Here is a 72,089-nt window from a genome sequence, read left to right as displayed (position 1 = left end):
CTTGTTTTGCTGCTGCGTTTATTTGCACTGGTGGCCAATTTTGACGGCCAGTGTATGTAATATGCTGCTTTGTTCCCTATATTTGCACTGGTGGCGAACTTTGATGCCCAATGGATGTAATATGTGCAATAGCTGTAATAGCCTAGCGTTAGTTGCTTGCTTATTTATTTCCTTATTGTCTTGTTTAGTTGTTTGCTTGTAGTCATTGCAGTTCCTTTTCCGCGTTTTTTAGTGGCCACAATAACCTAGTTTTGGTAACTAGGCCACAATAATCATGGCAACACACGGACTGTTGTAACCATGGGCCTCCTGTGGGCCGTAGGATCCGTGGGCCTTCTACGGGCCGTAGGATCCATGCGCCTTTTAAGGGCCGTAGGATCCATGTACTTTCTATGGGCCGTATGATCCATGGGCCTTCTACGGGCCGTATGATCCATGGGCCTTCTACGGGCCGTAGGATCCATCGGCCTTCTACGGGCCGTAGGATCCACCGGCCTTCTACGGGCCGTATAATCATTTTGCCAAACATGGGCCGTACTATTCATGGACCATAACGGGCCGTTAAAAGGCCGTATTTGATAACGCTATGAAAATAGCCCAACGGCTTAACGGGCCACAAACGGGCCGAATGTAACCACGGGCTGTATTTGGCCCACAAACAGAACATGCCAGTAACGGACCATATCTAACTGAATTCTAGAAATGAGCCTAAGAATAAATGGGCCCTTAAAAGGCCGAAAGTTAACACGGGCTGGAAATAGCCGACGAAATAATGGGCCGTTAATGGGTATAAAGCGATACACTGTTCGTTATGGGCTAGTTTCATCCCGGGCCTTTAATGGGCCGAGAGTTACAAAGGGCCTCATATGGGCCGAAAGACATCATGGGCAATACATGGGCCAAAAGTTACAACGGACTGGAATCATATTGGACGGCCCAGATGAAGCTACTGGGCTTAATTCCGATAGGCCGTAACGGGCTGGTAGTAAGCGGGCCGTAAATGGGCTATATACGAACAGGCAATTAACAGGCTTTTCGTGGGCTGGCCCGTTACCTTATGACCATGTCAAACGGGCCGGCCTTTTCACAGGAATGGGCCACTATTGGGCCGTGCCACGTGTCAACGTATCATAGGCGCCTCCTGTCCAATGAGTGGATGACATCTATTTGAACGTTCAGCCGACACGTGTTTCCTTCGGCCAATGAGAATTTTACACGTGGAAAATTCCCATTGGTCTGGGCTGTTAACGGGTTATCGGATCCAAAACCAGACCCGATAGCTTAACGGCGTCCTGTTACGGTGGATGCCACGTGTCGGTCACCCTTGACGAAAGCACTTCTATGGCGCGCGATTTATCGTCATGGAAGTGGACACTTCTGTGATGATAATTTTGGTAATGTCATGGGACACTTCTACGACATCACAGGTATGACTATCTTGATTCTGTCATAAATTTGTCATGGATGTACATGCATGACAGAAAACGTGACCTACGGTGACGAACACGTATCATCATGGAAGTGTCTTTTTTGTAGTGAAGGTAGACTGCCGAGCAGACGGTGAAGCTTGGACGAACTTCTTAGCAGACGGTTTATCTATGCCAGACCGCTGAGCTGGCGGTGCTGCTGTATCGGACTGCTGGGCTGTAGGAGCAGAGGCATCGGACTGCTGACCATGCGTTGAAGCTATGTCGGGTTTCTGCGCAGGTGGTGCCAACTTGTCGGTGTGCTGAGGAGGCCGTGCCAACGCGTTGGTTTGCTGAGCAGGAAGTGCTGACGCATTGGTATGCTGATCACGCGCCTGCGGACCGACAGACTGATGAGCAGTCGGTTCTGGACCTACAGACTACTAAGTAGGTGGTTCCGAAGCATCAGACTGCTTAGCAGTCTGTTCCACCAGGTTGGTCTGCCGAGCATGTGCTGCAGCTGGGTCTCCCCTTGCTGCTTCAGCGGCCGGCATCTGAACTGGTGGTGCGTCATCAGCAGTTGTAGGCCTTGCCACTGGTTGCTTTGGAGCGGAGGATGACATGGCCTGTACGCCACAAAGTCGGTCTGGCTGATCACAGGTTGATGCATCAGCCCGCGAGAGCTGCTGTGGAAAGAGAGCGTCACCTATTAAGGGGCGAGAGTGGTTGCTCTTGGCGGGGCTTCAGGAATCTCATCAATGAACTCTATTTCCTTTCGTGGCCACTGGATGTGATGTAACAGTGTTTCTCCCAAGGTCCTTTACTCATTGAAGTCTCCTAGGACATTCTTCAGGGAAAATTCATTGAATCCAGGCTTTACTTCAGTCACGTAGCACTTCACAGAGCCCGACTTCAATGGCACATTGTCCAAGAAGAGGCCATCTTCCAAGAAGGGTGGGCAAACCCAGGTTGTCACATATTTTAATGTACCTTCATAATGTGTAAGCACGCCCTTCAGTCTGTCTTTCATTCCAGATAGATCAGATATAGCATCATCACGAGCAGCTGCAGTCTCAGTGTCGCTGGGGTCAGCTGATGCACAACTACTCTTGTGCAGTGTTGTCACGCAATAAGCAGCATCATCCATGCCCGCCTCCCCTCCCATCTGCTGGCTATCTATCAGTGTTAGAGTCTTCTACATCATCATTGACTCCTCAACATCCTTTTGAATAGCCGAATAAATCTCCTTCTTCAACTTTTCAAACAATGCATTCTGCTTCATTTCACTCCTCGCTTTTTTCATGCTGAGCCTCTCTTCTTTGCTGAGCGTGAAAGCCCTCTTGTGCGGGACATTAACACCTATACCCCCTTGCACGGCCAGGGGGGCCCTTTTGTGTCCAGAGCAATGGACAGAATGTCACATGGCCCTGAGTTCCTGTAGAACCTTCCAGGGGTCTTGGAAGCCTCTACCATCACTTCATACAGTTTGGCATCACGTGCGTTTTCAAAGTAATAAGTTCTGCCATCACGCCTCTTTGCACGTGCCCGCAAGTAGTCTCTGGCGCGTTCGCCCCTAATTTCACTAAAGGCCGGATTCCCACCCGCCACTACTGCTTCTTTGTCCTCACGTTCCCATATCAGTTTCATGTCATAGTATCCTGCCACACCCATACGGTGGGGGTGTATGTTCCTCTTCTGAAGTTCCGATTGCTTGAAACTCTTCGCAGCAAACTCTGGAGTTGCCCTGACCCTTTTGAATTCTGCCCAGTCTGCCTTTGTAATTTGGGGGTATACGGGGATTGGGTCCTTGCCTTCACTCAAGTACTTCTTGTACAACACGTGCTTCCAGTTTCTCCAAGCATCCCTAGCCTTCTTGTGTGCAGCGTGTTCCACCTGCATTCTCCACTGCTCTGGAACATTGAAGTGATCCATGATCTCCTGGACTATCCTCCGCCATGTTTCTGTGTCGGCCTTCTGAAACCCCGACAGATTAATGTTGAGCCTTGCCCTGCCAACAAATCCACACACACTCCTGAACCCCATGCGTGCTTTATCCGGTTTAGTTGGAGCCCAGGACTTTAAATCTATCTCGGTTACTTCATATACACCTTTAGGCTGGTGTGTGGGCTTCCTTGGAGCGTTCCTCCGTGTCCTGACCAGAAGGGTAATTGCTGCAGCTCTATCCCGTTCAAGACTACTTGATCCCTCACAATCTGCTCAAGACCTAGGGTTGTCCGAATCAGATGAAGATACATGGCCTGAATGAGTGTTGTCGCTGCTACTCGGCATCTACAGAGAACACATGCGAAACTCAGGAAAGGAGGATAAGCATAAAACTAACTACTTGGTATCAATCTTTCTAAACATGCCATGCAATAATTTAGAAAATGTACGGCTAATTTGTTAAGTTTGTGTGACTCGGGCGCCCGCGATCTGTAAATAGGCAGTAACTTATTGGAACAAATACAACTTATATGTAGTAAGGAAGGTAGATAATGAACATATATACGCTCTCCATTATTCTATAGCCAATTTGGGAACATACGGAATGAAATTTGAAGAGGGATTGCGAGGAAATATGCCTCACCGCGATGGAGAGCAGTAACTAACAGGCTTCTTAAATCAAACCCTGCCGGACCATAGGAGAGGCGAGGGTTACTGCATCGATATGCTCAAGGGTGGCTGGCGAGCAAATGAAGATGGCGAGGCGCGGGCCGCCGCGTGTTGGGAACAGCAGTGGAGGTAGGCTTGACGCCGAAGAGCGGGCACACAGCCGGGGTGAGCACGGCGGTGTCGGAGAGGGTTCTGCTATGGATCTGGTGGGAGGGGGGAGCTGGCACAGGAGATTGAGTGGACTAGTTGAGTGAAATGCGGGCAGACGGTGGGGGTGTTGGGGACTCCGGGTGTTGGCGGCCTAGGTGAAAAGGGTGAAAAATATCCCCGGTCGCCGCGCGCGTGGAAAGGCCTATGCAAACGGTTGCCTCTAAGCGCTCGTGTGCACAAACAGAATAATTTCGTTGGAAATGAAGACGTGAGTTCATCGTTTCGCCTCTAAATTTTTCGCACGTAAACCAATCACAATTTTACCACGGGTTTGATTTGCTGGCGCATTTCAGGTCTCGTGTGCTATATGTAAGACATTTTTGGCATTTATCATGCATGTTGGCATATAAATCAATTCCTAGCCAGACTGCATTTCCTGTCGAAAGGGATGAGGATTGCCGTTCGATCTGGGAGCATCCAACAGTGCATACGTACGATCCGTGGGGTTTGGGTTCTGGCCAATCAGAATGCACGACTCGGACCGCGTGCGCAGCAAGGGGGCATCGGCCATGGTTTGGTAGGCACACGGCTTTCGTGTGTGAACCGTGTGCTATTTGAAAACATTTTTTTGGGAGGGGCTATTTGAAAACATGTACATGTGTTGTCGAAAGGGATGAGGATCGTCGTTCGATCAAGGAGAATCCAACGATGCAGACGTACGATCCGTGGGGTTTGGGTTCTGGCCAATCAGAAGGCACGACTCAGATCGCGCGAGTGGCAGAGGGGTGGGGGTGCATCGGCGACGGTTTCGTGGACACACGGCTTTCGTGAGTGAACCGTGCGCTCTTTGAAAACATTTACATTACCTAACATCATATTTTTGTTCGAATGAAAACATGAGTTCATCGTTTTGCCTCCAATTTTTGTCCACGATAAGAAATCACGAGTATAGTCGAGAGTGTCATATACTAGTATCATGAATATACAGTACATATGATACTAGTGTATGATACTAGCTTTAATTAATTATAGTGCATAGTATAATACATAGAGTATAGTATCATATATAGATCATATTTATTGCCATGCATGACACAAATTAGCATCGCATTTAACATGATACGGTATCTACCTATATGTTACTCTAACCCTCTTTATATATATTTAATTCTTTGCCACATCAGCATACTTGCTATTTCCGAGTGCATGACATCGTCGGCTATGATACCACCACTATGGCCAGCCTTATATAGCGGGGAGTATCATATACTATATATATATATAGTATCATGCATATGATACTAGTGTATGATACTACGTACGTACCTTCATGGTGCATATATAGTATCATAGAGTAGTACTAGCTCCCTCTTTAAACTAATATAAGAGCGTTTAGATTACTAAATAGTGACCTAAACGCTCTTATATTAGTTTACGGAGGGAGTATATATCATAGGTGACCGTATTTATGGCCATGCATGACACAAAGTAGTATAGCATTTATTATATATATATATATATGTTACGGTATCTACCTATGTTACTGCTTCTTTGCCACATTATCATATTTTCTATCCCGGGTGCATGATACCGGCTATGATACCCCCACTATGGCCACCCTAATAAGGCTGGTCGGAATATGGGAGTATCAAGCGGTATGATGCATGCCAACTAGACTTTTTGGATGATGTGGCACACAGTTAAATGATGAAAGAGAGGGTGTGGTATCATATCATGATACCGTATCATATTAAATGTTGTACTACTTTGTGTCATGCATGGTAATTAATAAGGAACCTAAGATACTAACTTATGATACTATGCATGCGCGCATTACGAAGGTATTGACGATCATATACTAGTATCATGCATATATACTCCCTCCTTTTCGGTTTATAGGCCTATCTCAAAATTTTAGTTTTTCCATTTTATAAGGCTCAATTTGGTTGTTCCCCATCACATGTCCAGATTCCAAGGTGCATTAAATCATTGCATGCAAGTATTAAGAGAAAGTTGACCAATGCATGTACTTTATATATACATGCATGTATTGCAATTAATACATTGGAAAACATAATTTTTTGAGGAAAACAAAAGCATTAATTGGGTGTTTTTGCAAATTACAAAAAGTATTCCACCACTTACCATCTACCTTGGTTGGTGAGATTTTTGAATTGAGCCCTATAAGGCTGGTTGTAATGGGGAGTATCATATATACTAGTATCATGCATATGATAGTGTAGGATACTACTTCCGTAATGCATAGTATCATAAGTTAGCATCTTAGGTTGCCTTACTAATTGTCATGCATCACACAAAGTAGTAGTACAACATTTAATATGACACGGTATCATGATATGATACCACGTCATCTCTTGTGTGACACATCATCCAGAAAGTCTAGTTGGCATGCATGATACCGCTTATGATAATACCATTACAACCAGCCTAAACCGGAAAGGAGGGAGTATGAGACTACCCACAATGGAGAGTACACTAGTAACATACACATATCCCTAGACTATATATGTTAATTACTACCTTCATAGTGGGTAGTAACATAAGTGTAGTGTCATGCAAAGCTTCATTTATTAGGTTATAGACTCATATTGCATTGGGACATGTGATGTTACAGTAACTAGCTAAGTTACTGAAACTATCTCTCTCCTCATTAACTTATTGCCACATAAGCAAGTTTGCTGAGTTGGAGGCGGTGTTACTGCTAAAGTTACTCCCACTGTGGCTAGTCTGATACTAGCTAGTTGTCTATGATATACTAGCTACCTCACTAAGAGCATGGTTAATAATACAGCCAAGGGTCGGCTATAAGAAGTTGCCATGTCATATACAGCCAACCTCTTAGCGGGCATGTACAATAATAAGTTTTATATACGTACTAGTTTATCAATAGTTGGCCCACCTTACATCCTCACACAGCGTCTTGGGTCTCGTGTTGCGGCTGGCTCTACTAACCAAGAGCCCGCTTCTCTTCTCTTTCCTCCAACTAATAAGCACATATATATATTATTCTATTCCTTATAGCCTGCTTAGACTACCCACAGTGCGAGTAACATAGGTAGTAACATCACACATATCTAGATAAAAGAGATGATGTGGCAAGCAATAAATGAAGAAATGGAGGAAAGTGGATATGTGTGATGTTACTACCTATGTTACTCCCACTGTGGGTAGTCTCTTACTATAGTATGAGACTACCCACAATGGGAGTAACATAGGTAGTAACATCACACATATCTAGATAAAGTAGATGATGTGGCAAGCAATAAATGAAGAAAGAGAGTAAAGTAGTAACATAGCTAGTTACTAGTAGTATGAGTAACATCACATGTACATATCAAGGCAAGATGTGTCTATAGCCTAATAAATGAAGTGTTGCATGTTACCACACATATGTTACTCCCCACTATAGAGGTAGTAATATAGACTAGTAACATATGGGCATGTTACTAGTCTATGTTACTACCCATTGTGGCTAGTCTGAGTAACATCACACATCTCAAGGCAAGATGAGTCTATAGCCTAATAAATGAAGTGTTGCATGTTACTACACATATGTTACTCCCCACTATAGAGGTAGTAACATAGACTAGTAACATTCTATGTTACTACCCATTGTGGCTAGTCTTATGTCACTCTATTGTGTACTTGCTCTAGTGCATAGTATCATAGAGTAGCTAGTATCATATGTAGCACTTTATTTATATTGTCATGCATGACACATAGTAGCATAACATTTATTATGATACGGTTTCATGATATGATACTTAACCCTCTCTTTCTTCATTTAATAAATTATATGACAGCTCATCAAAATTGCCTAGTTGGCATGCATGATACTAGCTATGATACCCCCTTACTACCAGCCTAGCAAAGGTGTACAAATCATTTGTGCGTCGCTTTGTGAGTTTTCATCCATTTGTTCGAGAAGGGGGGAGAAGTTTCAAACATTTCGGCCGCGTGGTGCGGCGACTGGCGTAGGCCTAGTTGGTATTTTAATTACAGAAAATTCAGATGGAGTTCGGATATCATCAAAATCGATGTGTGCCTGTGGCGTGCTCTCATGACCCCGTGGAAAAAATTGGTAAAGTTTGGCACAAGTTTTGATGACCGCTCCTTCCAAACTAGAGCATCTCACATGAAGGATCATGGTTTCCCAAAAGGAGACGTGTCAATTCAAACTCCTGTAGCCGGTGACTTCATCATTTGGCCTCATAAAAATTCCCACGATACGCAATCACCATTATACCACGGGTTTGATTTCCTGGCGCATTTCAGGTATCGTTAGCTATATTTAAGACATTTTTTGAGTTAACGTGCATTTTGTGCATAAAAATAAAATTACAACCGGAACTGCATGTGTTGTCGAAAGGGATGAGGATCGCCGTTCGATCTGGGAGCATCCAATGGTGCAGACGTACGATTCGTGGGGTTTGGGTTCTGGCCAATTAGAAAGCACGACTCAGATCGTGGGTGGGGTGGCGGGGTTTGGTCGGCACACGACTTTCATCAACGAACCGTGTGCTATTCGCAAACTAGATTGCATATTTTTGTACACACATACTGTAGTGAGATCGATTGAGTGTGCTACCTCTATGGTATAATAATAATAATAATAACAACAACAAAAATAGTTCATATTCATTGCCTGAGCTGACAGCATATCAAGGTCAACATATTAACGGTTCTTACATCAATAGAAAACCGGGCATAACTCACAAATTTAGTACACGCAACAGTTCTAAATTGAACGAATTAAGTTGCAGGGTAGGCATAAAGACTAGTCTTACGGCTTAATTCCCATGCACATGGGGGAACTGGGATCATTAAGTTGACCCCGAATGAACTTGGGTTTTTTGATGATTTTACGCTGCTCTTTTGCACGGGTGCGTGATTCCTTGGTTGGCAACTCATCAAATTCATCGTACTCGTCCTCATCGGCAACATCGTCGACACCCAGTACCCTTCTCTTCCCATGCATCGCTAAATGGTCGTTCTTATGCAAGGGGTCTTCCACAAAGAAAATCTGGGTAGCATCGCTGGCAAGAATGAATGGGTCTGCGTGATATGCCATCGTTGTCCTGTTAACATGGGTCTTCCTGTACTCATCAATCCTTACTTGACCAAGAGGGATCCATGCGCACCTGAATAATGCCACCTTAACTTTCACATAGTCAATCTCCCAAATCTCTTTGATGGTTCCATAGTATACCCTTTTATCAACTTCATTTACAGTCATGCATTCTATTCGAACAGAGTTGTTCTGATACGAGGTCTTCTTATCATGTTCCTCAGTGTAGAACATGTATCCATTTATGTCATATGCTTGGTACATCAACATCGTAGGTGATGGTTTTGTGACAACCACGTAGCAATGTCGTCGATGGATCCTTGTGCCAAACGATTCTTCAGCCATTCGGCGTACTTCTTAGTGTGCTCCTTCATCTCCACTTCTGATGAAGGCACCATTCGTAAGAAGCTTTGGCGTATCTCCGCCAAGTGTTCTTCGGCATAAGCGATGAGAACTGGTTTGTTAAGCAGTACCGTCAAATGGGATTTCTCTGCCAATTCTTCAGGTGCAGCCATTTGCGTGCCAGCAAGGACCGGCTTACCTTTCAGCCTTCCCTCGTCGCGAGAGAGGGGCAAACCTATAGGTCTTTGTTTCATGTATTCGGTGCAAAACTCAACCACCTCCTCCACGGTATAACCTGTAGGATGCTTGCCTCTGGATGGTTTCGGTTCCGACAAAAGCGCTTAAGTATTCCCATGAACCACTCGAAGGGATACATGTTGCGAAGAAACACAGGACCACAATACTTTATCTCGTCGACAAGGTGCACAGTGAGATGGACCATGACATCAAAGAATGACGATGGGAAAAATATCTCTAGCTTGGACAATATTCTTACAATATCATCTTGCAAATGATCCAACTCTTCAGGATTTACAACTTTCTACCATAGCGGCTGTTTACACGGTATCTCACCGTAACTCAATTATATGGGCAGGGTAGTACATCATATACGATTATGTAACGGCAACCATGTCTAACCTACGTTGTCTTCTCACACGGTTTGGTGCGGAAATCGTGTGTGACGTTGTAATACCTAACACAAACGACATGTACAAACAGTGTGTCGTATACAACATATATATAGTGCCATTAGTAGTTCCCGACCGTTAGCTTATCTCCACAGTTTCCCCATTTCCCCCAAATCCCCACATAGCGTCCAAATTCCCTCGCGTGGCGCTGACATTGGGGGAATGCGGATGAGTGGTGCTGATGGTTTCGGTGCGGCTGCTCCTGCTCGTATCGCCGCCACGACGGCGTTCGCCACCGAGCACTTGCCTAAGGTCATCAGAAGGCAGGTGTACTATGGATCCGAATCATCCTATCAGGTTTTAATCTATCCCGATCTTTTTTAGCATGTACAAAGTATAGATCCTTGCTGAATCCGTCCTGAATGACCCCCCCCCCCCAGGAAAGCGATCTGCCGCTAGATCCGGAGCTTGACTCCAGACTCCCGCAACACGAGTTTGACTCCGAGTTTTGCGCCACTGAGAAGTACCAAAAGCTGAGTTGTGTGCACGGGCACACTCCCGCTCGACGTGTATGCACGGAGGGATTCAACATTGGCAGGCGGTTTCTCAGTTGCCCCTTAGAGGTTAGTGCTAATTAAGTTCATCATTTTACTTCAGTTAATGCCACCGCTCATCCAGAATACTATTTAACATTGGCAGGGATATGAGGCTTGTGCCTTTGTTAACTGGCTGGATGAAGAATGGCATGGCAGGGCTCGGAGTGTTATCACCAAGCTCACAAAAGATAACGTAAAGCTGAAGAAGAAACTGGCTGATCTGGAATGTACAATCAGTACAATGAAGCAAGAAAGAATCAATCACAGGCAACAGATGAAAGCAAGAGACAAGAAGGAACTAGCATGTGTAGTTGTGGTTGTCGCATTAGCCATGTTCTATGCGCTGTTTGCAATGATGATTAGGGGTTTTGTTTGACAGTATTGCTAAAGCACATCTAGATGTTACGTGAAGATTCATGCAGATATTTTTCTATGCCATTGATGTTACGCGAAGATTCATGCAGATATATTTCTTTGTCTTTTTTCTTTTCCTTTCTAGTTTGATTATTACTCGCTTTATCAATAAGAAGAGCTCAATGTATTGCTTGCTAACTGTCCTACTCCGTTCGTACCGGTACCGGTGCATAATCCCAAAACTCGTTCCTTGTTTTTGTCCTGAAAAAGGAAACCAGCCAAATAGCCAATAGGAGTCCTGCGCAACCCCGGGAATTTGGAGCGATTGGGTACAAATAATTGTGCTTGATTATATCAGCGGTTAGATAATACTTCAATCCCCGCTTCAATTGGCAGTTCCTCTTCTCTGCATACCCCGCTTAAGTGTCCACCATTTTCGTCATCCCCGGCTGGCCGTGCTACACACTGGCACACACTTTGCAGCCATGTCGAGCGACAGCGAGGACGACAGTTCAGCCAGCAGTCTGGCGCCCGGTGATAGGTCAACATCGGAATCATCCCGCTCATCTTCCATGAGTCCGGTGTCGAGCCCAGACCTCGATAATATCCGGTTCATGGAAGGGACGCCGCCTCCGGAGTCGTCAGACCACAACCAGACGGACGAGGAGCCGTCGGAGGATGGAGAAGAGGACGACGATGAGGAGGAGGAATGGTCGAACGAGGAGGAGGACGACGACGACAACAATGACGATGACGACGACGGCGGCGATGAAAAGCCAACGGTCAGCAGCAATAAGCGTCCTCGCCAAGACGATGTAGCGGGGCCATCCAACAAGAACAACAAGAAGAAGAAGGACTAAATTAGGCAGACTGTATATATCTCTGTTTATCCTGTCAATCTCATCGCAGACGGTTAGTAATATGTATTCGACAGAGATCTTCTACATTATCGCCAACAGGTTGGTTTGTTAAACTGTGTGCCCTGACGAGCACACAATTCACAAAAAAGACCGTATGGGCTATCTATAATGATCGCACACAATTCTGATTACCAACCTGTTTGCTGGGTATCACACACATCTTGTTACGCCGAATTGTTTGTGTTCACCTCACTCATCGCAAACGGTTCATCAGAGTGAACTATATGTCATATATCGCACACACCTTGATCTGGCTGCCCGTTTCTGTTGTTCTGTCTCATCGCAAACAGTTCATACAGATCAACCGTATGCCCCTCATCGCACATGCAACTAAAATCTGAACCGTGTTTGATGTATCATTCATCGCAAATGTTTTGCATCATTTCTGACGGTTTTCATATAGCACCGTTTGCAATTATTGCATCACACACAGTTTCTCGAAGGGTCTCTGATCGTAGTGTCGCGTTAGCAGCATCCTGCAGTAGTGTTGGTATAATTTTTCCTATCTCTGGTAGTAAATGGGTTTGTCTGAAAGTGCATTGCATCCTTAAAAGCCTAGACTTTCGGTTGTGGCTATCAAAGATAATGATTTAGTTCCTACTCGAACCGTTATTGGATATGGTATGCGTGTGGATTTCAGGAAATTGAACAACTGAGTTGGAAAGATCATTACCCATTACGTTCCATTGATGAAATATTAGAAAGGTTGGCTAGTAATTCTTATTTCTGTTACCTCGATGGATATTCTGGATTTTCTCAAATACCAATACGACTGAAATATCAAGAGAAAACTATATTTACATGCCCATATGGTATGTATACTTATCAAAAATGCATTTCTATTCTCTTTGCCAATTTCATTGAAAGAACGGTGGAAGTGCTCATGAAAACCTTTTTCATCCAAAGAACTTGTTTCTATAATTCTTTTTATAATCTTAACAAAGTTTTACAGAAATGTGAAGAAACATGCCACAAAAAAGATGGACTCTTAATCTACCTTTTCTTTTTGACTCATTTCCGCGAATCTTTCCTCTCGACAAAATGGAACGGAGTGTGAGAGTAGCTAGCACGAGTCTTTATGTTCAAAAAAATAAACCTAACATGAGCCTTTGACCTGGCTGATAAACTGAGTCCGTTCTCAAAAAGAGTCTGGTCATAGAAGGATGGTAATTCAACTGAAATACCTAGGAGGGTGACATATATCTTTAAATAACTGCAAAAAATATAATCCTTGCAAAAAGAAGGCACACAACCTGGCCGCCTCATAATCCTAGCCGCCACCGACGCTTGGATTTCTTGTGCCCCCTGTCGGCGCTGCCTCGTCCTCTATGGCCTTAGGGCCATGGAGGCGCGGTGGATACAGGCCTTTGACAACGACAGGGCTTTGTTTTTGGTGTTCTTTTGAGCTTTTCTAGGGTTTATGTCCTGCTCAGAGAGGTGAGGCGACGATGGTTCTCTGAAGATGGTATAAGGTTCTTCCCGCCTAGTCCTTGTTCCGGCGGTGCCTCTAGTATCGTTGGAGGGTGTGTGGAGGTTTGTCCCCAGCGGATCTCGTGGGATTCGTTCAGCGTTTGTCTTCGATGGATCCATGTGGATCAGGTCTTCGTTCATCAGTGCTCATGTGTCTACAGGTTAGATCCTTCCAATCTAGGGCCTTAGCACAATGACTTCCCGACTGTCTACTACAATAAGGTTTGTCCAGTTCCACTGAGGGAGGGGCGATGACGGCGACTGCTACCTCTTGAGCTTGTGTTGGTTTTTTCCTTGAAGAGGAAAGGGTGATGCAGCAAAGTAGAGCAAGTATTTCCCTCAGTTTTGAGAACCAAGGTATCAATCTGGTAGGAGACAACGAACAAGTCACCGAATACCTGCAGAAACAATCAACACTTGCACCCAATGCGATAAAGGGGTTGTCAAACCCTTCATGGTTAATTGCAAAAGTGAGATCTGATAGAGATAGATAAACGGTAAAGTAAATATTTTTGGTATTTTTGGTTTATAGATCGAAAAGTAAAAGATTACAAAGGAAGTAAATAGGAAACTAATGTTGTAGATTGGAAACTTATATGATGGAAAATAGAATATTATATGATGGAAAATAGACCTAGGGGCCATAGGTTTCACTAGAGGCTTCTCCCAAGATAGAAAATATTACGGTGGGTGAACAAATTACTGTCGAGCAATTGATACAAAAGCACAAAGTTATGACGATATCTAAGGCAATGATCATGAATATAGGCATCACGTCCGTATCAAGTAGACCTACTCCTGCCTGCATCTACTACTATTACTCCACACATCGACCGACTCCTTCCTGCATCTAGAGTATTAAGTTCATGAAGAACAGAGTAACGCATTAAGTAAGATGACAAGATGTAGAGGAATAAACCCAAGCAATATTATGCAAAACCCATCTTTTTATCCTCGATGGAAACAATACAATACGTGCCTTGCTGCCCCTATTGTCACTGGGAAAGGACACTGCAAGATTGAATCCAAAGCTAAGCACTTCTCCCATTTCAATAAAAACCAATCTAGTTGGCCAAACCAAATCGATAGTTCGAAAAGACTTGCAAAGATATCAAATCATGCATATAAGCATTTAGAGGAGATTCAAATAATATTCATAGATAGGCTGATCATAAATCCAGAATTCATCGGATCTCGGCAAACACACCACAAAAAAAGTATTACATCAAATAGATCTCCAAGAACATCGAGGAGAACATGGTATTGAGAATCAAAGAGAGAGAAGAAGCCATCTAGCTACTAGCTATGGACCCGTAGGCTGTGGTAAACTACTCACGCTTCATCGGAAGGGCAATGGTGTTGATGTAGAAGCCCTCCATGATCGAATCCCCCTCCGGCAGGACGTCAGAAAAGGCCCCTAGATGAGATCTCACAGGTACAGAAGGTTGCGGCGGTGGATAAGTGTTTTCGTGGCTCTCTTCATTGGTTTTGGAATATTTGAGAATATATAGGCGGAAGAAATAGGTCAGTGGAGTCACGAGGGGTCCACAAGGGTGGGGGCGCGCCCTCCCCCCTGGGCGCGCCCTCCGTCCTTGTGGCCGCCTCGTCGCTTCACTGACTTGCACTCCAAGTCCTCTGGATGTCTTCTGGTCTAAGAAAAATCATTGCAAAAGTTTTATTCTGTTTGGACTCTGTTTGGTATTCCTTTTCTGCGAAACTCTAAAACAAGGAAAAAATAGAAACTGGCACTGGGCTCTAGGTTAATAGGTTAGTCCCAAAAATAATATAAAATAGCATATTAATGCATATAAAATATCCAAAACAGATAATATAATAGCATGGGACAATAAAAAATTATAGATACGTTGGAGACGTATCAAGAATCCCCAAGCTTAATTCATGTTCGTCCTCGAGTAGGTAAATGATAAAAATAGAATTTTTGATGTGGAATGCTACCTAACATACTTACCCATGTGATTTTCTTTATTGTGGCATGAATGTTTAGATCTGTATGATTCAAAACAAAAGTTTAATATTGACATAAAAGCAATAATAGTTCAATCATACTAACAAGGCAATTATGTCTTCTCAAAATAATATGGCCAAAGAAAGCTTATCCCTGGCTATGCTCCATCTTCATCACACAAAATATTCAAATCATGCACAACCCCAATGACAAGCCAAGCAATTGTTTCATACTTTTGATGTTCTCAAACCTTTTCAACTTTCACACAATACATGAGCGTGAGCCATGGACATAGCACTATAGGTGGAATAGAATATGTTTGTGGAGAAGACAAAAAGAAGGAGATAGTCTCACATCAACTAGGCGTGTCAACGGGCTATGGAGATGCCCATCAATAGATATCAATGTGAGTGAGTAGGGATTGCCATGCAACGGATGCACTAGAGCTATAAGTTTATGAAACTCAAAAGAAAAACTAAGTGGGTGTGCATCCAACTTGCTTGCTCATGAAGACCTAGGGCAATTTGAGGAAGCCCATCGTTGGAATATACAAGCCAAGTTCGAAAATGAAAAATACCCAGTAGTATATGAAAAGTGACAATATAGGAGACTCTCTATCATGAAGATCATGGTGCTACTTTGAAGCACAAATGTGGCAAAAGGATAGTAACATTGTCCCTTCTCTCTTTTTCTTTTTTTCTCTTTTTCTTTTTTTTTCTCTTTTTTTCTTCTCTTTTTTATTTTTTCTTTGGCCTTCCCTTTTTTATTTGGCCTTTTCTCTCTCTCTCTCTCTCTCTCTTTTTATTTCCTCACATGGGACAATGCTCTAGTAATGAAGATCGTCACACTTTTATTTACTTAGAACTTGATACTAGAACAAAATATGACTCTATGTGAATGCCTCCGGCGGTGTACCGGGATGTGCAATGAATCAAGAGCGACATGTATAAAAATGATGGACGGTGGCTTTGCCACAAATACGATGTCAACGACATGATCATGCAAAGCAATATGACAATGATGATGCGTGTCATAATAAACGGAACGGTGAAAGTTGCATGGCAACATATCTCAGAATGGCTATGGAAATGCCATGATAGGTAGGTATGGTGGCTGTTTTGAGGAAGGTATATGGTGGGTTTATGGTACCGGCGAAAGTTGCGCGGCACTAGAGAGGCTAGCAGTGGTGGAAGGGTGAGAGTGCGTATAATCCATGGACTGAACATTAGTCATAAAGAACTCACATACTTATTCAAAAATCTATTAGTCATCGAAATAAAGTACTACGCACATGCTCCTAGGGGGATAGATTGGTAGGAAAAGACCATTGCTCGTCCCCGACCGCCACTCATAAGACAATCAAAAAATATCTCATGCTCCGACTTCACATAACAGTTCACCATACGTGCATGCTACGGGACTCACAAAACTCAACACAAGTATTTATCAAATTCACAACTACTCACTAGCATGACTCTGATATCACCATCTTCATATCTCAAAAGAATCATAAGGAATCAAACTTCTCATAGTATTCAATGCACTTTATATGAAAGTTTTTATTATATCCCTCTTGGATGCCTATCATATTAGGACTAATTTTATAACCAAAGCAAATTACCATGTTGTTTAGAGACTCTCAAAATAATATAAGTGAAGTATGAAAGTTCATGAATTTCTATAAAATAAATCCACCGCCATGCTCTAAAAAGATATAAGTGAAGTACTAGAGCAATATTGCCTAGCTCAAAAGATATAAGTGAAGCACATAGAGTATTCTAATAAATCATGATTCATGCGTGTCTCTCTCAAAAGGTGTGTACAGAAAGGATGATTGTGGCAAACCAAAAAGCAAAGACTCAAATCATACAAGATGCTCCAAGCAAAATACATATCATGTGGTGAATAAAAATATAGCCTCAAGTAAAGTTACCGATAGACGAAGACGAAAGAGGGGATGCCTTCCGGTGCATCCCCAAGCTTAGGCTCTTGGTTGTCCTTGAATGTTACCTTGGGGTGCCTTGGGCATCCCCAAGCTTAGGCTCTTTCCACTCCTTATTCCATAGTCCATCAAATCCTTACCAAAACTTGAAAACTTCACAACACAAAACTCAACAGAAAATATCATAAGCTCCGTTACTATAAGAAAATAAATCACCACTTTTGGAACAGTTGTGAACTCATTCTTTATTTATATTGGTGTAATATCTACTTTATTCCAACTTTTGCATGGTTCATACCCCCCGATACTAGCCATAGATTCATCAAAATAAGCAAACAACACATAGAAAACAGAATGTGTAAAAAACAGAACAGTCTGAAGCAATGTGGATATTTTGAATACTTTTGTAACTCCAAGAATTCTGAGAAATTAGGACAACCTAAGCAATTTTTTTTATCAATCTTCTACAAAAAGAATCAACTCAAAATAATGCTTCTGTAATAAATGAGAATTAATTTCCTGGGCACAAAAGTTTCTGCTTTTTAGCAAGATCAAATCAACTATCATCGTAAGCTATCCCAAAGGTCTTACTTGGCACAAACACTAATTAAAACACAAAACCATATCTAACCAGAGGATATATGAATATTTATTGCAAAACAAAACCTAAAAAGCAAAAACAAAAATAAAATTGGGTTGCCTCCCAACAAGCGCTATTGTTTAACGCCCTTAGCTAGGCATAAAACGCGAATAGATCTAGGTATTATCATCTCCCCCTTTTGGGAAGCAAAGAGAAAATTTCTTATCCATGGCATTTATCTTTCTATTTTGTGAAAGCACATGTCCATTAATAGTAGAAGAAAGATTAAGCACATTACGAAAATTTGCATCTAAACTAGCCTTCATCTCTTTGATTATTTCATTTTGATAGAAACACAAAATAGCAGTTGACTCAACACCTTTTTCCTTGGGGTGCCCAAATATGGTTTTCATCTTCTCATAAGTGTCGATGGCATCCCCTCCAAGAAAACCATTTTCAAATATAGAATCCAAAACTTGCTTAAAAGAGGGAGGTAGGCCAATATAAAAGCTTTTTAAATATATCTCAATCTGATATTGGGGCAGATAGCTAGCTCGAATCCTCAACAGCCTATCCCAAGCATCTTCCAAAGATTCATCAAGCAAATAACAAAAAAATCTGGGATCATCTTCATCAAAATTGAAATCTTCCTTAACCACCCCGGCAAGTCTTTCCATATCATCATTATTTATGAGCTTATAAAGGACAGAGGAGTCATCCAAAGCATTAAAACCTGGGAGAAAACCCTTATCCCTTCTAGATTCGGCCATAGGGGTAGAAAGAAGAACCGAAGAGGGGCGAAGAAAAGGAAAATATTTTCAAAAATCATTTTAGAAGTGAGGGAGAGGAAAATGAGAGGCGAATGGCAAATAATGTAATGCAAGAGATGAGAGTTTATGATGGGTACTTGGTATGTCTTGACTTGGCGTAGATCTCCCCGGCAACGGCGCCAGAAATTGGCAAGTTGACGGGAGACGAGTCTTGATTTGGCGTAAATCTCCCCGGCAACGGCGCCCGAAATTCTTCCTGCTACCTCTTGAGCTTGCGTTGGTTTTTCTCTTGAAGAGGAAAGGGCGATGTAGTAAAGTAGAGTAAGTATTTCCCTCAATTTTTAGAACCAAGGTATCAATCCAGTAGGAGACAACGAACAAGTCACCGAATACCTGCACAAACAATCAACAACTTGCACCCAACGCGATAAAGGGGTTGTCAATCCCTTCACGGTTAATTGCAAAAGTGAGATCTAATAGAGATAGATAAATGGTAAAGTAAATATTTTTGGTATTTTTGGTTTATAGATCGGAAAGTAAAAGATTGCAAAGGAAGTTAATAGAAAACTAATGTTGTAGATCGGAAACTTATATGATGGAAAATAGAAGATTATATGATGGAAAATAGACCCGGGGGCATAGGTTTCACTAGAGGCTTCTCTCAAGATAGAAAATATTACGGTGGGTGAAAAACCGCCGAGCAATTGATAGAAAAGCGTAAAGTTATGATGATATCTAACGCAATGATCATGAATATAGGCATCACGTCCGTATCAAGTAGATCGACTACTGCCTGCATCTACTACTATTACTCCACACATAGACCGACTCCTGCCTGCATCTAGAGTATTAAGTTCATGAAGAACAGAGTAACACATTAAGTAAGATGACATGATGTAGAGGAATAAACTCAAGCAATATGATGTAAATCCCATCTTTTTATTCTCGATGGCAACAATACAATACGTGCCTTGCTGCCCCTACTGTCATTAGGAAAGGACACTGCAAGATTGAACCCAAAGCTAAGCACTTATCCCATTTCAAGAAAAACCAATCTAGTTGGCCAAACCAAATCGATAGTTCAAAGAGACTTACAAAGATATCAAATCATGCATCTAAGAATTCAGAGGAGATTCAAATGATATTCATAGATAAGTTGATCATAAATCCACAATTCATCGGATCTCGGCAAACACACCGCAAAAAAGTATTACATCGAATAGATCGCCAAGTACATCGAGGAGAACATGGTATTGAGAATCAAAGAGAGAGAGAGAGAGAAGAAGCCATCTAGCTACTAGCTATCGACCCGTAGGTCTGTGGTAAACTACTCACGCTTCATCGGAAGGGCAATGGTGTTGATGTAGAAGCCCTCCGTGATCGAATCCCCCTCCAGCAGGACGCCGGAAAAGGCCCCTAGATGGGATCTCACGGGCACAGAAGGTTGCGGCGGTGGAACATTGTTTTCTTGGCTCTCCTCATTGGTGGAGTCACGAGGGGCCCACAAGGGTGGGGGTGCGCCCTCCGTCCTTGTGGTCGCCTCGTGGCTTCTCTGACTTGCACTCCAAGTCCTGTGGATGTCTTTTGGTCCAAGAAAAATCATCGCGATAGTTTTATTCCGGCTGGTATTACTTTTCTGCAAAACTCTAATACAAGAAAAAAACAGAAACTGGCACTGGGCTCTAGGTTAATAGGTTAGTCCCAAAAATAATATAAAATAGCATTTTAATGCATATAAAACATCCAAAACAGATAATATAATAGCATGGAACAATCAAAAATTATAGATACGTTGGAGACGTATCAGCGACGCGCCTTCGGCTTACTCCAGTCATTGTAGTCGTCGCTAGGTGGTCTACGGACGTGGATGTAATTTTTACTTCTGGTGTTCTTTCTATTATCTTACAGTTGATGAAAATAGATCGAAAGTTTTCCAAAAATAAATAAAACTAATGGTTATTTAGTTCAGAGAATTAGATTAGGTGATCCCTACGGAATCCTTGTTATATTAGTATTAACATTTAACATATTTTTCCAATAAAATTCGTACTACGGAGATTTTATGCACATAATCAACCTAAACACCTCGTGCAAAATTCCCACAGGAAAGAAAAAGAAGACATCAATGATGGTCCAAGTTGAAAACAATAGTGAGTTTTTTTTTGCGGGAAAAAATAATACCGAGTTGCCGATAGATTAATCAGATGCTTCAAGGGTGTTGAGTATATGCGTTTTGTGCATATTATGTACTGGGTCCACCTCCTAGTTTCTTGTATAATTGAGGTATGTGGCCCATCTTTGTACATCATATATACGTGCCTATGCACGAGGAGCAATACATCGTGTTATCTTACATGGTATCAGTTTTTAGGTTTTATCCCAGTCTTCCGCTGCCGCCATCGCCGCACACCTCCTCCGCGCCGCCGCCACCGCTGCATCCCACCTGCCGCCGCCCGCACGATCCCCGCGCCAGCCGCTGCTCTCTCCCGCACGCCTCGAGTCGCCCCGACTTGCCGATCGATCCCATCGCCCGCGCCTGCCAACCCCGCAATGCCCCGCTGCTCTCTCCCGCGTCGCCAGCTGCTGCTCTCTCCTGCACGCCTCGAGTCGCCCGCGCCTGCTACTGCGCGCACGCTCGCACTGTGTCCCATCTTGCCACCCCAGCGCCGCGTCCTATCCAGTTGACAGCCTCGCGCCACGTCAACGCCAGCCCTGCGCCGCGACAACTCCCGCCTCGTGTAACTCCAGCCCCGCGCCGCGTCAACTCCAGCGTCGCTCGTCCCGCTGTCGCATTGCTAGTCGCCAGCCCCGCGTAGCCCAGCCGCTGCTGCATCGCCCAAAATCCTCACCCGAGAAGTCCGTGCCGCCCTCACTGTTCCGTCCTTGCTATGTTGTCTGTCACCTCCTCCGCGTCCACCAACTCCAACCCGTTCGCCGACGCCAACCCCTCCGACGTCAACGACATCCGCAACCTCAACATCTTCGAGCGGGTGCCGGTTCATCTCTCGCAAACGGACTCCTCCTACTACACGTGGAAGACATATTTTTCCCTCGTGTTCTGGGAGTATCACCTCATCGACCACGTGGACAGCACCGTCGACTCCAGCCTCGTCCCTGAGTTCCATGACTGGTCCACCATCGACACCACGATCATCCGCTGGTTCTTCCTCACCATCTCGCCGGACCTCTTCCAGACGGTCGTGGCAGACGGTGACGATGTCTGCGCCGTGTGGACCAAGCTGAACGGGCTCTTCACCGGCAACCAGCTCCAGCGTCGCATTTTTTTGCAGCAAGAGTTTTTTGGGTGTCACCAGGACAACACCTCCATCGACGACTATTATCGCCGCCTAAAGACTCTCGCTGACAAGTTCCGCAATATTGGCGCGAAGATCAATGATGACCTCCTCCTTAGCACGCTCACCACCGGGCTCAACGAGGACTTCGGCAACGCCGCGGCGAACCTCAGCCTCATCCCCAACCCGTCCTTCGCCAAGTTCGTTGCGTACCTCCGCTTGGAGGAGCGGCGGATGAAGCAGGTGAAGGCGCGGGCCATCCACACCGTCCTCGCCACTGGCACCACCCGCGGTGGGCCCTCGGCGCCTCCAGCCGCGCCCCCGCCGCCGCGCCACCCGGCATCCTTCCCGGCGTCGCCGCCGTACCCGGCGCCCCAGCAGCCGGGGCTGCTGCGGCTGCCCTATGGTCCGCCCGCCCCTCCCGCCGAACGGCGCCGCGGGGGCCGGTGGGGCGCGCCGCGGCGGTCAGCAGCAGCAATAGCCGCAGGGCGCCGGCTAGCCCCGTCAGTAGCAGCAGCAGGCGCAGCAGTTCCAAATGCCCCCTTCGTGGGCCTCCGGCTACAACCCGTGGATCGGTGTTGTTCATGCCTACACCTTGCTGGTTCCACGGGCTCCTACACCGACCCTTCCCGTGTCGCGCCCGCCGGCGCATCAAGCGTACTACGCGGCTCCGCAGTCGTACGGAGGATACCCACTGTCGCAGCTGAGCGGCGCCTATGGTCTCCCTGCGGCCCTGCCGCCGCCCTCGCCGGCCCTGCCGCCGGCGCCTTGGGATCCGGCGCTCCTCGCCGCGCTGCACACCGCGCCTACTCCGAACAACTACACTAGCGGCGGTGATTGGTACATGGACATCGGGGCTACGGCTCACATGTTTGCTCATCCTGGTAATCTTGCCTCCTTCATTCCCGTCACCACCGACCGCCGCATCATTGTCGGCGACGGTTCCACACTCCCTATTACACATGTCGGGCACACTTCTTTTCCTTCTAATTCCATGCCTACTACTTTGTCTAACATACTTGTGTCACCTCATCTCATTAAGAACCTTGTTTCTGTTCGTTGTTTAACTCGTGAAAATCCTGTTACTGTTGAATTTGATGAGCTTGGTTTTTGTGTCAAGGACGCTCGAACCAGGATGGTACTTCACCGATGTGACAGCCTCGACGAGCTCTATCTGGTGCATCCGTCGTCCATCTCCACCACTACACCGGTTGCTCTCTCCGCCGGCGTGGATCTCTGGCACGCTCGTCTGGGTCATCCCAACCCCGTCACACTTCGTCATATTCTTAGGAGTTTTAGTTTCAGTTGTAATAAGATAGAGGGTCATGCCTGTCATGCCTGTCGTGTCGGCAAACATGTTCGCCTCCTGTTTAATAACTCTACCGCCATAGCTTCTTTTCCTTTTCATTTGATTCATAGCGATGTGTGGACCTCTCTGGTTCCTAGTAAATCGGGCTATTTATATTATCTGGTTATCCTTGATGATTACTCTCACTATGTGCGGACGTTTCCTTTACGACGAAAGTCGGATGCACTCTCCACTTTGACGGATTTTTACTCCTATGTCAGCACGCAGTTTGGGCGTCCCATCCATGCTCTTCAGACTGACAATGGAAAAGAGTTTGACAACCTTGCTTTCCGCACTTTTCTGTCGCACCACGGCACCATTTCTTGTCTCACATGCCCGTATACTTCACAATAGAACGGTCGAGCCGAACGCATCCTTCGCACTCTGAACGACTGTGTTCGCACGCTCCTGTTCCATGCTAATGTGCCGCCTCGTTTCTGGCCGGACGCACTTGCTACTGCTTCACTCTTCTTAACCTCCGCCCCTGTCGCCCACGGTGGAACTATGCACCTCACCATCTTCTCTTCGGTACACCCCCATCTTATGATGGCTTGTGTATTTTTGGGTGCCTTTGCTATCCTAGCACTGCCGACTCCGCTCCTCACAAACTCACACCTCGTTCTGTTGCTTGCATCTTCATCGGCTACCCCTCCAACTCCAAGGGATATCGGTGCTACGATCCCGTCTCCCACCGTGTGTTCACTTCCCCGCATGTTTACTTTGATGAGCATGTGTTTCCGTTTCAGCAGGTACCCCCGGCTGTTCCTCCCGCCACCGGTGATGCAGGCTTGATGTCTACTACGCAACCTTCTTCTTGTAGATGTTGTTGGGCCTCCAAGTGCAGAGGTTTGTAGGACAGTAGCAAATTTCCCTCAAGTGGATGACCTAAGGTTTATCAATCCGTGGGAGGCGTAGGATGAAGATGGTCTCTCTCAAGCAACCCTGCAACCAAATAACAAAGAGTCTCTTGTGTCCCCAACACACCCAATACAATGGTAAATTGTATAGGTGCACTAGTTCGGTGAAGAGATGGTGATACAAGTGCAATATGGATGGTAGATATAGGTTTTTGTAAACTGAAAATATAAAAACAGCAAGGTAGCAAGCGATAAAAGTGAGCGTAAACGGTATTGCAATGGTAGGAAACAAGGCCTAGGGTTCATACTTTCACTAGTGCAAGTTCTCTCAACAATAATAACATAGTTGGATCATATAACTATCCCTCAATATGCAACAAAGAGTCACTCCAAAGTCACTAATAGCGGAGAACAAACGAAGAGATTATGGTAGGGTACGAAACCACCTCAAAGTTATTCTTTCCAATCAATCCGTTGGGCTATTCCTATAAGTGTCACAAACAGCCCTAGAGTTCATACTAGAATAACACCTTAAGACACAAATCAACCAAAACCCTAATTTCACCTAGATACTCCATTGTCTTCTCAAGTATCCGTGGGTATGATTATACGATATGCATCACACAATCTCAGATTCATCTATTCAACCAACACATAGAACCTCAAAGAGTGCCCCAAAGTTTCTACCGGAGAATCAAGACGAAAACGTGTGTCTACCCCTATGCATAGGTTCATGGGCGGAACCCGCAAGTTGATCACCAAAACATACATCAAGTGAATCACGTGATATCCCATTGTCACCACAGATACGCACGGCAAGACATACATCAAGTGTTCTCAAATCATTAAAGAATCAATCGATAAGATAACTTCAAAGGGGAAACTCAATCCATTACAAGAGAGCAGAGGGGGAGAAGAAACATAAGATCCAACTATAATAGCAAAGCTCGCGATACATCAAGATCGTACCAAATCAAGAACACGAGAGAGAGAGAGATCAAACACATAGCTACTGGTACATACCCTCAGCCCCGAGGGTGAACTACTCCCTCCTCGTCATGGAGAGCGCCGGGATGATGAAGATGGCCACTGGTGAGGGATCCCCCCTCCGGCAGGGTGCCGGAACAGGGTCCCGATTGGTTTTTGGTGGCTACAAAGGCTTGCGGTGGCAGAACTCCCGATCTATTCTGTTCCCCAAAGTTTTTAGGGTATATTGGTATATATAGGTGAAAGAAGTACGTCAGGGGAGCCACGAGGGGCCCACGAGGGTGGAGGGCGCGCCCAGGGGGGTGGGCACGCCCCCCTACCTCGTGCCTCCCTCGTTTCTTTCCTGACGTGCACTCCAAGTCTATCGGATGGCTTTCCTTCCAAAAATAACTTCTCCAGAAGGTTTCATTCCGTTTCGACTTCGTTTGATATTCCTTTTCTTCGAAACACTGAAACAAGGGAAAAAACAGGAACTAGCACTGGGCTCTGGTCAATAGCTTAGTCCCAAAAGTAATATAAAAGTGTTTAATAAAGCCCATAAACATCCAAAACAAATAATATAATAGCATGGAACAATCAAAAATTATAGATACGTTGGAGACGTATCAGGGCTCCTTGACGCCTCTCCTAGGACGCTCGCGCGCCTCTCTTGGCCCGCCCCTGGCTTTGAGGCACACCCCCGGTGCCCCCGACGTTGGCGTCGCGGGCTTTGAGGCGGGACCCCCGGCGCCCGCCCCCCCCCCCCCCCGGGCGCCCCCGGCCCCCTCCGTGCCCCCGGCGCCCGTGGCCGGTCCGGTCACCCGCGCCTGTACGGGCCTTTTTCGCCCGAGCTCGCGCTATGCCTCGGATGACTATATCCATGCGGCGTCCACCTCTGAGCCGTCACCGTTGCCGTCCTCCGTTCGAGCCGCTCTGGATGGCTGCGATGCAAGAGGAGTTTGACGCCCTGTTGCGCAACCGGACGTGGCGGCTTGTTCCCCGTCCCCGGCACGCGAACGTGATTACCGGGAAGTGGGTCTTTAAACACAAGCTCCATCCTGATGGTACCCTTGATCGCTATAAAGCGCGCTGGGTCGTCCGTGGCTTCCGACAGCGTGCTGGCTGATACGTCTCCAACGTATCTATAATTTTTTGATTGCTCCATGCTATATTATCTACTGTTTTGAACAATACTGGGCTTTATTATCCACTTTTATATTATTTTTGGGACTAACCTATTAACCGGAGGCCCAGCCCAGAATTGCTATTTTTTGCCTATTTCAGAGTTTCGCAGAAAAGGAATATCAAACGGAGTCCAAACGGAATGAAACCTTCGGGAGCGTGATTTTTGGAACGAACATGATCCAGGAGACTTGGACCCTACGTAAGAGAAGCTTCCAGGAGGCCACGAGGTAGGGGGCGCGCCTACCCCCCACCCCCCAGGGCGCGCCCTCCACCCTCGTGGGCCCCTTGTTGCTCCACCGACGTACTTCTTCCTCCTATATATACCTACGTACCCCCAAACGATCAGATACGGAGCCAGAAACCTAATTCCACCGCCGCAACCTTCAGTACCCACGAGATCCCATCTTGGGGCCTGTTCCGGAGCTCCGCCCGAGGGGGCATCCATCATGGAGGGCTTCTACATCAACACCATAGCCTCTTCGATGAAGTGTGAGTAGTTTACCTCAGACCTTCGGGTCCATAGTTATTAGCTAGATGGCTTCTTCTCTCTTTTTGGATCTCAATACAATGTTCCCCCCTCTCTAGTGGAGATCTATTCGATGTAATCTTCTTTTTGCGGTGTGTTTGTTGAGACCGATGAATTGTGGGTTTATGATCAAGATTATCTATGAACAATATTTGAATCTTCTCTGAATTCTTTTATGTATGATTGGTTATCTTATCAAGTCTCTTCGAATTATCAGTTTGGTTTGGCCTACTAGATTGATCCTTCTTGCAATGGGAGAAGTGCTTAGCTTTGGGTTCAATCTTGCGGTGTCCTTTCCCAGTGACAATAGGGGCAGCAAGGCACGTATTGTATTGTTGCCATCGAGGATAACAAGATGGGGTTTTTATCATATTGCATGAATTTATCCCTCTACATCATGTCATCTTGCTTAAGGCGTTACTCTGTTTCCATGAACTTAATACTCTAGATGCATGCTGGATAGCGGTCGATGAGTGGAGTAATAGTAGTAGATGTAGGCAGGAGTCGGTCTACTTGTCTCGGACGTGATGCCTATATACATGATCATACCTAGATATTCTCATAACTATGCTCAATTCTGTCAATTGCTCAACACTAATTCGTTCACCCACCGTAAAATACTTATGCTCTTGAGAGAAGCCACTAGTGAAACCTATGGCCCTCGGGTCTATCTTCATCATATTAATCTTCCAACACTTAGTTATTCCCTTTGCTTTTTACTTTGCTTTTATTTTACTTTGCATCTTTATCACAAAAATACCAAAAATATTATCCTATCATATCTATCAGATCTCACTCTCGTAAGTGACCGTGAAGGGATTGACAACCCCTTATCACGTTGGTTGCGAGGGTTTATTTGTTTTGTGTAGGTGCGAGGGACTCGCGCGTAGCCTTCTACTGGATTGATACCTTGGTTCTCAAAACTAAGGGAAATACTTACGCTACTTTGCTGCATCACCCTTTCCTCTTCAAGGGAAAACCAACGCAGTGCTCAAGAGGTAGCACTGGCATCAACTTCACCGACACCTTCGCTCCGGTCGTCAAGCCCGGCATGATACGCACGGTTCTCCACCTTGCGGTCTCCCATGCTTGGCCGGTGCACCAGATGGACGTCTCCAACGCCTTCCTCCATGGTCACCTCGAGGAGCAGGTCTTCTACCAGCAGCCCACCGGGTTTGTTGACCCGGCGCTTCCCGACCACGTGTGCCTGCTTTCGCGGTCCTTGTACGGACTCAAGCAGGCTCCGCGCGCTTGGTACCAGCGCATCGCGACGTTTGTCCACCAGCTTGGGTTCCGCTCTACCCGCTCGGATGCCTCGCTCTTCGTCTATCATCAGGGCTCTGACATGGCCTACTTGCTGCTCTATGTCGACGACATCATCCTGACGGCATGTACGGCTGGTCTCCTCAGTGAGCTCATGGCTCATCTTCGCGTTGAGTTCGCCATCAAGGACTTGGGTCCTTTGCACTACTTCCTCGGTGTCGAGGTGGTGCGCCGTCCGGATGGCTTCTTCCTTCATCAGCGGAAGTACGCTCACGAGCTCCTGGAGCGCGCCGGCATGCTTAACTGCAAGCCCACCGCTACGCCTGTTGATACGAAGGCCAAGCTTTCTGCCACGGATGGTTCTCCTGCTTCGGATGCTGCTTTCTATCGGTCTATCGTTGGTGCTCTCCAGTACCTCACTCTGACTCGACCGGAGATCCAGCCGTGCAGCAGGTGTGTCTTCATATGCATGCTCCTCGAGACGTTCACTGGGTTGCCGTTGTTGGAAATATGCCCTAGAGGCAATAATAAAATGGTTATTATTGTATTTCCTTGTTCATGATGATTGTCTATTGTTCATGCTATAATTGTATTAACTGGAAACCATAATACATGTGTGAATACATAGACCACAACATGTCCCTAGTAAGCCTCTAGTTGACTAGCTCGTTGATCAATAGATGGTTATGGTTTCCTGACCATGGACATTGGATGTCATTGATAACGGGATCACATCATTAGGAGAATGATGTGATGGACAAGACCCAATCCTAAGCATAGCACAAGATCGTGTAGTTCGTTTGCTAGAGCTTTTCTAATGTCAAGTATCATTTCCTTAGAACATGAGATTGTGCAACTCCCAGATACCGTAGGAATGCTTTGGGTGTATCAAACGTCACAACGTAACTCGGTGGCTATAAAGGTGCACTACAGGTATCTCCGAAAGTGTCTGTTGGGTTGGCACGAATCGAGACTGGGATTTGTCACTCCGTATGACGGAGAGGTATCTCTGGGCCCACTCGGTAATGCATCATCATAATGAGCTCAATGTGACTAATGAGTTAGCCACGGGATCATGCGTTACAGAACGAGTAAAGTGACTTGCCGGTAACGAGATTGAACGAGGTATTGGGATACCGACGATCGAATCTCGGGCAAGTAACATACCGATAGACAAAGGGAATTGTATACAGGATTGATTGAATCCCTGACATCGTGGTTCATCCGATGAGATCATCGTGGAACATGTGGGAGCCAATATGGGTATCCAGATCCCGCTATTGGTTATTGGCCGGAGAGGTGTCTCGGTCATGTCTGCATGGTTCCCGAACCCGTAGGGTCTACACACTTAAGGTTCGGTGACGCTAGAGTTGTTATGGGAAATAGTATGTGGTTACTGAAGGTTGTTCGGAGTCCCAGATGAGATCCCGGACATCACGAGGAGTTCCAGAATGGTCCGGTGGTGAAGATCGATATATTGTACGAAGGGTATTGGAGTCCGGAAGTGTTCCGGGGCTACCAGGCTATGGCCAGCATGACCGAAAGGTGTTTCGGGAGCCCCGGCAAGTGTTGGAGGGCCTCATGGGCCAAAGGGGAAGGGGCAAACCAGCCCACTAAGGGGTGGTGCGCCCCCCACACCCTTTCCCACGTTACTTGGGGAGGTGGGGCACCTCCACCTGCTTGGCTTGGGGGGCAAGTCTCCCTAGGATTTTCCCTAGGAAGATCCAATCTGCTTGGCCGCCGCCCCCTAGGGGAAACCCTAGGGCGCCTCCCCTCTCCCCTTGCCCCTATATATAGTGGAGGGGTGGGAGGGCAGTTACACCTCTTCCCTGGCGCAGCCCTCCCTCCTCATACACCTCCTCCTTCTCCTCCGTAGTGCTTAGCGAAGCTCTGCCGGAGAACCACGAGCTCCATTGCCACCATGCCATCGTGCTGCTGGAGTTCTCCCTCAACTTCTCCTCTCCCCTTGCTGGATCAAGAAGGAGGAGACATCCCCGGGCTGTACGTGTGTTGAACGCGGAGGCGCCGTCCGTTCGGTGCTAGATCGGATCTTCCGCGATTTGAATCGCCGCGAGTACGACTCCATCAACCGCGTTCTTGTAACGCTTCCGCTTAGCGATCTTCAAGGGTATGAAGATGCACTCCCTCTCTCTCGTTGCTAGCATCTCCTAGATTGGTCTTGGTGACACGTAGGAAAATTTTGAATTATTGCTACGTTCCCCAACAGTGGTATCAGAGCTAGGTCTAAGCGTAGATTCTATGCACGAGTAGAACACAAAGTAGTTGTGGGCGATGATTTGTTCAATTTGCTTGCCGTTACTAGTCTTATCTTGATTCGGCAGCATTGTGGGATGAAGCGGCCCGGACCGACCTTACACGTACTCTTACGTGAGACAGGTTCCACCGACTGACATGCACTTGATGCATAAGGTGGCTAGCGGGTGTCTGTCTCTCCCACTTTAGTCCGATCGGAGTCGATGAAGAGGGTCCTTATGAAGGGTAAATAGCAATTGGCATATCACCGTTGTGGCTTTTGCGTAGGTAAGAAACGTTCTTGCTAGAAACCCATAGCAGCCACATAAAACATGCAACAACAATTAGAGGACGTCTAACTTGTTTTTGCAGGGTATGCTATGTGATGTGATATGGCCAAAAGGATGTGATTAATTATATATGTGATGTATGAGATTGATCATGTTCTTGTAATAGGAATCACGACTTGCATGTCGATGAGTATGACAACCAGCAGGAGCCATAGGAGTTGTCTTAATTTATTGTATGACCTGCGTGTCAATGAAAAACGCCATGTAATTACTTTACTTTATTGCTAATCGTTAGCCATAGTAGTAGAAGTAATAGTTGGCGAGACAACTTTATGAAGACACGATGATGGAGATCATGATGATGAAGATCATGGTGTCATGCCGGTGACGAAGGTGATCATGCCGCGCCTCAAAGATGGAGATCAAAAGGCGCAAGTTGATATTGGCCATATCATGTCACTTTATGATTTGCATGTGATGTTTGTCATGTTTACATCTTATTTGCTTAGAACGATGGTAGCATAAATAGATAACCCCTCACTAAAATTTCAAGAGATGTGTTCCCCCTAACTGTGCACCGTTGCGAAGGTTCGTTGTTTCGAAGCACCACGTGATGATCGGGTGTGATAGATTCTAACGTTCGCATACAACGGGTGTAAGCCAGATTTACACATGCGAAACACTTAGGTTGACTTGACGAGCCTAGCATGTACAGACATGGCCTCGGAGCACAAGAGACCGAAAGGTCGAACATGAGTCGTATAGTAGATACGATCAACATGGAGATGTTCACCGTTGATGACTAGTCCATCTCACATGATGATCGGACACGGTCTAGTCGATTCGGATCATGTATCACTTAGATGACTAGAGGGATGTTTATCTAAGTGGGAGTTCATTAAATAATCAGATGAACTTAATTATCATGAACATAGTCAAAAGGTCTTTGCAAATTATGTCATAGCTTATGCTTTAGTTCTACTAGTTGAAAGTTGACAGTAGCAATTATGCGGACTGGGTCCGTATACTGAGGATTGTCCTCATTGCTGCACAGAAGGCTTATGTCCTTAATGCACCGCTCGGTGTGCTGAACCTCGATCGTCGTTTGTGGATGTTGCGAACATCTGACATGCACGTTTGATGACTACGTGATAGTTCAGTACGTAATGTTAAACGGTTTAGAATTGAGGCACCGAAGACATTTTGAAACGTCGCGAAACATATGAGATGTTCCAAGAGCTGAAATTGGGATTTTAGGCTCGTGCCCACGTCAAGAGGTGTGAGACCTCCGACAAGTTTCTTAAGCCTGCAAACTAAGGGAGAAAAGCTCAATCGTTGAGCATGTGCTCGGATTGTCTGAGTACTACAATCGCTTGAATCGAGTGGGAGTTGTCTTCCAGATGAGATAGTGATGGTTCTCCAAAGTCACTGCCACCAAGCTACTGGAGCTTCGTGATGAACTATAACATATCAGGGATAGATATGATGATCCTTGAGCTATTCACGATGTTTGACACCGCGAAAGTAGATATCAAGTAGGAGCCTCAATTGTTGATGGTTAGTAAAACCACTAGTTTCAAGAAGGGCAAGGGAAAGAAGGGATACTTCATGAAACGGCAAATCAGTTGCTGCTCTAGTGAAGAAACCCAAGGTTGAACCCAAACCCGAGACTAAGTGCTTCTGTAATGAGGGGAACGGTCACTGAAGCAGAACTACCCTAGATACTTGGTAGATGAGAAGGCAGGCAAGGTCGACAGAAGTATATTGGATATACATTATATTAATGTGTACTTTACTAGTACTCCTAGTAGCACCAGGGTATTAGATACCGGTTCGGTTGCTAAGTGTTGGTAACTCGAAATAAAAGGCTACGGAATAAACGGAGACTAGCTAAAGGTGAGATGACGATATGTGTTGGAAGTGTTTCCAAGGTTGATGTGATCAAGCATCGCATGCTCCCTCTACCATCGAGATTGGTGTTAAACCTAAATAATTGTTATTTGGTGTTTGCGTTGAGCATAGACATGATTGGATTATGTTTATCGCAATACGGTTATTCATTTAAAGAGAATAATGGTTACTCTATCTATTTGAATAATACCTTCAATGGTCTTGCACTTAGAATGAATGGTTTGTTAAATCTCGATCGTAGTGATACACATGTTCATGACAAAAGATATAAGATAGTACCACATACTTGTGGCACTGCCACTTGAGTCATATTGGTATAAAACACATGAAGAAGCTCCATGTTGATGGATATTTGGACTCACTCGTTTTTGAAAAGATTGAGACATGCGAACCATGTCTATTAGTATAGATGCATGAAGAAAGTCCATACAGATGGATCGTTTGGACTCACTTGATTTTGAATCACTTGAGACATGCAAATCATACCACATGGGCAAGATGACTGAAAGGCCTCGTTTTCAGTAAGATGGAACAAGAAAGCAACTTGTTGGAAGTAATACATTTTGATGTGCGCAGTCCAATGAGTGCTGAGGCATGCAGTGGATATCGTTATGTTCTTACTTCACAGATGATTTGAGTAGATGCTGAGTATATTTACTTGATGAAACACAAGTCTGAATTATTGAAAGGTTCAAGTAATTTCAGAGTGAAGTTGAAGATCGTCGTGACAAGAGGATAAAAATGTCTATGATAAGATCATAGAGATGAATATCTGAGTTACGAGTTTGGCACACAATTAAGAAATTGTGGAAATTGTTTCACGACTAATACCGCCTGGAACACTATAGTGTGATGGTGTGTCCGAACATCATAACTACACCCTATTGGATATAGTGCATACCATGATGTCTCTTATCGAATTACACTATCGTTTATGGGTTAGGCATTAGAGACAACCGCATTCACTTTAAATAGGGCACCACGCAATTCCGTTGAGACGAGACCATATGAACTATGGTTTAGAGAAACCTAAACTGTCATTTCTTAAAAGTTTGTGTCTGCGATGCTTATGTGAAAAAGTTTCAGGCTGATAAGCTCGAACCCAAAGCGGATAAATGCATCTTCATAGAATACCCAAAACAGTTGGGTATACCTCCTTTTTCAGATCTGGAAGCAAAAGTGATTGTTTCTAGAAACGGGTCCTTTCTCGAGGAAAAGTTTCTCTTGAAAGAATTGAGTGGGAGGATGGTGGAGACTTGATGAGGTTATTGAACCATGACTTCAACTAGTGTGTAGCAGGGCACAGGAAGTTGTTCCTGTGGCACCTACACCAATTGAAGTGGAAGCTTATGATAGTGATCATGAAACTTCAGATCAAGTCACTACCAAACCTCGTAGGACGACAAGGATGCGTACTACTTCAGAGTGGTACGTAATCCTGTCTTGGAAGTCATGTTGCTAGACAACAATGAACCTACGAGCTATGGAGAAGCGATGGTGGGCCCGGATTCCGACGAATGGCTTGAGGCCATAAAACCAAGAGGATCCATGTATGAAAACAAAGTATAGACTTTGGAAGAACTACTTGATGGTCGTAAGGCTGTTGGGTGCAGATGGATTTTAAAAGGGAAGACAGACAATGATGGTAAGTATCACCATTAAGAAAGCTCGACTTGTCATTAAGATGTTTTCCGACAAGTTCAAGTAGTTGACTACGATGAGATTTTCTCACTCGTAGCGATGCTAAGAGTCTGTTGGAACTATATTAGCAGTTACAGCATTATTTATGAAATCTTGCAGATAGGATGTCAAAACATTGTTTCCTCGACGATTTTCTTGAGGAAAGGTTGTATCTGATACAACTAGATGGTTTTGTCAATCCTGAAAGATGCTAACAAGTATGCAAAGCTCCAGCAATCCTTCTAAGGACTGGAGTAAGCATCTCGGAGTTGGAATGTACGCTTTGATGAGATGATCAAAGATTTTGGGTTTATACAAAGTTTATGAGAAACTTATATTTCCAAAGAAGTGAGTGGGAGCACTATAGAATTTTTGATGAGTATATGTTGTTAACATATTGTTGATCAGAAATGATGTAGAATTTCTGGAAAGCATACAGGGTTATTTGAAAAGTGTTTTTCAATGGAAAACCTGGATTAAGCTACTTGAACATTGAGCATCAAGATCTATAAGGATAGATCAAAACGCTCAATAGTACTTTCAAATGAATACATACCGTGACAAGATTTTGAAGGAGTTCAAAATAGATCAGCAAATAAGGAGTTCTTGGCTGTGTTACAAGGTGTGAGTATTGAGTAAGACTCAAGACCTGACCATGGCAGAAGAGAGAGAAAGGACGAAGGTCGTCCCCTATGCTTTAGACGTAGGCTCTACAATATGCTATGCTGTGTACCGCACCTGAAGTGTGCCTTGCCATGAGTTAGTCAAGGGGTACAATAGTGATCCAGGAATGGATCACATGACAGCGGTCGAACTTATCCTTAGTAACTAGTGGACTAAGGAATTTTCTCGATTATGGAGGTGGTAAAAGAGTTCGTCGTAAAGGGTTACGACGATGCAAACTTTGACACTAATCCGGATGACTCTGAGTAGTAAACCGGATTCGTATAGTAGAGCAGTTATTTGGAACAGCTCCAAGTAGCGCGTGGTAGCTGCATCTACAAGATGACATAGAGATTTGTAAAGCACACACGGATCTGAATGTTGCAGACTCGTTGACTAAAACCTCTCTCGTAAGCATAACATGATCAAACCCTAGAACTCATTGAGTGTTAATCACATGGTGATGTGAACTAGATTATTGACTCTAGTAAACTCTTGGGTATTAGTCACATGGCGATGTGAACTTTGAGTGTTAATCACATGGTGATGTGAACTAGATTATTGACTCTAGTGCAAGTGGGAGACTGTTGGAAATATGCCCTAGAGGCAATAATAAAATGGTTATTATTGTATTTCCTTGTTCATGATGATTGTCTATTGTTCATGCTATAATTGTATTAACTGGAAACCATAATACATGTGTGAATACATAGACCACAACATGTCCCTACTAAGCCTCTAGTTGACTAGCTCGTTGATCAATAGATGGTTATGGTTTCCTGACCATGGACATTGGATGTCATTGATAACGGGATCACATCATTAGGAGAATGATGTGATGGACAAGACCCAATCCTAAGCATAGCACAAGATCGTGTAGTTCGTTTGCTAGAGCTTTTCTAATGTCAAGTATCATTTCCTTAGACCATGAGATTGTGCAACTCCCAGATACCGTAGGAATGCTTTGGGTGCATCAAACGTCACAACATAACTGGGTGGCTATAAAGGTGCACTACAGGTATCTCCGAAAGTGTCTGTTGGGTTGGCACGAATCGATACTGGGATTTGTCACTCCGTATGACGGAGAGGTATCTTTGGGCCCACTCGGTAATGCATCATCATAATGAGCTCAATGTGACTAATGAGTTAGCCACGGGATCATGCGTTACAGAACGAGTAAAGTGACTTGCCGGTAACAAGATTGAACGAGGTATTGGGATACCGACGATCGAATCTCGGGCAAGTAACATACCGATAGACAAAGGGAATTGTATACGGGATCGTTTGAATCCCCGACATCGTGGTTCATCCGATGAGATCATCGTGGAACATGTGGGAGCCAATATGGGTATCCAGATCCCGCTATTGGTTATTGGCCGGAGAGGTGTCTCGGTCATGTCTGCATGGTTCCCGAACCCATAGGGTCTACACACTTAAGGTTCGGTGACGCTAGAGTTGTTATGGGAAATAGTATGTGGTTACCGAAGGTTGTTCGGAGTCCCGGATGAGATCCCGGACATCACGAGGAGTTCCGGAATGGTCCGGCGGTGAAGATCGATATATTGGACGGAGGGTATTGGAGTCCGGAAGTGTTCCGGGGGTACCAGGCTATGGCCAGCATGACCGAAAGGTGTTTTGGGAGCCCCGGCAAGTGTTGGAGGACCTCATGGGCCAAAGGGGAAGGGGCAAACCAGCCCACTAAGGGGTGGTGCGCCCCCACACCCCACACCCTTTCCCACGTTACTTGGGGAGGTGGGGCGCCTCCACCTGGCTTGGGAGGCAAGCCTCCACCTGCTTGGCTTGGGGGGCAAGTCTCCCTAGGATTTTCCCTAGGGAGATCCAATCTGCTTGGCCGCCGCCCCCTAGGGGAAACCCTAGGGCGCCTCCCCTCTCCCCTTGCCCCTATATATAGTGGAGGGGTGGGAGGGCAGTTACACCTCTTCCCTGGCGCAACCCTCCCTCCTCATATACCTCCTCCTTCTCCTCCGTAGTGCTTAGCGAAGCTCTGCCGGAGAACCACGAGCTCCATTGCCACCATGCCGTCGTGCTGCTGGAGTTTCCCTCAACTTCTCCTCTCCCCTTGCTGGATCAAGAAGGAGGAGACGTCCCCGGGCTGTACGTGTGTTGAACGCGGAGGCGCCGTCCGTTCGGCGCTATATCGGATCTTCCGCGATTTGAATCGCCGCGAGTACGACTCCATCAACCGCGTTCTTGTAACGCTTCCGCTTAGCGATCTTCAAGGGTATGAAGATGCACTCCCTCTCTCTCGTTGCTAGAATCTCCTAGATTGGTCTTGGTGACACGTAGGAAAATTTTGAATTATTGCTACGTTCCCCAACAGCCGTCAAGCGGATTCTCCGCTATATCTGTGGCACTATGGATCTTGGCGTCACGCTTCACGCCTCCGCCGACACCGCCCTCACCGCCTACTCCGATGCAGACTGGGCGGGCTGCCCTGACTCTAGTCGCTCCACTTCGGGCTATTGTGTCTACCTTGGACCCTCGCTTATCTCGTGGTCATCCAAGCGGCAGCCTACGGTCTCTCGTTCCAGTGCTGAGGCTGAGTATCGTGCGATGCCCAACACCATCACCGAGTGTTCGTGGCTTCGCCAGCTGCTTCAGGAGCTCTCTTGCCCGGTTGACCGTGCCACGGTGGTCTACTGCAACAATGTCTCGGCGGTCTGCCTCTCCGCTAACCCGGTGCATCATCGACGGACCAAGCATATTGAGTTGGAATTCATTTTGTTCGGGAACAGGTGGCTCTTGGCCATATTCGTGTTTTACACGTCCCTACTTCCCAACAATTTGCAGATATCATGACCAAGGGTTTGCCTATGGCGTCATTTGAGGAGTTCCGGTGTAGTCTATGCGTCAGCCACGGTGTCGCCTCGACTGCGCAGGGGGGGTGTTGAGTATATGTGTTATGTGCATATTATGTATTGGGCCCGCCTCCTAGTTTCTTGTATAGTTGAGGTCCGTGGCCCACCTTTGTACATCATATATACGTGCCTATGCACAAGGAGCAATACATCGTGCAATCTTACAAAGGGAACAAGCTGTCCTCTTTTCCCAGTTGATATTTTCTACTCCTACAGAGAGAGATTAAGGTACAGACTATTTCTTTATCCAAAGAAAAGAAAGAAGGAAAGAAACCGATGGAATATTACTGTTAGGAGGCCCCCGCGCAGCGACGGGGAGGGCGACCTAGATCCCCAGCGAGCAGCCCCTCCTCCCCTCCCCGTGCCTCGCTGCCGCCAGAGGGCATGACCAGGCAAAGCCCGACCGGTGCCGGTGGCGGCGAGGCGCTGTCGTCCTTTGGTCCGGCGGGAGCGGCGCGGTGGGCTCCCTTGGGCCGACGCGTCATGCGGCGGTGGGCGTGGCGGCCCGGCATCGGGCGGGCGTGGCGGCTACGCGTGGTGATGGCGGCGGCGCGCTGGCACGAGCTGCGTGGCATACATCGACGACGGCGGGGCATGCCCGGGCTGCGACGGCCAGATCTGGCCGCCGGGCGGCGTGGGCTGGAGGCCGTCGTCCTGCTGGCTGGCGGCAACGGCGGCTCGTGCGCAATGCGTGGTCTTGCGGCTACGATGAACGGGGGCGGGTTGGTGCGGGCTTCGGCGGCGCGGCGGCCGTGGTCTGACTGGTGGCGCGGGGCGGCGGCGTGGTGGTCTTCCTTCTCCTGAGTTGGAGTCGGTGGCGTGCGGGTCTGGTCAGCTGCGTGCATGACGGCGGCTCCGCTGACCTAGGGTGTGTGCTCGGGCGGGCCGGTTTTGGGCCCGGGGCAGATCGGGGTGTTCTCCGAGTAGGTGGGGCTTTGGGCCGGCCCGGGATGTGCCGGTGAGCGTTGTCCTCGCCGGTGCGGTGGGATGTGGTGGTGGTCCTGACACCGCGTCTCGTCTTGCCGTGCGGCACCGGTGATCTCAGATTTGGCGACGTGCAAGATCTGCTTCGCGGCGGCCGTCGGCAGTCCTAGGATCGTGTCCCTAGGTCCACCGGGACTGGTTGGGGATGCAGGCATCGGCGCCTCCTACTATGGAGGTCTAGACCTAGATCTGGAGACTGATGCCGGGCTATGTGTGGCAGGATGACCCTCTACCCTACCTCCCGGGGTTGGTGTGTCGGATGGTGGATTGGTGGCAGAGTCTTGGGACAGGGATGCCGAGGCGGCGGCCCCGGGAGGCGGTCCCCATGATTGGCTCTCCGGCGGGTCTCATGGCGGCGGCGGTGGCTTCTCTTCTTAGTCGTATGGGCGGCGAGAGGTCTAGCTGCAGGTGGCTCGGGCACGCCCTTCTCGGCGGTGCCCGGAACCGTATCTGGGAGTCGGAGCTCGTCGCGTTTGTCCTAGGTCTATTGTGAGACACGTGAGCTACCGAGCGAAAGCTCCGCGCTTTGGCGCCGATGACGGCAACGCCCGCGGGCGCCGCTATCTTCTTGAAGACGTTGTCCTGGTTCTCCTTTACGTGTCCGGACTCCGGGAGAAGACCCTTGTTCACTTCGGACTCGGCAGTGGCGACGCTCTGCGCCGTTCTCCCTTCTGAGGGCGCTGTCGTGAAGTCTAGGTGTGCTAGGGCGTGGTGTGACGTTGCACTCTGATCTCCCCTTGTTCTTCTTTAGTAGCGTAGGTCTGCGTCGTATCAAGATCTTAGGATCTACTCCCTCCGTCTCATAATATAAAAGCATTTTTTACACTAGTGTAGTGTCAAAAACACTCTTATATTATGGAACAGAAGGAGTACTTTGTAAGAGGGCTAGCTCTTCACTGTATATCATTCCGTGTACTTTGGTCCATGCTTATCTATAAAGCGGGAGGCGAGCCTGCTTCGAGTATACCTGGCCATATCTCGGGCCGGGCCGGGCTTCGGGCCGGACCAAAAAAAGCCCGACGTCTATGGGACAGGCCCGAGCCCAGCCCGGCCCGACACATTTCTATGTTTCCCAGGCCCAGGCCCGGCCCGAGGCAAAGCCCGAAAGCCCGAAGCCCGGCCCGACGGCCCGACAGAACAACATTAAACACTAAACTTTGATAGTAAACGGCAGTACCCAAACTGCAGCTGAACATCAGGAAAACAGCAGAAATACATAACTAGTTTTGACAGCAAAACAGCAGGAAAGAATCACTAGTTTTGACAGCAAAACAGCAGCAAAAGGCACTAGTTTTGATAGCAGAACATCATAGTTTTGATTATAGAACATCATAGTTTTGACAGCAACTAAACGTTTCAGATTCGACAATCAGCATGTAAACATTCCAGTTTCGACAATAGCATCTAAAGTTCTAAATGTTCCAGTTTCAACAAACACAAGTGCATGAATATCATTACATTCCAGAACCAAAATAAGAACTAGTAGATGGATGGCATGCCTTCTCCGAATCTTCTCTTCTCATTGCTCTAGGAGTGTAGCAACAACTCTACAAGATGGAATGAACAGAAAGTTAGCGGTAGTATAATATACTTGAAAATTGACAATGACATGAATAAAGAATAGAGATGTTACATTCTTCATCCGAAGATGAATCTTCATCATTATCTTGCGCAATCACTTCTTCTGCCTTTCTCTTATTATCTACAACAACAGATTGGGTTAATTATCATTTGGAAGTAAAACATACAAATAAGAATGTGAAACAAACAAGATTACAACAGATACCTTCTTTTTTCTGCAGTTTGCAACGATACCAATCTTGCAAACACATTAGGGCCTCAACCGTCTTTGGTTTAAGTGAGTTTCGGTTCGGGGTTATAACCTTCTTACTCAAGCTGAAAGCGGATTCTGAAGCAACACTTGACACAGGAACTGCAAGGATATCACGTGCCATTCTTGCTAGTTGCGGATACCTAGCTGCAGACTTACTCCAGAAATCCAAGATATTGACATTTTCATTCAACCTCTTCGCAGGTTCAGCCAAATACAATTCCAATTCAGATCTCTCTTCATGTGAGCTCGTGCTTTCCACATACTGATCATAGTCAGAAAAGGCACCAAGTCCACACGTGCTTGATGATGCACTTGTTGCTAAGTTTTCATTGACATGTACACCACTACCATACTCATTAAATAAAGAAGTCATTGTAGTTTTAACAAGATTAATGCGCTGAAGGGCATCATCACCATCATATAGCTTGGAGTAGGCATATCCTAAAAACTTGAACTTAATGCGGGGATCAAGAACAGCAGCACAAGACAGAAATACGCTATAGTCAGACCAATATTTCATGAATTTCTCCCTCATAACTACCAACATTGGAGCCATGTAACTATTTACTCCAGCACTGGTATGTATAATAGCAGAATGAACAAGATAGACATTCATGAAGTACAAGTTGGCTGTTGGATACTTTGTTCCTGAGAAAGTTGTAGTTACATCGAAGAAAACCTCCAAGAACTGATACATATGAGATACCTTGGCCCATTCTTCTTCGGATAGCCAAAAGTTCACCTTGAATATGCTGTCCCTCTCAGAATACCAATGCAGCACGTCTCTAAAGTACAAACAACAACCAAGCATAGTGTAGGTTGAATTCCAACGGATGGGCATATCAGGTTTCAACCTTTTTGTTTCTTCAAGGTTGAATATAGTTGTAGCAGTACTATAAAACTTATGCAGCCTAGTGCTTGAAGCCTTTAGGTACATTATACCATCTCTAAGTTTGTCAACACACTTATCAATCAATGTCAAACCGGCTTGAACTACTAAGTTCAGTATATGTGCACAACAACGAATTTGGAAGAATTTACCGGACAAAGGTAAAGCACCTTTTGACAAGTGGGTACGCAAGCAAGCCACCATCCTATCATTATAGGCTGCATTATCCAGAGTGATGCACATCACTTTCTTATCAACCCTCCATTCACGGAAAGCTAGGTGGACCTCATCGGCAATAGATGCTCCATCATAGGGTGGATCAATTTTTTTGAACCATACAATCCTTTTGTTTAGTTTCCAATCAGCATCTATGTAATGGCAAGTAATGCAAATATAGCTATGCTTGGTGACTTCAGATTTCCAATTGTCGGATGTGAAACTAACTCTACCAGGGGCAGCTAAAATAATTTCCATCAATTTCTTTTTCTGGCTAAGAAACATTGCCATTATCTCTCTTTTTATTGTGTGCCGACCAATAGACTTGAATTGTGGACAACAAGCAGACATCATTGTTCTAAATCCATCTTCTTCAACTGTTGTAAATGGATGAGCACCGGATACAAGATAAATAGAGACCGAATTTCTAGCAACTTGAGCATCAAATCTATCATTTTTTAATGCAGATGTTCCATCATCATTTGTTTCAGATTTCAAGAAAAAAAATTATTCATTGTCGCTTGTTCAACCTTATGCTTACTTTCAATGTGTCTAAGGAGATGAGATGTGCCATTTGTCGATTTAGCCGATAGTTTAGAGTCGCAATGGTTGCATTGAGCTATAGTCATCTCATCACCATCTTTCGAGATCTTGGTGAAGTCAAGCCATACCTTTGACTTCAGTTTGGAAGTAGTAGGTTGCGGCTGCGGCTGTGCCCCTTTGGCAGTAGGTTCTGCATGTTGTGTTGTTGGTACACTTCCTCCATCTCCATGAACATCACATGCTGCCTGTTTTCCAGTTGCTCTTGCACGTTTCTGCCGAGTTCGAGGAGGGTCGGCAGGTACAATAAACAATTCCATTGGTCCGTCCTGCCCTTCTAATTCTTCAGGATGGTACTATGGTTCATCACCCTCCGGTCCTTCTAATTCTCTTGAATTCATCATGATCAAACTGCAACATATACGTACAACAACATATTACTACCGCATCACATGCAAACAGCACAAGTATTAGTATATAAGCGCGGACACAAGATAAATATAGTATAGCCATCTGAACTACATGTTTGCAATTTTCAACAGCACCATATAACCATCACCCCATACTCCAGTACATCCTAAAACAGCACCATATCCATCCTAACAGCACCATATCATCCTAACATCACCATATCGGTACATCTTTGGAGATTTTCAACTACAAAAAAATTAACCTTGGAGGCTTGGAGTTGCAGGCTGTAGCCGGCGGCGAGGAAGATCGTTGGTGTGGCCTGTAGCCGGCGGCGAGGAAGCTCGTTGGGGACGGAGCGGCGCGGCCGCGGTCGGGGACGGAGCGGCGCGGCCGCGGTCGGGGATGGAGCGGCGCGGCTGCGGTCGGGGACGGAGCGGGGCCGCCGCGGGCGGGGACGGAGCTGCGCGGCTGCGGTCCGCCGCGGGCGAGGACGAAGGGCGACGAACGACAGGGCAAGCTAGGCTAGGGTTCTACGTCGGCGCCGCCATGTCGCTCGAGTGAGGAGGAGAGGCTGGGAGTGGGAGGAGGCCAGGAGGGGATCGAGATGGGGGCGTGGGAGGTGGGAGTTAGGGTAGCCAACGACGAGTGGGCCGCTCTTGGGCTGCTGTTTCCCATTGGGCATCGGCCTTACCTCCTCCCTCGCTAGTCCCTGCAGAGATGCTCGGGCCAGGCCGGGCCTAATTTCGGGCCAATATTGAAGCCCAGGCTCGGCCCGACTTGTTGTTCGGGCTGCATTTCGAGGCCCAGGCCCGGCCCAAGGGACAAGCCCAGCCCGGCCCGGCCCGGAAATTTTGGGCCGGGTCGTTACGGGCCGACCGGGCCGGGTTTCCCATGGCCAGGTATAGCTTCGAGGAATATTACTGTTAGGTGAGCTGGGCCTTCATTCCAGTTGGCCCAGGCCCAAGCGGGAACCAGCGAATGAACGGACAACGTGTTGTTGGATCAGATCGCCGTGCAACGCACCGCTTATTGGGGCCCGCGTATGATATAATCTGACGGCTCTGGGGCCTCCACGTCAGACATGATGCAGTCCAGGTTCTCTGTCCGCCGCCAGCTCATTCCAGCCCCAGAATATTAGAAACAGGTTCTCTTATTTATCTTGCTGTATTTTTTCTGGACCACTTTTTATTTCTGCGGAAGGAAATAATTCACAACTAAATGGGATTTCCCTTAAAAAAGTCGCTATATAATTATCAATTACCCCTGTATTAGTTGGAATTTGCAAATTGATGAGAGCATTTCAAATGAGACTTTCACTACGTGCTTGTAGTTAATGATCCGTGACAACTGGAGTTGAGCGAATCATTTGCCAAGCAGGAGATTCATAACTGGACATGAGATGGCATTGGGTCCCCTTTTAATTATTTGGTTATAATAATTTGTCAAGTTATTTATTTCTTTAAAATGTCCATCTACTAAACCGGTTGTGAAGGGCATATCAAATAATCTCTTCATATGCGCTGTAGATATCAATAAGAATGAAACTATGGATTTTATTAAACCATGATAAAAAAATTCAAATCCTCTTTTTAAACTTTTTGTAATGTAAATAAATAGAAAATAAGCTCATAGATGCAAGTGCCGTGACTGCTACAAGCCCACAACCCCATTTGAAACAAATGAAAGGCACATAAATTAAGTAGGGTTATATCCCACAAAAAAATGTTTTATAATTTCCCTTAAAAATAAAATGTTTAACAACATTGTTAGCATCAAGAAATATATTTCAAAGGATTTCTTTGATACTATGTCCTATCTAAATTTGCTATGCTTCATCTGTAAGTCTAATAAATACATTTATACTATTTTTGGCTCTCTTGAAAATGCTTGGTGCACGACACAACATTTTTCACGTGTTATTTTTGTTCTTCTGATTTCTAAGGATATTTTTCGCGGGTTATCTTGCTTTTTAAACAAACCAAATTTCTAGTTCTTCGGACATAGTTTGTTTTGAGACACGACTCTTTACAATTCTATATTTAATTTATCCCAAAAAAAAGAAGTCTATGTTTTAAATTTCCTTTTTGAGGATACATTGTTTCAACTTTTGCTCCAATACACGCCAACAAAAATTCAGGTATTAAATGTTACTCCTACCAATGCAGAAAAGTGTTGCAGACCAACCTTAGTTCAAAACAACGACACTTTTTGGATCGAAGGGAGCACTACTAATCATGTACATGCAATGCATGTTAATAGGCAATCTTTTCTAAGAGGATATTTGAAAAATTATTAATTGCATCGCATACTAATATTTGAGAATATCTTTAATTGCATGTTAATATTAGTTAGTATACAATTAATTCGTTGATGCTGACGTTAATTAACGAGGGTGCTAGTCATGTTTAGCGCTACACACCGGGGCAACATAGATCATCATTGGATAGACACTGTTGAAAGGATGAGATGAAACAAGGTGGTGGTTGAGAAACCAAAGTGGAGGCAGCCTGAGGTTGGTTGGATCTGGCGACCTTATGCCCTCCCGCGCCGCCGCCCACGAGGCGGCCGGGAGGGCACCTCGATCTCTGCCGCCAGCCACCTTCCTCCTCCCCCGTCGCCGCCAGGGGGCTCTATCGAGCAAAGCTCGACTGGAACCGGCAGCGGGGAGGCTCTCTCGTTCTCCGCGAGTAGTGGAGCGGCGTGGCTGCTCTCTCCGACAGGGGCGCGACGCGGCGGCGAGCCGACGTTCGGGGCGGTGCTAGCGCGGTGGCTGCGCTTCGAGCAGCGCGGTTGAGGGTGGTTCGCGCAGGGCTGGCTGTGACGGCGGGGAATCTGACGCGAGGTGGGCCCTGCGGCGAAGGCTGGGAGCGGCGCGGGCGGCCTTGGGTCATCGGGTGGTGGCAGCTGGCGGTGGTGGTGACCGACGGACTTCTAGTGGGCGTGGGGAGGCGGAGGAGTGGATAGTGGGTGGAGACCTGGGCATCGGCCGACGGTGGCAGGGGGTGCGTGTGGAGCCGATGGGAGACAGGGCTGGCATGGATGTGGTGCGACTGCCCAGCGACCGGAGTTGCTGGCTGCCAAGAGGTTGCCTCCATCTTAATCTGGGTTTTGATCTGATGGGCGGCGCCCGCCTCTCCCGGGTGTGTTGCTGGCAGTGGGCTGGCAACACGGACTAGCCACCGGTGTCGTAGTTTGACGTGGTCCTCCTGCCTGGGGTTCGTTGGTCCTTGCACAAGGTCCGACGCTTGGTCGCCCTGGAATCGGTGCTCGACTCTAGGTCGCATCCGACTCGACTAAGGTGGGAGCTTGCGGTTCGATTGGAGGACGTCCTCACGTTATGGCGTCGGTGTAGGTATGTGGCGGTGGTGGTCGTGACAGAGCTAAGGCGGTAGTCAGATCAATGTTTGATGGTCGTGGGCTTGGCGTCGTTTGAGCTGTGGGCTCAACGATAGCCGTCGGCAGTCTTTGGGTCATGCCCCCTAGTCCACCGGGATTGGAGGGGACTTCGGGTGTCGGTGCCCCTACGGTGGTGGCGCTGACCCTGGCTCAGGGGCTGATGCCGGGCTTCTTCACTCACGGTCCGTGCACTGTGAAGCAGGTGGTTGGCTATGTTTCGTGGCTTGGATGCGGGGGCGGCGGCCTTGGAAGGCGGTCCACATGGTTGGCTCTCTGCGGAGCACCATAGTGGTGGTGGTGGTGGTGGTGCCTCTTGGTTGTGTGGGCAGCGAGGGGCATAACGGAGGGTGGCTCGGGCACGCCCTCTATCTCTGGCAGTGGAGATGCCTTGATCCGGATATGGGATTCTGATCTCGTTGTGTTCCTCCTGAAGACCTCGTGGTGGCACGCGGGAGCTACTGCGCGAAAGCTCTGCGCTCTGGCATCGACGACGGTGCCGCTCGCAGGTGCTGCTCTCTTCTTGAAGACATCGTCGTGGTGCTTCCCTTCGTGTCCGGGTTTCGGGTGAAAACCTTTTGTCCATTGTGGACTCGGGAGCGGCGACGCCTTGCGTCGGTTTCCCTCATAAGGGCGTTGTTGTAGAGTTTAGGTGTACTAGGGCATGGCATTGGCGTTGTACTCAGTTCCTCTTATGTTATCTTCCAGTAGCGTAGTTGCTTGCGGTGTACGTGTGCGATTATTTTAGGATCGATTTTGTAAGAGAACTACCTCTCCACCTTGTGTCATTCGCCCGTGTACTTTGCTCGGTTGATGCTTTATATATAAAGCCGGACGAAAGCCTGTTCCGAGAGAAAAGATGAGATGTTGGCGCAAATTCGCTCTTTTTATACCACGTGACCAATTCATACTATTTAAAGAAAAAATGTAGTTTTTTATATCGGTACATTATAGTATAGATTATTGCAAGCCAACCTATTTATCTCTTACCATTTTTCCATGAAAACTGGCGGATGAAATTAAATACTTTATTTATTTGCCTCAGGGCAAACAAGAGAGGGCTGGGAAAAAATATGTGTGCGTATAAAAGAGGGCACGAGGCCAAGCCCAGCACTTGGTTCTCCTGCCTCTGCCTGGTTCGCCACCACCGCCGCCACCAACCCCCTCATCCTCTTCCTCCGCTCTCGGCAGCTGCCGCTCATCTCGGTGGGAGGCCCTCAGGCGGGCAGGTTCCCCTAGATCCCCGGGTAAGTACGCCCGGCTATCCTCGCACCAGTTTCCTTTCTTCTTTTCCGGATTATCCCTGCTATTTTTGGCCTGGAAGCATGCGATTTCTGCGCGGTCGGGGCTGGGGCGTGCTAGATCTGATGAATTACCCGAGAAAGGACTAATTTGTACGGTTCTTGCTTTGCCTTTTCCCACCTGGCCCCGGAGTGTAACAGTTAGGACCTGGAACTGATGGGCTGCGATGTGCTCTTAGATTGTGTCCTAGTAGAGTTATAACGGCCAAGAAACTGCATGTGGATGTTCTTGTGTGGTTCTTGATCAGAGTGTAGATGATTGGACCATCTATTGATTTGCTTACATATTTTGCAAGTCATATATGCTGTATATTACACACAAGTATTGGAGTACTATAAAATGGGAGAAAAGAAAAGGCAGAGTTACGGCATGTAGAACTTAGATGATGTTGTAGGTGCGTGCTAACATTCTTGCTGCAACGTAGTAGTAACATTGAGATTTCTCATGGTGAATTTTCTTCTGTTTGTGTGACTTTTTTTCGTTGGTATCTGGTAATAATAGCCTTCTTGTCAAAATTTGTGCAACAGAGTCACTCAATCAAATGGCTGACGGTGAGGACATCCAGCCCCTTGTCTGCGACAATGGAACTGGCATGGTCAAGGTTTGTAGCGCTCCTTTCGGTCAATTGGTGTAAATCCTCAGTCCAGCCTTCATCGTGCTGACTGCCGTCTGTTTTCTCCACAGGCTGGTTTTGCAGGGGATGATGCACCCAGGGCCGTCTTCCCAAGTATCGTTGGGCGCCCCCGCCACACTGGTGTGATGGTGGGGATGGGGCAGAAAGATGCATATGTTGGTGACGAGGCCCAATCCAAGAGGGGTATCCTCACCTTGAAGTACCCGATCGAGCATGGTATCGTCAGCAACTGGGACGACATGGAGAAGATCTGGCATCACACTTTCTACAACGAGCTCCGTGTTGCACCTGAGGAGCACCCAGTACTTCTGACTGAGGCACCCCTGAACCCCAAGGCTAACAGGGAGAAGATGACACAAATCATGTTTGAGACCTTCAATGTTCCAGCCATGTATGTGGCCATCCAGGCTGTGCTTTCCCTATATGCTAGTGGACGCACAACAGGTAATTGTCGTTGCGAGCACACACATTCTAAAATGTAAGCTTCATCTTCAATCTGAGCTGGGAAATAAATGTTGTTTTTCCAGGTATCGTGTTGGATTCTGGTGATGGTGTCAGCCATACTGTGCCAATCTATGAAGGATATGCCCTTCCACATGCCATCCTTCGTCTTGACCTCGCTGGGCGCGACCTAACTGACTGTTTGATGAAGATTCTTACGGAGAGAGGTTACTCCTTCACCACCACCGCCGAACGGGAAATTGTAAGGGACATCAAGGAGAAGCTCGCATATGTGGCTCTTGACTATGAACAAGAGCTGGAAAATGCCAAGAGCAGCTCCTCTGTTGAGAAGAGCTATGAGCTGCCTGATGGGCAGGTGATCACCATTGGGGCAGAGAGGTTCCGTTGCCCTGAGGTCCTTTTCCAGCCATCTTTCATTGGTATGGAAGCTGCTGGAATCCATGAGACCACCTACAACTCTATCATGAAGTGTGATGTGGATATCAGGAAGGATCTGTATGGTAACATTGTGCTCAGTGGTGGCTCAACTATGTTCCCGGGTATTGCTGACCGTATGAGCAAGGAGATCACTGCCCTTGCCCCAAGCAGCATGAAGATCAAGGTGGTGGCACCGCCTGAGAGGAAGTACAGTGTCTGGATTGGAGGGTCGATTCTTGCCTCCCTTAGTACCTTCCAACAGGTGAATCTTGCGCCTTTCTTTCGCTTAAATAGCGATCATACATCCTAATATCATTGCAGTAGTTACAGTAAATATACTCCCTATTTGTTGTACTAACCATGTGTTCTGATTTTTATGCTACAGATGTGGATCTCGAAGGGTGAGTATGATGAGTCAGGTCCAGCGATTGTCCACCGGAAGTGCTTCTAAGTTGCGAGTTGTCTGGGTCTTCTGAATCTATTCTGGCTGTTCTTTTCTCAAGTCCTTGCCATGTAAGCTACTATGTTTGAGATTGCTGGGATTCTGTTGACTGTATTACCGGATTAATTTGTTGGGTCAAAATATGTTCAGTGGGCTGCTATATTTGACCGGTGCTGAATCATATGCCGCATGTTCTGGTTTTTTTTTTTCATGCCAAAAAGTTTGGTGCTAGCGTGGGGGGAGTGTCAAACTATCTACCAGAGTCTTTGTAAGATTTTTCCGTGCGAGTCCCATAATCATTTCCTTGTGTACATTCACTTCTGCGATGTTTAATCTTTTGGGCTGCCAATTTGATTCATGATTCCTGCTTCTAATGTCGGTCCCCAGTATTTTTTTACCTTCCCAGTACTTGCGCAAACATGGCACGTTGGTGCTCAAGTTCACTGAATGCACGATCAAGGCAGGAACATGATCATGTACCTGGAGAACATGCGGTGGCCTGGCCTGCTTTCTTAGCAGGAAGGAGGGGGCCATTACTGGCTTAAAACCTTGTCATGTGCAGCCATTCATTGCTTCATGTGGTTTGGCCCTTTGTGTTGTGGCTTTTAGTTTCACGTGTGCAGAATTGGATCTCAGCTTTGTGCTCTTCCTTTCCACTTCTTGTGGTTCACATTTACATTTCAAAAAAATTTCGCCACCTTTTTCTTCTTTTTGTGTATGGATGGAGAATGAAACGAATTCAGGTGCACTTGGCTGGCTGGTGCTGCTGTGCTCTTAATTGCACACCAGTGAATTCACGTATGGATATGTGGATCAGTTGAAGGATATGTGGATCCGTTGAAGGTGGATTGCGGTCTGTGGAGGAAAGAATCCCCTTTTTTTTCTAGAAGAAGAGAGAATCCTTCCTTGGCCAGGCAGTTTGTGTGGTGTGTCTCCTCTTGTGCTTTTGGACCAAATCATCGACGTGTGGCTTCTACTTGATCCCGGTCACATTGGCTGACAGTTGGTTACAGGCAAATTCAGGTTTGGGTTAGCGCATGTAAAAATATTTCTATCTCTGTCCACTTAATAAAAAGGAAATAAGGTATCATCTTGAGTCAAAATTTCTCCAGTCCATCCTCCCACCCTCCATCGATTTTTCTAAATTTTCCATCTACTTTTTATCAGATCAATCTTAGAGCATCTTATAGCAGGCCACCCGAAAACCGTTTCAAACGCCCCCAGGCAGTGACCGATCAAAGAAAAAAACCGATCCAAAAAGGCCTCAAACGCTTAGACTGAGCAGTACCGGAGCGGGTATGGAGAGGCCCGGGTGCGATCGGGCGAGTCGGCCACGCTCGGACGGACGGCCCGGTCAGTGATAGACCAAAGAAAAAAATTGGTCCAAACGAGCCTCAGACGCCTAGACTGAGCGATACCCCTCATATCCAACCCAAATATGGAGCGGATATGGAGAGGCCCGGTGTCGTGGAATTGTCACGGCAGATGTCCTCGTGCTAGGACTTAGTCGTGGAGCCATCGCAACTAGGAAGCTTAAAGGGGTTAATGCGGGACAAGGAACACGAGGGTTTATACTGGTTCGGCCCCTTACGGTGAAGGTAAAAGCCTACGTCCAGTTTGAGGTGGTATTGATTAGGGTTACGATCACCAGGGAGCTAAGCCGCTATGCCCGGCTTTCGATGAGATTGTTCTCTACCTTAAACTGCTGCCGGGTCGTCCCTTTATATAGGGAGGCTGACGCCCTGCAGCTCTCAGAGTCCCGGCCGGCTCATAAGAGTGTCCGGTTTGGACTCTCAACTATTCTTGCCTTACACTACAAGTTCTACCATAATAATGATTGTAACTACGGGCCTTAAGCCATATCCGGGTCTTAAGCCCATCTTTGGCCCACCGTCTTTAAGCTTGACGCCGGGCTTCTGGCAATGACCATATGAGTAACCCGGCCCCTCCTGGCGGGTGACTCTAAGGTCTATATTCTCAACATTAGGCCCCAGATTGATTTGAGCCGGCTCATGTTAATCTTCAATTCCTTCGACAGAAAATCGCCGGCTTACAATTGTGTGAAGACCGTAACCCGGCGTGACGTCATCCTCTGGACTCCGGATAATCCGCCGTGACTTCATCTTCCATTAAGCCCGTCCTTTACTCCGCCAGATCCGCAACGGATCTTTACATTTACTGTCATCCCAAAAATCGAGGCGTTTCGTGAGGAGATAACCACGCCGCGGTCTCCTTGATTCTCGCGCCCGCTTTACGAGCTCGCCTTATAAATAGGCCGGCCCGACGGGCTCTCAGCCACTTCTCTCTCTTTCATCTTCTTCCTCGCGCCACTGCTCCCCTGCCCGAGCTCTGCTGCTGTCGCCGCCGCGAGTCTCCTCGTCGTCATCAACTCAGGCCGCTGCATCACCCTGATCTGACCAGAGACACGCGACGACTTCCGCGACTCACCAGCCTCTGTAAGCTTCTTCTGCCCTGCTAGAACAGATCTGCGGTAGGGTTTGAGTAGTTCATCCGTGTTCTTCGCCATCGCCCGCAAGTTCTTCAGTAGTTTTCATTTTTACCGCCCTCCTTGATCTTGGACCTGTATAGACCTGCCGCGGTAGCTGTTTAGCACTCATTTTAGATGCAAGCAGATCTCTTTTGACTGCCAAAAGGTTCCATTCAAGCCCAAGAACTTCCTCACGTCTGTTTCTAGGTCTAGAAATTTTTCTTTTGCCCGACTGTTTTGATCCAATTTTTTTACTGCGATGTGTGAAACCTGTTTTACCACACTTAGTAAAAATTGCAATCATCGAATCTCGGCGGTTTACAGCTCCGGTTTAAAGAAACCACGCGCCGTAGAACCTTCCGGCTTAAAGAAAACCATGCGCCATAAAATTTCCGGCTTAGCTGTGATAAAGCCTGTAGACAATCAAATTACTCTCAATCCCTCAGCGGCTTAAATAGCCCGATGCACTTAAATGTATACCATTAGTCTCCTTTATAAGCCGCCACCTTGACATTTGAACTGTAGATGTCTTCCGGCTCATAATTAACCGAACATTTTTTCCTTTTATCCTAGACTGCCGACTTTCACCATGCCTCCCAAAGCTCCCAAAGCTTCCATTACTTGCAACTGGATGAGGTCCAATGTCACCAATGAGACCCTAGCGGAGTTTGTTAAGTCTGGATATCTGCCCAAGAAGGACGTCATGTCCTACCGTGCCCCTGACCCGTTAGAAGAAAGACCACAGCCAAAGGACGGGGAGGTAGTGATTTTTGCGGATCACATGAGCCGGGGCTTCGCACCGCCCGGCTCAAAGTTTTTTAGAGATGTTCTAAACTTCTTCGACCTGGGGCCTCAGGACATAGGACCCAACTCAGTGTCCAACATCTGCAACTTCCAAGTATTCTGCGAGGTTTACCTAGGAGAAGAACCTAGTCTGCTGCTCTTCAGAGAGCTTTTTTACTTGAACCGTCAGAATGAGTGCGCCAATGGGCCAAGTTTGGAGTTAGGTGGCATCTCCATCCAGCGGCGTAGGGACTGCCTCTTCCCTTACGCAGAGCCGCCCAGCCACCCCAAGGACTGGAATCTAACGTGGTTTTACTGCCAAGACACGTCACCGGCTGACGAGAGTCCGTTGCCCGGCTTTCGCCCCTCACGTCTGGAGCCGACTCACCCACTGTCAGACAAGCTGACTCAAGCGGAGCACCAACCTCTGCTCCCCACCATCAACAGGATCAAGACTCTTCTGGGCAATGGTCTGAATGGAATCGACCTGGTCCGGGTTTGGATATCATGGCGGGTGATCCCATTGAGCCGCCGCCCCGGCTTAATGTGCGAGTACACAGGCCGAAAGGATGACCCTCAGAGACAGCCGCAACGATCTTCCTGAAGACGTTGCAGAAGATATGACCAAGGCTCTTCTGAACGAAAGCCTGGCAGACTGCGGGAGGACCGGGTTAGCCCCCTTCTGCAAGACCAACCCAGCCCCAGCGGTAAGCCGCTGACCTTAACATTTTATCTTCTCCTGCATATAACTTTCATCTGAACCGTTTTAAGAATTCATCATTGTATTTCTCAGGCTGATGACAAGTTCTGGCGGGTCAAGTATGACCATGACGCCGCCAAAAAGGCCAGAAAGGCGAAGAAAGCCGCCAAGAAAGCCGCTCCCCGTAAGAAGGGAAGTAGGCCCACTGCTTCGGAGCTGTTGCAGCTGAGTGACAGCTCCGAGTCTGAGATAATGCCTAAACCTGTAAGCTCTTGTTATACTTGTTGCTTTAGTTCTGTCCGCCTTATCAATGTTGTGTATCAACAGGAGGACACCGGAGCCAGTAACCCGGTGGTTGAAGAGGTAACAATACTTTCCTCCGACTCGGAGTCCTTGCCACGGCTGAAAACCCGAAGAGTAACCCGGAAAGTAAGCTTTTCCCATCCTTTAGCTTACCAAGATCCTCAATTTATTTTGAAGCGACAGGTTCATGAAAGCCGGCGGCATACCCGGACCAACAAGGACGCTGACCTCTCCTCCGGGTTACCTGATGCATCAAGGAAACGTCGGACCGAGGTGACCACAAAATTGTACCCTTTTCATCCTTTTGCGGGTGTTATACGCCAACCGCTTAATTCCTCTGATTCAAATTACCAGGAGACTTCCCCTTCTTCCGGCGATTCTATGCAGTCGAATCTGCCAACTTTCAAGACCGTGCCCGGGTAATGATAACCCTCTTATATTTGTTCTGATCTTTTGCTCATACTTTCTGTACTAACCTTTGTTGTTCTTTCAGTGCCCAGGCAAAGCTCACCAAGAGGGTGAAGAAAACTAAGTCGGCCGGAGAGCCGGATTTGCCTGAACAGGAGGCGACGGTCCAAGAACCGCCAGCTGCCTCCGCCCCCGAAGCCACCACTCCAATGGACACGACACCTGTAGAAGCTTCTGCTGACCCGGAGGCCTCCGGCTCGGCTCAACCAACAAATGACCCAGACGTGGAAATCACCCGGACCAGATTTGTTGAGCCGGGGAGGCCTACGGCACTGGCCAAGTGCTCCGCCAAGGGGGAAGTACTGCAGCCCCACCGGGTCAGTCTGGATCTAACTGACTATGCCAACCTGAGCATCGGAGAGCTCGTCTCCGGCTACGTCAACCAAGTGCACAAGAGCCGGGACGCGGAGGTTGCCATGGTGACCCAGATCCAGCAGAAATCTGAGGTATTATCCTTCTGTCCTCTTAGTTACTTTTTTCATGCTAGCCCTCAAGCCAACGACTTAGGATTGAATATGCTGTAGACTGAAGTTCCGGCTTAGCCAATTAAGCCGGTAATTTGTAGATAAGAACCTTCTATACACATTAGCCCCCAAGTGCCAAGTGTTTGCTTGGAAAATACTTGGGACTTATCTTCCGGCTTACTCACATGAACCGGAAAGTTGTAAATAGAAACATTGAACATGCATTAGCCCCCAAGTGCCAAGTGTCTTTGCTTGGAAAACGCTTGGGCTTTACATTTGCATAGTAATTGTTCATGCCATAACCCGGAAATCTATACAAGCTGCTGGCAAGAAGCTTGAGGCTGACCTTGCCGATCTCAAGAAACGGCTGAAGATGCAAGAGATGGAGACCCGGAAGGCAAACGCCAAATTTGTGTCCAGCATCGCCGCGCAAGAAAAGCTGAAGACCGAATTTGATGCTGAACGGAAAGCCTGGGCCGAAGAGAAGGCCGCGCTGGTGAACCGGGCCGAACAGGCGAAGAAGGCTTCGGCAGAGAAGACCGCCGAACTCTCCGGGTTAAAGCGCCAAGTGTCTCAGATGGTTGCTGCAATCTTCGGTAAGTCCTCCACCGGCTTTCATCCAGCTTAAACTTTTGATGCCTCATAACTCACCCTTGTCGGCGGCTTACCTTGTTCTGTGAAACAGGTCCCAGAAGTGCTAACCTCAACCAGAGTGTGGTAACCAAGCTAAAGGCCGTGTACACCCTGGTGGAGCAACTCTACACCGGGTCACAGCGTGCCTTGGCTGTGGTGGCCTTATCCAACGAGGTGCCGACTCACCTGGCGGAGGTTCTTCGCCGGCTCGCCGTTCTGCCTCAACGTATCCAAGAACTGCGACGGGCCTCTGCAAGAGCCGGAGCGATCGCCGCGCTGAGCCGGGCCAAGGCTTTCCTGCCCGAGTTAGACCCGACAGACATCGCCCTCGGCTATCCAAGTCTGAAGGAAGACGGCACAGCCTTCGACCAAAAGGACTTCGCCGCCTGCGTGAAGGTCGTGCGCCCGGTGGCCACTCTCATTGGCAACGACACAGACCTGACCAAGTACCAGCCGGGTTACAACGCGGAGAATCAGAGGATCCCGACCCCTCGCTATGAAGCCCTCAACTTGATCCCGCCGGCTCGTCAACACACTTTCGCCCCGGAGATTGACCCGGCCGGGTTAATTGACGAGGAAGCCCAATTCGAAGCTCTCAGCGGCATCGACTGGAGTCATCAACTTTCCAGGTCTTGGGATCAGCCGGAGGAGAAGATAGGAACGAGCCGGAGACTTCAACTCAGCAGGCGTCGTAACTCGGCTGGCGGTTTACCAAACAATGCCTCACCCTTTTGGACTCAACGAGTCTTGTAATAGAGTAGGACCAACACTGTATTTGTGCCATGTCATCGTGCACGCCTTGAATGCTTGAAGTTTTATCGAAGTTATCTCTTTTATATTTCTCCGGGTCATTCTTTCCCCTTAGTCGCAAATAATTGCCTTTAACTATCCTGCATAAAAAGACGGATCACAAGTCTCCAGGCGGCTTACCACCCTGAGAATCATATGTTTCAGATATATAACCCGGAATATGAATCAAAAAAGACTGGTTCTCCGGTATGTCCTTAATACAGCCGTAATAACACAATTAGCGGTCTGCAAATATACTTCCGGTTTAGATAACCCGGATAATAAGGTTGATACCTTAATGCCAATTTACTTGTCTTAACGACACCCATTGTATTCAACTATCACTGTAACTCAAAGTTAAGCCGGCAAAGTGAGACCCGGTCGTACACACTTGGAAATAATCAGACGGAACTTGCCAGAAAACAGAGGATCTTAGGGGCTTCCGGTTCGGATACGACCAGAGACCCGACCCAAAGGGGTTATGCTAGGATTCGAATATGATCATATAACCCCCAGTGGGTGTGGCGATGCCAATCAAGAGGGTATCGACAGCTATGTTCTCTTTGGTTCAAATACGACCCATGTTTGAACAAGAAGCCCCCAAATGACTTTAAGAATTGTTTAACGACGCTGATTCGAATACGATCCACGTCGGTTCTCAAAGGGGTTAAACTAAGATTCAAATATGATCAAAGAAAACTCCCCAATGAGCTCGGCACTTTGCCAATCAAATGGGTATCGACAGCTGTGTTCTCTTTGGTTCGAATACGACCTATGTTTGAACAGGAAGCCCCCAAGTGACCTTATCGCCTACGGCTAGATTCGAATACGATCATAAGCCGGATCCTCCTTCAAGTTATCATGTAACCTGGCAATAAAAACAACATGTGCATATTTGGAGGAGAAAAAAGGACGGAGGTCCTGCTTTATTGCTTATCATAATATATACACGGCTTAGAGAAGTATGTACATCATGAGAGCCAGTGGCTCAAGTGTAGTAAGGCCAAAGCTGAGCTATGTTCCACGGCCGTCGGGTCTCTTCCTCCGACTTTCGTGAATCTTTGTGCTCCCGAATGTCAATGAGGTAATATGACCCGTTGTGCAAATTCTTGCTGACCACAAAGGGCCCTTCCCAAGGCGGGGATAGATTGTGTGCATCTGCTTGATCCTGGATGAGCCGGAGCACAAGATCACCTTCCTGGAAGACCAGGGATTTAACCCGGCGGCTATGATAACGGCGCATGTCTTGTTGGTAAATTGCTGAACGGGCTGCTGCCACATCACGCTGTTCGTCCAACAAGTCAAGAGCATCTTGGCGCGCCTGTTCATTATCCGTCTCAACGTAAGCCGCCACTGGAGGTGAGTCATGACGGATGTCACTGGGGAGGACTGCTTCTGCCCCATAAACCATGAAGAAAGGCGTAAAGCCTGTAGACCTGTTAGGAGTAGTGTTGATGCTCCATAACACGGAAGGCAACTCCTCCACCCAACAACCCGGCGTCCGTTGCAAAGGGACCAAAAGCCGGGGCTTGATGCCCTTCAGAATCTCCTGATTAGCCCTCTCAGCTTGACCATTGGATTGAGGATGAGCCACTGAGGAAACATCAAGTCGGATATGCTCTCGTTGACAAAACTCTTCCATGGCGCCTTTGGAGAGATTGGTGCCATTGTCAGTGATGATGCTGTGCGGAAAACCAAAGCGAAAGATCACCTTTTTCATAAACTGAACCGCCGTGGCTGCATCGCACTTGCTAACTGGCTCTGCTTCAACCCACTTGGTAAACTTGTCAACTGCCACCAAAAGGTGGGTCTTCTTATCCTTGGATCTTTTGAAAGGCCCAACCATATCAAGCCCCCAGACCGCAAAGGGCCAAGCAATTGGGATCATCCTCAGCTCTTGAGCTGGTACATGAGCCCGTCGCGAGAACCTTTGGCAACCATCACACTTACTGACCAAGTCCTCTGCATCAGCGTGAGCCGTCAACCAATAAAAACCATGACGAAAAGCCTTGGCCACAAGGGACTTTGAGCCGGCGTGATGGCCACAATCCCCTTCATGGATCTCACGCAAGATCTCTTGCCCTTCCTCAGGGGAAACACAACGCTGAAACGCTCCTGTAACACTGCGGTGGTGCAACTCACCATTGATAACAATCATTGACTTAGCCCGCCGGGTTATTTGCCTGGCCAAAGTTTCATCCTCAGGCAACTCGCCCCGGGTCATGTAAGCCAGATAGGGCATTGTCCAGTCTGGTGTGATATGGAGAGCCGCCACCAGCCGTGCCTCCGGGTAGGGGACAGCCAAGTTTTCCTCTGTAGGCAACTTAACAGAAGGATTATACAGGACATCCAGGAAAGTATTAGGCGGCATCGGCTTTCGCTGAGAGCCCAGCCGGCTTAAAGCATCAGCCACCTCGTTCTTCCTGCGATCAATGTGCTCTACTTGGTAGCCCTGAAAGTGCCCAGCAATGGCATCAACTTCGCGGCGATAAGCTGCCATGAGAGGGTCCTTAGAGTCCCACTTGCCTGATACTTGTTGAGCCACCAAGTCTGAGTCACCGAAACACCTTACCCGGCTCAAGCTCATCTCCTTAGCCATCCGAAGACCGTGGAGCAAGGCCTCGTACTCAGCCGCATTGTTAGTGCAAGGAAACATCAACTGTAGCACATAATGGAACTTGTCACCTTTAGGGGAAGCCAATACAACTCCAGCCCCCGAGCCCTCCAACTGCCTGGACCCATCGAAGTGAATAGTCCAATACGTGTTATCCGGCTTTTGCTCGGGCACCTGTGACTCCGTCCAATCATTGATGAAATCCACCAGGGCCTGAGATTTAACAGCAGTGCGTGGCACATATTTGAGATCATGAGGTCCGAGCTCGATAGCCCACTTAGCCACTCTCCCTGTGGCCTCTCTGTTTTGAATGATATCACCAAGAGGGGCAGAACTGACCACGGTTATAGGATGACCCTGGAAATAATGCTTAAGCTTCCGGCTTGCCATGAACACACCATAAACAAGCTTCTGCCAATGTGGATACCGCTGTTTGGACTCGATAAGCACTTCGCTGACATAATAAACCGGCCGCTGAACCGGATGCTCCTTACCCTCTTCCTTGCGTTCCACCACCACAGCAACACTGACGACTCGTGTGTTTGCCGCCACGTACAGTAATAAGGGCTCTTTATCAACCGGAGCTGCAAGGACTGGGGGCTCTGCCAGCTGCTTCTTCAAATCCTCAAAAGCGTTATTAGCTGCATCATTCCAGACAAAGTTATCAGTTTTCTTCATCAACTGGTATAATGGCATGGCCTTCTCACCCAAACGGCTTATAAACCGGCTTAAAGCAGCGATGCGACCCGCCAAACGCTGAACGTCATTTATACACACCGGCTTAGCCAGGGAGGTGATGGCCTTGATCTTCTCCGGGTTAGCCTCAATGCCTCTGTCAGAAACCAAAAAACCCAAGAGCTTGCCTGCAGGGACACCAAAGACACACTTGGCCGGGTTAAGCATCATCTTGTAGACCCGGAGATTATCAAAGGTTTCTCTCAAATCATCTATCAGGGTTTCCTCTTTTATGGATTCAACCACAATATCATCCACATAAGCATGAACATTACGCCCAATCTGTTTATGAAGACAGTTCTGCACGCAACGCTGATAAGTCGCCTGTGCACACTTGAGTCCAAAGGGCATGGATACATAGCAGAAGGCTCCAAAGGGAGTGATGAACGCCGTCTTCTCCTGGTCCTTAACCGCCATTTTGATCTGATGAGATCCAGAATAAGCGTCCAGGAAACTTAAGCGCGCACAACCGGCCGTAGCATCAATAATTTGATCAATACGGGAAAGGGCAAAAGGATCAGCCGGACACGCCTTGTTTAAGTCCGTATAATCCACACACATTCGCCAAGTGCCGTTCTTCTTGAGCACGAGCACCGGGTTAGCCAACCACTCAGGGTGAAAATCTTCAACAATAAACCCGGCCGCCAAGAGCCGGGCCACCTCTTCGCCAATGGCTTTCCGCCTCTCTTCATTAAACCGCCGAAGGAACTGCCTGACCGGCTTAAATTTCGGATCAACATTGAGAGTGTGCTCAGCGAGCTCTCTAGGTACACCTGGCATGTCAGAAGGTTTCCATGCGAAGATGTCCCTATTCTCACGGATGAACTCGATGAGCGCGCTTTCCTATTTTGGATCCAGATTGGCACTGATGCTGAATTGTTGAGATGAGTCTCCTGGAACAAAATCAACAAGTTTAGTCTCATCAGCCGACTTAAATTTCATTGCCGGCTCATGCTCCGTAGTCGGCTTTTTCAGAGAGGTCATATCTGTTGGGTCAACGTTGTCTTTGTAAAACTTCAACTCCTCTGTTGCACAAACAGATTCTGCATAAGCTGCATCGCCTTCCTCACATTCCAAGGCCACCTTCCGGCTGCCGTGAACCGTAATGGTCCCATTATGACCCGGCATCTTGAGCTGCAAGTAAACATAACATGGCCGTGCCATGAACTTGGCGTAAGCCGGCCGCCCAAAAATAGCATGGTACGGACTTCTTATCTTGACCACCTCAAAGGTCAATTTCTCCACCCTGTAGTTATCCTCATCTCCAAAGGCCACTTCCAACTCGATCTTGCCGACTGGATAAGCCGACTTACCAGGTACCACACCATGGAAGATAGTGTTTGACCGGCTGAGGTTCTTATCAACCAATCCCATACGGCGAAAAGTCTCATAGTAGAGGATGTTGATGCTGCTGCCTCCATCCATGAGCACCTTAGTGAACTTATATCCTCCCACCTGAGGAGCCACCACCAGGGCCAAGTGACCCGGATTATCAACTCGGGGAGGGTGATCCTCCCTACTCCACACTATAGGTTACTCTGACCACCGCAAGTAGTGTGGAACCGCCGGCTCAACAGCATTCACAGCCCTCTTATGAAGCTTCTGATCTCGCTTGCACAGGCTGGTGGTAAACACATGATACTGCCCACCGCTAAGCTGCTTTGGATTGGTCTGATAACCTCCCTGCTGCTGTTGATGACCCTGGCCAGACTGCTGATTAAAGCCCCCTTGACCGTTCTGAGGGTTAGAATTTGAGCCGCCGCCCGGGCCATGAAAGCCGCCGGCGCCTGAGCCACCGCCCGGGCCATTGTAACTCTTGAAGGCCTTCATGATTGCACAATCCTTCCATAGATGAGTCGCTGGCTTCTCTCTAGAGCCATGCCTTGGACAAGGCTCATTCAACAGTTGCTCCAATGTCGGGCCGGACCCGCCGCCTCGGGGAGGGGGCCTCCCCTTGCGTCGCTGGTTATTACCTTGTGAGCTGGCGTTGGCTACAAACTCTAGGCTGCCATCGGCCTTGCGCTTGCCTCCTCCTTGGTTCCCCGGGTTATGCTGAGGACCCTTGCTACTGCCATTCTTCTTTCCCTTCCCTGCCCTTTCATCATCTGAAGGGGGATCCTTGGTACCATCAGAATCGGCGTACTTGACAAGAGCCGCCATTAGCGTACCCATATCACTGCAGTCGCGCTTAAGCCGCCCGAGTTTCATCTTCAGGGGCACGAAACGACAATTTTGTTCCAACATTAAGACCGCAGAGCCGGCATCCATCTTATCTGACGAATGTATGATCTCCTTGACCCGGCGAACCCAGTGAGTCGTGGATTCACCCTCCTGCTGCTTACAGTTAGTCAAATCCACAATTGACATAGACTGCCTACAGGTATCTTTGAAGTTTTGGATGAACCGGGCTTTCAGCTCAGCCCAAGACCCGATGGAATTCGGTGGTAACCCCTTTAACCAAGTGCGGGCGGTCCCATCCAACATCATGGTGAAGTACTTAGCCATGGCCGCCTCACTGACCTCCAGCAGTTCCATAGCCATCTCGTAACTCTCGATCCAGGCTGCGGGTTGTAAGTCTGCTGTGTAATTAGGCACCTTCCTAGGGCCTTTGAAGTCCTTGGGTAGACGCTCATTGCGGATAGCTGACACTAAACAAGGGACACCCCCAGTCCTGGTAGGGATACCCACGTCGACGGAAGTCGTTGGATAAGCCGGGGGAGTCTGGTAAGCCGTCAATTGAGGCACCTGCTCCGCCTCTTGCCGTGCTCTGTCCTGGTCTGCTGCGTGAAAGGCTCCGTTATGAACCGGGCCATGGCCAGGGGGCGGGTCATGGCGTCGGACGTTGCTTGAGCCGGTCGCTGAGACCATGTGCCTGCTGTAACTCGGGCTCCGGCCTGGGCGAGGGGTCGAGTGGATCCTGTCCCGACTATAGGAGTACGCCTCTTGCTGCGCCAGTGCTGTCTGAAGGAGTTCCCTGACCCGGCGGGTTTCAATAGCCGTCGGAGAGTCGCCCTCAACCGGGAGAGCCGCCAGCCGTGCCGCCGTGGCGACCATGTTCTCCAGCGGGTTATTATAATGACCCGGGGGTATTGACACGTACTGAGGCGGGGCTGGGGGCACCTGAGGAGGCCCCATCACTTGTGGCTGAATAGGGGTCCCAGACCCGGGCACTATGACCCCTGGCGGGTTGCTAGACCCTGCACCTGGCGTGTTGAAGAGGTTTCGCGGATCGTAAACCGGAGGGAGTCGAGATTGGGCCTTTTGATGCCTCCTTCTCAGGACCTCATTGGACGCGTTTTGATCCATCGTTAGCCGGAAGGACTGCGCTTGAATCAACTGGGTTTGGGCATCGAGAGCCGCCCTTTCCACAGCCATCCTGATCCCCTCCGCTGCCAGATCCTCCTTGGCTTTCACTAGATCCAATTTTAACTGCGCCACCTCCGCATCATGCTGAGCTTGATCTGCCAGGTCAACCATAGCGGTTAACAGCGCCGTCATCTTATCCGTGAGATCCATTAGCACCTGAGCCAGAGAAGGCATCGGGTTTCCCGCTCCAGCAGCGGGGTCCTGAACAGGCTGCGCACCGGCCATAAAGACTCCAACCTGGTTTGGCGGCTCAAACGGGTCCGGAATACTGTCACCATGGGAACAACCTATGAGCCCGCCATCTTGAAGTTGATACAGCGAGTTTGATTCGTCGGTGGACGACTCGCCGTCAGAGCCGGCGGCCGCCTCATCACCAGATCCGGATCGATCAGAAGGCCCTCCATGGATACACCCCACAAAAGCATGCTTTAAGGCAGGCCGGGCCTGGGCGGGTCGTGCGCGCTGCACCGTCTCGACGAGATCGGCGCAGAGATCCGGCTCAGGGCTCGGCTCACCAATCTTGCCAATGAAAACATGAATTCCACCGAAGGGGACCCGGTACCCGTACTCAATTGAGCCGGCGTCGGGGCCCCAGTTTGCATCGTCGATGTAGAGCTTGCCGCGACGACTCTTGGTCATCCGGCCCACAACGTATCCCTTGAGCCCTTCGAAGCTGCCCTTCAAGAACTCAAATCCACCGTGCGCTGGCCCCACGGTGGGCGCCAACTGTCGTGGAATTGTCACGGCAGATGTCCTCGTGCTAGGACTTAGTCGTGGAGCCATCGCAACTAGGAAGCTTGAAGGGGTTAATGCGGGACAAGGAACACGAGGGTTTATACTGGTTCGGCCCCTTACGGTAAAGGTAAAAGCCTAAGTCCAGTTTGAGGTGGTATTGATTAGGGTTACGATCACCAGGGAGCTAAGCCGCTATGCCCGGCTTTCGATGAGATTGTTCTCTACCTTAAACTGCTGCCGGGTCATCCCTTTATATAGGGAGGCTGACGCCCTGCAGCTCTCAGAGTCCCGGCCGGCTCATAAGAGTGTCCGGCTCGGACTCTCAACTATTCTTGCCTTACACTACAAGTTCTACCATAATAATGATTGTAACTACGGGCCTTAAGCCATATCCGGGTCTTAAGCCCATCTTTGGCCCACCGTCTTTAAGCTTGGCGCTGGGCTTCTGGCAATGACCATATGAGTAACCCGGCCCCTCCTGGCGGGTGACTCTAAGGTCTATATCCTCAACACCCGGGCGCGATCGGGCGAGTCGGCTGACGGCCGGGTTGTCACGCCCAAAATGCGACCCTATCCTAAAGAAACTCGAAGGTCCCACCAAGGATAGAAGCGCATCTTGAAGACGCTTTTGCAAGGTGGATTTCATTACATCAACATTACATAATAGATGGGGATACATACAAAGCATACAAATGCCGCAAGAATACATCAATACATCATACATAAGATCAACATCCGACTATGGATGAAACACAAACAGAAGCTCAAACGACATCCACCCTGCTAGCCCAGGCTGCCGACCTGGAACCTATCCCCTGATCGAAGAAGAAGCAGAAGAAGAACTCCAAAACAAGTAACATCGCTCTCGCGTCATGATCATCGCAAAACCTGTACCTGCAACTTGTGTTGTAGTAATCTGTGAGCCACGAGGACTCAGCAATCCCATTACCATGGGTATCAAGACTAGCAAAGCTTAAAGGGTAGGGAAAATGATAAGTGGTGAGGTTGCAGCAGCGACTAGGCATGGATGGTGGCTAACATATGCAAATAAGAGCGAGAAGAGAAGCAACGGAACGGTCATCAACTAGTAATGATCAAGAAGTGATCCTGAACTCCTACTTACGTCAAACATAACCCAGAAACCGTGTTCACTTCCCGGACTCCGCCGAGAAGAGACCATCACGGCTACACACGCGGTTGATGCGTTTTAATTAAGGTCAAGTGTCAAGTTCTCTACAACCGGACATTAACAAATTCCCATCTGCCATATAACCGCGGGCACGGCTCTCGAAAGTTTATACCCTTCAGGGGTGTCCCAACTTAGCCCATTATAAGCTGTCACGGTCAACGAAGGATATTCCTTCTCCCGGGAAGACCCGATCAGTCTCGGAATCCCAGTTACAAGACATTTCGACAATGGTAAAACAAGACCAGCAAAGCCGCCCGAATGTGCCGACAAATCCTGATAGGAGCTGCACATATCTCGTTCTCAGGGCACACCGGATTGTCCAAGCTTCCGGTAGGCCAGCCCAGAGTTTCCCCTGGTGGCCACCGGCGACTGACAGGTTGGACCAACACTCGAGGGAGCACTGGCCCGGGGGGGGGGGGGTAAATAAAGATGACCCTCGAGAGCGAGACTCCCAAGGGAAAAAGGCTAGGTGAGGCAAATGTAAAACCAAGGTTGGGCCTTGCTGGAAGAGTTTTATTCAAAGCGAACTGTCAAGGGGGTCCCATAAATCACCCAACCGTGTAAGGGACGCAAAATCAAGGAACATAACACCGGTATGACGGAAACTAGGGCGGCAAGAGTGGAACAAAACACCAGGCATAAGGCCGAGCCTTCCACCCTTTACCAAGTATATAGATGCATTAATTAAATAAGAGATATTGTGATATCCCAACATAAACATAAACCAACATGGAGAAATCTTCATCTTCACCTGCAACTAGCAACGCTATAAGAGGGGCTGAGCAAAGCTGTAACATAGCCAAACAATGGTTTGCTAGGAAGGGTGACAAGGGTTAGAGGTTCATGGCAATTTGGGAGGCTTGAAGAGCAAGTGATAGGTAGCGCAGCATAGCGATAGAACGAAGCAACTGGCATAGCAATGATAGTAATGAGATCCAAGGTGACGGTCATATTGCCTGAAATCCCGCTAGGAAGAAGAACGATTCCATGAAGAAGATGAAGCCACGAAGACGAACGAATCCTCACGATCGCAACGACACGGGAACTATCGAGAAGAATCACACAACATGGTAAACACACCACACATGAACAAGGCATGATGCTCAACCAAGTATGATGCATGGCAAGGCTACATGAAGCTACTCATGGCAAGAGATGATGCATACAAGAACAACACAACAAAGCAAGTTTAAATGAGGCCGGAAACAACATATAACAATTCCGGTAAGTCCTCATATGCAAATTTCGAAATTGGTCCAGAACTGAATAAACCTTATGTTCAAGTTGTTAAACAGCAAGTTAAAGAGCACCATGATGATCTACATGAAATTATACTCAAGTTACATATAAAGTTCATTAGATTCGGAGCTACGGCCTAGAAGATATGAGCAAAGCAAGTTAAACATGGCATTGATGCAAAATGCATCCAAACATCAAGCAAACACATTAAAACAAGGATGCAACATGATAATATAAAACTACATGCAAAACTAAGCAAGTTACATATAGAGCATGCTCAAAACGGAGCAACGGTGCAACACATACACTCCAAACAAGGTATAGCAACAATCTGTTCTAAACAGCAACTAGGCATATTGCAGGCATCAAAACAATATGCTACAGCAAGTCAACATAAAAACAAAAGGCATGGGCATGTTGTACAGGTAAAGCATGACAAAACATGAACACGGAGCTATCTCCAGAAATCACTAGAACATGATCAAAATGACATGGCAAGATTGCAAATAATAACAGGTTCACAGACTTGGCAGAAATCTCTGGACATGATAGAAATAATATCAGGTTGCAATGTTTAGAGCTATGAAACAACATGCTACAGGAACAGATCATAGAAAACAAAGACATTGAATGATTATAATCAAATCATACATCAAAAGTCCCTTACTGAACATGAGTCAAAAAGGCACAGAAGATATGATAGCACCCATGTAAACATAGCAAATTATATGACAGATTCAGACTTGGTGAAAATAACAGGGCATGGCAGAAACAACGATAAGTAGGCATGTTGGTGAGCTTGAACCACTCACCACAGAGCAATACATGGCATGACAAGGTAACCAACAACAAGATGGCATACATATGAAGCTAAGAATGGCAAGATCACAGTCATAGGGTACATGGATCACTAGCAAATCACATGACAATAATGAACTTCATGTTGACAGGCTGCCAGCAACATTACTTAGCAAGTTGAGAGCATGATAAAAACAAGCTACAGCAGGCTATAAATGCAAACAAGGGCATGTATGGATTCATCATAACAGGTGTAACAAAACATCTTTAGTGAACATATCCAGATTAAGCATAGAATGACTTGTAGCAGCAGGTTTACATGGCAACAAAATATAACAGACTCGGACTTAGCAGAAAACACTAAGTCACAGAAATCAACAACATCAGGGAGGCTACTTTGCATGCTTGTGCTAGTCACCACAGAGGTCCTAAAAATACAAGACAAGCACCAGTGTAAAGATGGCATGATATAGATCAAAACACATGTAAGGCTCATGCTCATAGGGTGCACACACAAAATGCAATGAAAAAGACAAATCACCAAGTTCTGTTAACAGACAGCAGATAACATCACATAGCAGTCTTGCAACGATGATTAGGGCATCAAGATGAGCTCAAACAAACATGGCAAAGTGGAATGAAATGTAGATAATCTCTCAACGAACATTTCGACATATTGCACGCACGGAACGGAGCAGTATGCATAGAGTTATGATGCAGAGAACAGGGCAACAGAGTGTAATAGTTTCCAGACTCAGAGAAATTTGAGGGGGAGGGAGAGTCAACCTCTACTGTCAGATTGGATCGGGCCGGATGGGGATCACCGGAGTTGGAGCCGAGGGAACTCGGGGGAGGAAGGAGAGGCCGGGGATGGGGCGACGCTGGCGAGGGAGAGGCGCGGGGTTGGCGAGGCGGCGGACGCGGGGCTCCTCGGGCGCCCGCGGGAGGCGGCGGCGCGGCGACCCGTGGAGGCGGCGATGGGCGGCGCCGGCGGGCGGCGGGAGGCGCTCGGGCGCGGAGGCAGGCGCCTCGGGGCGGCGGCGGCTCGGGCCCGCGCGGGCCCCGGATGGGCTCCGCGGACCGCGACGGCGGGGAGGAGAGAGAGAGGGCGACGGGGACACGTGGAGGGCGCCGGTTGGAGGAGAGAGGCGGCGGGGTGACGTGTCGCGCTCTGATTGGCCGGAGCGACGTGTCCGGCGGCGGCGATTTCGTCCGGTGGCGTAGAGGAGCGGGGCTAGGGTTTGGACTGCGCAAATTTTTTGGGACAGACACATATATATATATATATATATATATATATATATATATATATATATATATATATATATATATGTAGAGGGAGCTAGGAGTGTCCAAACGAGGTGAGGTTTTCGCCCACACGATCGTGATTGAACGACCGAGAGCATGGAGGGGAGTTTGCTGGGTTAGTGGGCTGTGGTCAAGGGGTGCTGGGCTGCAAAGAGAGAGGGGTTTCGGGCTACGCGGTTAACCGTTGGGGCATCAAACGACCTCCAAATGGAACGAAATTTGACGGGCGGTCTACCGGTGCTATACCAAGGCCACTCGGCAAATCTCGGCCCATTCCGAGAACGTTTTTCTCCCGCTCACGAAACAAAGGCTGAGAGGGGCGACGGACGCGTGCGAGAGTGAAAGGGGTCGGAACGGACAACGGAGAGAACCGGGAGGACCCGAACGGATGCAAGTTTTGAAAAACATGCAGATGAAAAGCAGATGATGACATGGCAAAATGCAACACGCAAGCAAATGACATGGCAATGACGACGAATAACTGGCAGACACCTGGTGCATCGAATCCGGGGCGTTACAACACTCCTCCACTAACAAGAGATCTCGTCCCGAGATCTTAGGACCGAGACGGAAGGAAAAAGGGGTGAGGTTTAAATAAGAACGCAAGAGGAAAAGCAAAGAATCGAGAGCACTCGAGAAGAAGAGAGGAACAACGAGAATGATGAGAGTCAAAAGCTCACGGAATCAGATAGACTCTGAAACCAATCCGGTTAGACGAGATAAGAAACGAATAAGACTGAAAAGATTTAGGCAGCACTCCGGCTGAAACATGGAGGTATAGAACACGAGCTAGAGAGGATGGAATGATACTTGATGAAGACACGACACCAAACCTCCAGAAAGAATTGAAAGAGTTGAATGAAAAGAACGGAGAAGAAAATGACAACTTGTGCCACTAATGAAATAGAGAGCATCCTTAGAAGGAAACATTGAACGTAATTGTTGAGAAAATCAATAATGAAAGAATAATCTTGTTGTGGTCTTATAGGTAACAACTCAAGATCATAAGGTGATAACCGACCACAAACGGAAATGATTGGATAGCTGAGAAGAACGAAGAAATGCAAAACTCCACTTCAAAAGAATATGGAGAATTAATTGCACTTTGAGAAGCAAGAAGAAGATACTAGAACTCCTTCAACAAGAATCTTGATGAACACTTGAAGAATGGATTAAATCATGACGAGCCACCGTGAAGAACTCCGGTAACAAAAGAATGACGAGATAAAATTGAAGGATGAAAGGGATAAGATTAAATCTTTGTGATGATTTAGATGGAGGTTCGCGACGAAATCGGCGAGAAGCTTAGAACTCCGGAAAAGAAAAGATGAAAAACACTTTGAACCGAGAATGAGATAAGATGAACAATCTCCGAAAAGAAGAGATAAAACCACTTGAAGAAAGAAAATAAGGATTACGTTATGCTTATCCTCCACCAATTAAATTGATGAGATACCATGGATTTGCATACTACTTATTCTCGTTGGAAAGATTAAGGGGGGGGGGGATACAGCGCAAAACTTGAGAAAGTCTTCATGAACCACTGGTAGGATTTGGAAAGAACGAATTAATTGATATGATTACACATGAGAAGGGGTCTTGAACGAACCACCGTAGGAATTCCAAATTGAATGACGAAGGAGAATGAATCACCAGGAAGAATTAGAAAAGCATGAGATACTTGAGGGAATTTAGAGACAAGAGAACAAAGAGATCGCGAACTGATTTAAGAATACTTGGACGAAGCACCGGAAGAATATTGAGAGAACGAAGGGGCACAGATATAGAATAATTGGAGAATGAATCTGAAAACTTAGGACGAAGAAATCCTCTGAAAAGATGGCCTTCAGATGATCGAGAGAGAAAACAGCTCCTGAAGTACTCCGGATGGATGAAGAGAATTGCACGACTAGAAACAATTTGAGAGGATAACATGAAGCTAGCATCACGAATCTCCGAGAGAACGGACAAGATTTAAAAGAAACTCTTCTTCGATCTTCAAATGTTGAGAATGACGACGAGAAACAACACCAAAATTGATGAGATATTCCGGGAGAATGAAAAGAGGAAAAAGGTTGACCCGATCATGAAAGAATTTGAAAGCGATCTTGGCGAAGCAACTGACTGATGAAATTCATACTTACGTCAAACTTCGAAAAGGATTTGAGAAAAACTCCGGGAAATTAGAAGAGTCAGGTAAGATCCTGGGAAAAGACCTGTGGGTTAGGGCCCACTCAAGAGAGACACCGTTGAGAAAGGATTGTGGAATAGATGATGCACCGGAACAATTGAAATACTTGAATGAGGTGATAACCTCGAATTAATTCGAACACAGACGAATCTCCTGAGATGTCTTCTGCACTCCGAAATAATTAAATGACGATAGGGGAACGAGCAACGGGAAACATTTGAGTCGAGGAAAGAATATAGTTACTACCAAAAATTGAATCCACCGGAGAAGAAAAGAGATGAAGAATGTCAAACAAGACGCGAATTCACCGGTTGAAAATAATTGATAAAAGACTGAAGATACTCCGCACGAATGAAATAGCGGCTCAGACTCCGGGAATAAAAAGGGTGGGAGGGCGGGAAAAACACAGGCAACTGGAACGACGAATAATTGAATAGAGAAGCGCCGGTTGAAATGATTGAGGAGAAAAACAAAAGCTTCGCACGAGTAGGATGGATACTCGATTACGGACTCCGGTTCCGAGAAGAAAAAGGGTGGGCGGGTGGGAAAAACAAGGACAACTTCGGACAGGGAAAACGACATCGGTTGAAAAGAGATGAGGACTGGTCTTGCCAAAGATGACGAGGATCGAAAACACTCAAAGAGAGGTGCGCCGGATTGAAAAGAGGATGGACAACGAACAAAAACTAACCGCGTGATCCTGAAGAAAAATTTGAAGGGGAAGAGAAGTAAGTCGAAACACCTACGTCAAGATTTCTCACCAGAGCGACAAAGGGGCAGAGGAGTAAAAAGAATTCCTACTCTCCGATATAAGACTCCGAAAATAGTTTTCTTCTAGACTCAACAACGGCCAAACTACACGATCAATCAAGGGGGGCTCCTAGGGTCGGTCGAGGCTCTGATACCAACTTGTCACGCCCAAAATGTGACCCTATCCTAAAGGAACTCGAAGGTCCCACCAAGGATAGAAGCGCATCTTGAAGACGCTTTTGCAAGGTGGATATCATTACATCAACATTACATAATAGATGGGGATACATACAAAGCATACAAATGCCGCAAGAATACATCAATACATTAGTACATCATACATAAGATCAACATCCGACTACGGATGAAACACAAACAGAAGCTCAAACGACATCCACCCTGCTAGCCCAGGCTGCCGACCTGGAACATATCCCCTGATCGAAAAAGAAGCAGAAGAAGAACTCCAAAACAAGTAACATCGCTCTCGCGTCATGATCATCGCAAAACCTGTACCTGCAACTGGTGTTGTAGTAATCTGTGAGCCACGAGGACTCAGCAATCCCATTACCATGGGTATCAAGACTAGCAAAGCTTAAAGGGTAGGGAAAAGGATAAGTGGTGAGGTTGCAGCAGCGACTAGGCATGTATGGTGGCTAACATATGCAAATAAGAGCGAGAAGAGAAGCAACGGAACGGTCATCAACTAGTAATGATCAAGAAGTGATCCTGAACTCCTACTTACGTCAAACATAACCCAGAAACCGTGTTCACTTCCCGGACTCCGCCAAGAAGAGACCATCATGGCTACACACGCGGTTGATGCATTTTAATTAAGGTGAAGTGTCAAGTTCTCTACAACCGGACATTAACAAATTCCCATCTGCCACATAACCGCGGGCACGGCTCTCGAAAGTTTATACCCTGCAGGGGTGTCCCAACTTAGCCCATTATAAGCTGTCACGGTCAACGAAGGATATTCCTTCTCCCGGGAAGACCCGATCAGTCTCGGAATCCCGGTTACAAGACATTTCGACAATGGTAAAACAAGACCAGCAAAGCCGCCCGAATGTG

At 47.4% G+C, this 72,089-nt stretch overlaps 2 protein-coding genes across 2 annotated transcripts; both read left to right on the top strand.

Moving 5' to 3' along the window:
* Positions 1-21,715: 21,715 nt before the first annotated feature.
* On the top strand, positions 21,716-24,260 carry LOC109757713 (uncharacterized). Its single transcript, XM_020316541.1, has 3 exons — positions 21,716-22,777; positions 22,824-23,359; positions 24,218-24,260. The coding sequence occupies exons 1-3, from the start codon at positions 21,716-21,718 to the stop codon at positions 24,258-24,260; spliced, it is 1,641 nt and encodes a 546-aa protein (XP_020172130.1).
* A 23,011-nt stretch (positions 24,261-47,271) lies between these two features.
* Positions 47,272-49,776, top strand: LOC109757709 (actin-3). The gene is made up of 5 exons (XM_020316536.4): positions 47,272-47,455; positions 48,038-48,111; positions 48,195-48,588; positions 48,672-49,285; positions 49,409-49,776. Exons 2-5 carry the CDS (start codon positions 48,052-48,054, stop codon positions 49,472-49,474), a joined length of 1,134 nt encoding a protein of 377 aa, XP_020172125.1. The 5' UTR covers positions 47,272-47,455; positions 48,038-48,051; the 3' UTR covers positions 49,475-49,776.
* The last annotated feature ends 22,313 nt before the right edge of the window (positions 49,777-72,089 follow it).

Source organism: Aegilops tauschii, chromosome 5 (genome assembly GCF_002575655.3).
Source record: "Aegilops tauschii subsp. strangulata cultivar AL8/78 chromosome 5, Aet v6.0, whole genome shotgun sequence".
In the NCBI taxonomy this organism is placed as follows: Eukaryota; Viridiplantae; Streptophyta; class Magnoliopsida; order Poales; family Poaceae; genus Aegilops; species Aegilops tauschii.
Note: the sequence above shows the minus strand (reverse complement) of the source record. Positions and strands in the feature narration are given on the sequence as shown.

Bases quoted from the DNA above. Each gene is read 5' to 3' on its own strand.
- LOC109757713 (XM_020316541.1), top strand. From the start codon at position 21,716: ATGTTGTCTGTCACCTCCTCCGCGTCCACCAACTCCAACCCGTTCGCC. The intron at 22,778-22,823 runs GTACTACGCGGC...CCACTGTCGCAG, and splicing joins CGCCCGCCGGCGCATCAAGC to CTGAGCGGCGCCTATGGTCT. The intron at 23,360-24,217 runs GCACGCTCGTCT...CCGTTTCAGCAG, and splicing joins TCCGCCGGCGTGGATCTCTG to GTACCCCCGGCTGTTCCTCC.
- LOC109757709 (XM_020316536.4), top strand. From the start codon at position 48,052: ATGGCTGACGGTGAGGACATCCAGCCCCTTGTCTGCGACAATGGAACT. The intron at 48,112-48,194 runs GTTTGTAGCGCT...TTTTCTCCACAG, and splicing joins ATGGAACTGGCATGGTCAAG to GCTGGTTTTGCAGGGGATGA. The intron at 48,589-48,671 runs GTAATTGTCGTT...TTGTTTTTCCAG, and splicing joins TGCTAGTGGACGCACAACAG to GTATCGTGTTGGATTCTGGT.